Consider the following 72,089-nt stretch of genomic DNA (forward strand, 5'->3'; position numbering starts at 1 on the left):
CTCCCCATGGCGATGAGCTTGGCTGTATGAATACTTTCTCCAACAATTCGTCTAACTGTTTCTTCAGCTCCTGCATTTCGGCTGGTGCCAAACGGTAAGGTGCTTTGGCAATCGGTGCTGTTCCGGGTAACAGATGGATTCTGAATTCAACTTCCCTTTCTAGCGGTAGTTCTGGCAATTCTTCTGGAAATACATCTGAAAACTGAGACACTACTGGGATGTCTTTTAGTTCTTTTCCTTTGGTGTTAGTAATTATAGAAATCAAATACACTATGGATCCTTTTCTTATATAACTTGCAGTTTTCATCACAGAGATGAATTTAGTGGATCTAGATAGTTTATCTCCTTTAATTGTGATCTTTTCACCCCATGGTGATTTTACTTGAATTGACTTTTAATCACATAAAATACTGGCTTTATTGGCTATTAACCAATCCATTCCTAATACAACATCAAATCCCGCCAGATTCATTGGGTAAAGGTTTGCAATAAATTTTTGATTAAAAATTTCTATTCGTGCTCCCTGCAAGATTTCAGAAATTCAAACGGTTTATCCATTTGCTGTCTCTACTAGACATTCTTGTGGTAGTTTAGTTAATGATTGATTTAGAAGTTTGCAAAACGAAGTATTTATAAAACTTTGGTTTGCACCAGAGTCAAATAATACCTTAGCAAAAATATCATTAACTAAAAACGTACCAGCTATGACGTCCGGGATCATCTTGACTTCATCTGCAGTTAGAACAAATGCTCTAGCATTTTTAGTGTTCTTATTGTTTACAGCTGGAGCTAATTTCGGACAATTTGGCTTGATGTGACCTTTTTCTCCACAGTTAAAGCACAATCCATTTGTTGGTTTCCTTCTGCAGGTTTCTTCCTTGTGTCCTGGTACTTTGCAGAAATTGCAGTAAGTGGAGCATCTTCCAGAATGCTTCTTTCTGCAGGTTTTACAGTATGGTGCAGAGGTAGAACCTACATTCCTACGGTTGGAATTCCCAGACCGGAATTCTTGAGTAAGCCTTTGGGTTAGGTTTCTCCTCTGGTCTTCTTCTCTAGTACGAATTAATTCATCTGTTAAGGTATTGGCTAGTTCTACAGCTTCTTCTATGGCTTGAGGTCTAGCTGCCTTGACTACATGACTAATCTCTCCAATTAATCCCCAGATGTATCGGGAGATTAATACCGGTTCAGGTGATGCAAGGGTCGGTACTATTCTAGCATATTCAAAGAATGTGGTAGTATACCCCTTACTATCTACCCCGGTCATTCTAAGATTTAGAAACTTATTTGCTATCTGCTCCTTTTCATTGGGAGGGCAGAACTTCCTTTCTACCATATTTTTGAACTCCTCCCATTCCATGTTATAAACTCTATCACTTCCCCTTGACTGGAGGATAGTGTTCCACCATTCTAGGGCTAAGTTCTTAAATAGGTTAGAAGCAAACATTATCTTATCTTCTTCAGCACACTTGCTTATTTTTAGAACAGCCTCAGTTTTTTCTATCCAGCGTAGAGCTGCAATGGGTCCTTCATTGCCCGAGAATTCTATTGGTTTGCAGGACCAGTATTCTTTATAAGAACAACCATATGGCATGGTTCTTCTTCTTTTGGGAATGGGCACTTGAAGTACATGTCCATTGTTCACGCTGTGTTCTGGTTCAATTGGTCGCTTACTGCTATGCTTACTTTTATTATCTGCTTCCTTAACAGTTTGGATAATAAATGGCATCGCATCTATGATTCCTTGTGCCACTATGTGTTGGATGGCACTATTATCCACTTGATTTCCATTGTTATTGTTGTTCGAATTCTCGTTATTCAGATTATCATTATTCGAGTGGTTGTCATTCTGGATATTATCATTCTGATTTTCCTTATTCACTTCGTTGTCCATCTGAATTTTAAACATTTACCACATACTAATATCATCAATAATATTTGAATATAGTCAATCACATGACACGCACTTTTGATCAAAAGCGTCGAGCATTGCGACTTACTCTATTCATATAGTATGCATCTATTACACACTAGTACTGAAATAAAAATTACAATACCGACTGAAATTTAAAACTACACTACTAGTAACAGGCATCCGTAGTTTTTTTTAGACACATACACACATATATTATTATTATTATTATTATTATTATTATTATTATTATTATTATTATTATTATTATTATTATTATTATTATTATTATTATTATTATTTCTACCGTCTCCACCATCGATTCAAGGATATGGATTCATCCAAAAATCCATGTTGCGTTCGTCGTATTTCCATACGAGACGCTCTCCCGCCTGTCTCATTCATTCACTACTCTCTAAAATTTCCTCACCGAAAGTCCTAAGTTCTTGTACGTTTTCTGCACTCATTGGGGGTGCAGGTTCTAGGACTGGGTTCAGAATCTGGGGTGCGGGTTCCTGGTACGGGGCCTGGTATGGGTAAGGATTTTCTAAGATCTACCTAATGTATGCATCATTATCGAAATAGGGATCTAGAGGATCTAACCCTGGGTAGGCTCCTAGATTGGGCATGGGTACATCTTCATGTATCGGGTAGCGTTGCACATAGTCCCTAACATCATCCCACCAGGGGTCGTAATTTGGGTCTAGGGGATTTGGTGCAGGTACCCTAGGTATCTCCTCCGGGTTGAAATCATGCATTTCTACTTGGTTTCCAAAGTTTTCTATTTCCATGGGTTGATCAGGAATTGGTGGTTGTGGTTGGGGTGCTAGCATTTGCTCCAGGTTTGTGTCAGCTGCAGTGGTTACTAAAATATGGGTATTGGCTATACCCCTATTAAGCATATCCTGGGCATATGCATCGGTTTCTCTTTTTACTGCGGCTAGTGCTCTCTGGTCTTGTAACTTTTTCATACGCTTCCTACGCTCATGTGCTCCCCTACTGAACCATCCCCTCTTTCTCTGTGGAAATGGCTCTTCAGATTGAGCCTTAGATACGAATATTCCTTCTTCTGTATCAGCAAAGTACCCCGAGAGAGCAGGCTGAGAAGAGGCACCTTCACTGCTAGGCGAACCAGACAATTGACGATACGCGTCAGATGGTCCTTGGTCGTTCATACTTTAAACTAACAAATAGTCAGATAACACATAACAAGAAAATACAATTATGCACGTATTTCTGTTATTTATTTCCTAACACTTTGAATTTTGATGTCAGCATAACACTTTTGTGGCTGAATCAGTGGCATAGCTCTGATACCACCTTTTGTCGCATCCCCCGATCCCTAATCTCTGGGAACGGGCGGCCGCGAGCCAGTTTCGGTGGTATCACGTTATTGTCTAATTTGGCAGCAGAATTTTACATCAGGACTGTAGGATCGTTTTCACGACCGAAACGAGTCGTTCAGAGGTGTTCTTCTCAATACGAGAAGCGGAAACTAACATATCAAGTTCGAATCAGCTAGATATTCATTTTAAACTGTCTTTTGATTGATATAACAAAGCTTTACAGTGAGTAGACACTTCGGCAGCAGTTCGGCACTGAAACCGGAAAGTTACAAATAACTAGGCACATCAGGTATTTATAGGCCTGGCTATTTCGCACGAAATAGCCCATACGAAATCAGTTTCATGCGAAACAGTCATTTCGTGCGAAATAACTTGTTGATTTCGTGCGAAATGACAGTTAGTCATTTCGTGCGAAATACCCCTACAACACATATTTGACATTTTTCTCGTATACCGTGCCCTGATCTATCTATTCTAATACAAGACTCGATACAAGACGAAGTCGACAGACGTATGCACCAACAGACTCCCCCTCGGATGTTGACGAAGTCTTCGGTGTCGAGTCTTCAATCTTTAGTCTTTATCAGTCTTCTCGAGCTTTCCCGAAGTATCTGACAATGTAAGCATCCACAATATCTCTCTTCTCTTTACATTAGTACCAACTGATAATCTTCCCTTGGATGTTGATCTTCTAAGGATCAGAATTGCAATCTGGCTCTCAAGCTTTCTAATTCTCTTGATCAGATCTCTTGATTCCTTAAGTTCATCAGCATCAGCAACTAACATGAACTTCAGTTCCAGAATCAGAACTTAGCTCTTATAGAATCAAGATTGTAGCCTAGCTCACATTCTGCTCAGTTTTAATCACTAGCACCTGCACACATCTCTACCTCACAATAAATTTCACAACTTTAAAAAAATGATTTTACAATTTTAATCTCTGATGAACCACTTGTAGGCAAAATATTCAAATCTTTATCTCTTTTTAAACAGACTCCCCCTTACTTCATGTTCATTATGTTTAGCACTCGGAATTTTGAAAATCAGCTTTCCAACATCAGTTGTCAAAAATCTTTTTGAATTTTTTAAAAAAATTATGCTAAAACACACTGAAAATCTTTTTGGATTTTTGATTTTAATGCAATATTGTAAAGAAATATTTACATACAATATTTTTGTGAGTTTGTGTAAGAGGATCATATCAGTTTATGAGACAAATCACTAACACCGTTAAGCTTTAAACATTTTAAGTTCTAAACAATTCACTTAGATTGTCAGTATACTGATCCACTTAAATTTTCACACAAAGTTCAGCTGTTTCGAGATACGAGATTAGTGTTTTAAGCACTTAAACCTATTCGTGTGTACCACCTCAGAATATACTCCCGTATTCAGATTTCTATATTCAGTCTTACAGGTGAATGTACACTACTGGTATCTGTAAACGGGTAATGCGAGACCATGAGAGCTCAGGTTAGAACTTCTGTTCAGACAGAGAGATGATGGCTCGACTTAAGGTGTGTCCCATTTGGGGATCTTTTCTTCAACAGCACATGATTATCATTTTTCAATGTTTCATCATTTTTTTGTACTGAGGGCTGGCTTTAAGATTAAAGCTTATGTAAAGTATTATACGAGGACTAGGCTATTGCTCCCGCAAAATCAGAAGTCCTGGTATAATACCCCAGATATCACCACGCACAATGACCTAGTATGTCAGAAATAGAAAGTCTTTCAAACAAGATTTCGGGGGTTACCCATATATCCGAGAGATGTCCCCACGAGATAAGTAAGTATATGAATTTAGGTTTATATCTCCAAAACAATCTACTGAATGTGTAAAAACCTACTGACACATCCGCAGTGAGATCGTTTATCACTTTTGACTTTTCATTTCTTTAGTGTGTTGTGATAGTCTACTGATGTACTATCATTTCCTCTTTTTCACAACAAAACTCATTTTTGAATTTTTTCGATGTTTTTGGCTTTTTCTGATTTTATCATGTTTTTGGATTTTTCAAATTTTCGAAATTTCTAAAAAATTTTACTCCCCCTAAAATCAAAATATGTTTCAATTTTGATTTTCTTGGGAAAATTTAAAAACAAACTGTACAAGAACTGACAACATGATGTGAATCACTTCAATTCGCCATTCACTTGGCATAAACAATCAGAACTCCCCTTTACAACAAACTATTTTCCCATTATGATTTCAAAACACTTAAGTTTGTTTTAATCAAAATGGTTTTTCCGGAAAATAAGTCTTGTTGATTTTACCACTTGTAAAATTGGGGTTATGATCATCACATTGTTTTCCAAATCATTTTGAATGAAAGTTAAATCAAGTTCAACTTAATGACCTTGATTAACCTCTTGTAGGTGAAAACCCACTTTTCAACCACTTGTAGGTACACTCAAACAAACATATTCAAGAATGATGTCGATTCCTGCTCCACGATTACCAACTTGGGAGCTCCGGCAAGTCAGGATTTTAAGTAAAGAATACAGACACCCAAGCCTGACCAGCTTTGGGTGTGACCTTTTCAGTTTCACTCGGGGTTTCAACATTTCTCTTTTCTTCATAAAAATCTTTTACCCCTTTGGCCTTTCCCTCGACCATTTTCCCAAAAATATGCTTCACTTTCCCATTAAACGCTTTCTCGACATCAAATTCTTTCTTTTCAGAATAGAATTGATCTGAGATCTCAACCTTTCCCACTTTCTGTTTAAAATTTTCAGTCCTCAATGGTGGAAAGTTCACATCATCCATTGGAGGTACTGAATTTTCCTTTTTAACCTCAACTTGTGGCTCTTCTGATTTTGTGGAATCAGATTCATTGCCAGATTTCACATCTGATTTCTTAACAACCCATGTTTGGTTGTCAAGATTTCCCCTTCGTTTGTAAAACCTTTTTGAACATTCACCAACTTCATATGTTGAGTTTTTGAAAACTTTGAACTTTTCAGTTAGTGGTTCGGTTTTATCAACAACTTTTTCTTTCAGTTTAGAAACAACTTCCTGTTTGATTTTGGTAGCCATTGGACAATTCCAGGCTATGTGACAAATTTTTTTACATCGATAACAGGTTCTTGTTTCCTTCCTCTGATAAGCTCCATTCTTCATTCCCTCTTGCCTTGTCGCAAGGAATTCTTTGTTCGACTGCTTCCAGAATGAGCTTTTTGCTTCTTCTTCAGAACTTGATCCTGAAACCAATTTAGTTTTTGGTTTAACATTTTTCATATTTTTATAATTTTCTGCAACAAAACCCAAACCTTTCTTTTTGAAATTACCGTTATGGTTTGGTTTCTTTTGATAAACCGAACCAGAACTGTAACCCTTTTTCTTGTTTAAACGTTGTTGAACTCTTGAAGTGTACTTTTTAGATTTTTCACTAAGATTCATATCTTTTATTTCAGAAATGTTAATTTCTGTTAATTTGGAAACCTTTTTGATCTTTTCAACCTGGACACTTCTTATTGGAAATTCTTCATCAGAATATAATTTGTCTGAATCATTCAATGTATATGCCACTTTGATTGGTTCGTCATTCAAATTAGATTTTGATAACAAGAATTCTTTATTGTAAACCCGTTTGACCGACGATTTTTTACTTTCAACTGATGATGACTCTGAACTTTCAGACTCAGACTTTGACTCCGACTCCTCATATTTATCCAATACCTGATCGACCACTTTCTTTATTAACTCAGACTCATGATCAATGTCAGACGATGTGAATGTGACGTCAATGTTTTCTGGTAATTCATCAGTTGTTTCGGATTTTAACTTTATATTGACAGCTTTTTTGACTTGCTCCTCATTCGGCTTCTGGGAGAATAACCTTCCCAGATCGGAGGCGGACACTTGTTATAACTAACACTCTGTTTCTTACCAGTATCCTTCTCTTTCGTCTTCTCATCTTGAAATGCTTCAAGACCTGCAACAGTTGGATAAATTCTGTCAATCAAATAATCAAAACTAGAATAACTTTGCAGTAATCGTCTGATTCTTTCATTTTCTATCTTTTCTGTCTCCAACTCTTGTTTTAGCTTTGCACATTCTTCAATGTAATAATTGATAGCTTCCTACTTTGACATCATCACAGCATTCATCATTGTCAATGCATCTTCTCTTTCAGAATTTGTCTTTTGTAGACCAGTCACTGTTCTATTCAACACATCATATGATTCTTTCACGTAATTGACATTGAACAGTAATTTTTCTTTCATCTTTTCAAGCTCAGCCAACTTCTCATCTTTTTCTTCACACTGCTTGCAAGATTCCAAGCATTTTAGACATGGTTTGGTGACTTCAACAATCTTTTCTACTTCAATTATCTTCTCCACTTCAACAACCTTCTCAACTTCAATCACTTTCTGATCAGCTTTAACTCCTTCACTTTGTTCTGTCTTCTCTTTTTGAGCAACACTCTCACATTTCATCTTTTTCTGTTCTTTCGCTGCTCGTCTCTCCTTCAATTTCTCCAATCTATCTGCAAAATAAAATTGAAAACTTTCAGGAGATAATGAAGATTTTCCAATGTTTATTTGAACTTCTTCTTCATCGTCACTATCATCAGATGATGATTGATCAAAGACCTGTGTTTTTTCTGAGCTTTCTTCGGAAAACACAGACTCTTCATCTTGTCTTTTCTCAACATTAGCAAACATGCCCATCCATTCTTTCATCAAATCCGGTTCTTGAACTATTTGTGCAATGAATGCTCCAAGCTTTGTATCAGGTGGAACGTATTTGTCCCAACTAAACCCTTCTGCCACTTTTTCATCATCTTGATCTATTATACCATAATAAGCTTTCTTATTTGCTTCTTCGATCATGTTCTTCTTTCCATCTTCAATAGCATTGGATGATGATGGTTGTTGAGCAACTTGTTGATATATATCTTTCCGATAATAATCATTACTACCAAAGAGATTCTTTGCTCCACTTGCTTCTCGATTGGTACATTCTCTCTTGAAATATCCTTTCTCCCTGCATCGAAAACAAGTAACTTTAGATTTATCAAAACCCAAAGTAGAAACATTAGCATCTCGGAAATCATCTCTTCCTGTAATCATTTTAAATTTTTCAGCTCTTCTCAAAACACTCGCTAAACACCATTTAATGTCCATAAGTTCCATCTCTTCTACATCAATCTGATCATAATCCTCTTTCATCAGCATAGGATTTCTGATCCTTCCTGCAACCAATCCCTCATAAGATTCTAACACTGTAGCAAGTAATGACATGTGACTTTTAGCGATCTCTTCAGAGAAATTTTGACCGTTCTGAAGATGCAACGCGATGTTGCAGTTTAAAATATGACCATTATTGTTGTTTGAGCTTTGAAATTGTTGACTTGTGGTTGACTTCGGATTAACACTCGGATATGAAGAAAATCCACTACTGCTGTTTGGAGATTGATTTACTGATCCAGATAAGTTCTCTGCATTGAAAGCAGTTTGGACCTTCGGACTTGTTTTAATCTCTTAAACACTTCCTTTGTAATACATCTTGATGTCTTGTTGACCACTCGGACTGCTCATTCTAGCTATCTTTTGTTGTTCTAGATCTTGTCCTTCAATTTTTTCAATAAACTGGGAAATAGTCAATTTATCATATTCTCCAGTGTTTTTCAAGATCATCAAATATGTACCCCATTCTTTCTGAGGTAAAGCATCAGCTAACTTATTGACCCATTCTTCTTGATCTTTGACAATTTCTAACAAAGACATAGATCGCACTAGGTGACAATATCTTTCAATCAACTTCTTTGAAGATTCACCCGGCAAACTCGTAAACAAGTCAAATTCTTTCTTTAGCAATGCTTTCTTACTCCTGATCATCTTCTCACTTCCCTCAAATTTAATTCGAAGTGCTTCCCAAATCGAACGTGAAGTATTGTCGTGTTGAAGCAAAATGAAGATGTCTTCTTTCACAGCTTGCTGGAGTAAACTGATCATCATCTTTTCTGCTTTGTACATGTCTCGTTCTTTGTCCGTTAATTTAGAAATTGCTTTGATCACTCCCAAATCTGTACGAGGCTTAACATACTTTTTCTCGATACATTCCCAAGACCTCAAATGATTCGCTTGAACCCAGTTTTTGAATGGATCTTTCCAACCATAATACTCTTTAATTCCCATTATCTTCGGGGACTTTTGCAAAGTTCCAGTTTCATTTTCCATGTTCAAGTTCCGAGTAATGGTAGCCGGAGTAGTCGGGGCAGTAGCAAATGCGTTATAGAATTCCTCTTCCATGATTCGATGACAAGTTTCTCAAAATCAATTACTTTCAAACGAAATCATCTTTCACACGATATGACCTCTTCAAGCGAAATGACCAACTGGTACGAAATGACCTGCAAAATGACTTCAAACGAAATGATTCACACGAAATAAGAATTTTCACACGAAATAAATGATTTCGTGCGAAATGACCAAACGAAACACTGGTTTCGCGCGAAATGGACTGATTTTCACACGAAATGAGAACACTTTGGTACGAAATGGTGATTTCATACGAAATAGCTCACACGAAATGATGATTTCAGGCGAAATCAACCAAATTTCAAACGAAATACTGATTTCGTGCGAAATAAGCTACAATTTCAAGCAAAATGAATCACAAATGTGATTTCGTGCGAAATGAAGGATCTATTTCGTGCGAAATGCTGCTGATGTCATCATGTCGGCCGTATTTTTGTCAATTTGATCAGGTTTTAGTTCGAATTTTGGTCCAATTCTTTCAAGGCTTTGTTAAAACAATGATTCGCTTATAATGTGAGAAATTCAATCCATTTTAACCAAGATTTGACGGTTAATTTTGAAAAGAAGGTGTAGAAATCAGAAAAATGATGAAATCACGTTGAATTCGGTAAGAACTCCTCCTCCTGAGCTCTGATACCACTTGTAGGATCGTTTTCACGACCGAAACGAGTCGTTTAGAGGTGTTCTTCTCAATACGAGAGGCGGAAACTAACTTATCAAGTTCGAATCAGCTAGATATTCACTTTAAACTGTCTTTTGATTGACATAATAAAGTTTTACAGCGAGTAGACACTTCGGCAGCAGTTCGACACTGAAACCGGAAAGTTACAAATGACTAGGCACATCAGGTATTTATAGGCCTAGCTATTTCGCACGAAATAGCCCATAGGAAATCAGTTTCATGCGAAACAGTCATTTCGTGTGAAATACCCCTACAACACATATTTGACATTTTTCTCGTATATCGTGCCCTGATCTATCTATTCTAATACAAGACTCGATACAAGACGAAGTCGACAGACGTATGCACCAACAAGGACCGTAGTTAGGAAATATTTTATCAGAGTAAAATACCACATTTCCATATCATTAAACACATGGGTAAAACCCAAGTTTTCAGTACACACATTTCATAGGAATAAATCCTATTTTTATTTAAAAAAATCTATTTCTTTTAGGTAACTTTATTGCCACTTTTCCAAGTCTTCAGTGCTGTCCAGCTGGCTTCTATTTGGCTTTCACATATTGTTACCTGAAATGCGTTTTAAAAACATTTTGTCAGTGGGAAATACTGGTGAGTGAATCTGATGTAGTGCGCAGAACGATAATGAAGATCGAACACGTTGATTCTAAGAATACCCGTGTAGTTCTTCCCCAACCCCCAAATTGCAACCCAAAGGTCACAGAATTTGAAGTGAAAATTCAGTTTTCTCAAAATTCAAGTCTGATTGTTTCAATTACTAAAGGGACATATAAATAAGAACAGAAATTCGAAATGGGCCTAAAAAAGATAACGGGCCAAACACACGGCCTAAAACAAAATGCCCAAAATAGTCCAAAAACATAAAAAGGCAAATAACTAATAGAAATAAGCGTTTTTCGGCTCGGACAATGACCCTTAGGCGGTTTGCAGCAAGATGGAGCTCGTTCTTACGTTCGTTTCGCCTGGTCGCACGCCCAAAACGGACCCCCGTAGCCCAAGTTAGAGCCATTTTAGTGAAGCCCCTTTTGTTTCACGATCTTGGGCCTCCAAATACAAGATGGCCCGCTCTTCCACACTTGGGCCCGCATCAGAATCCCAGTTTAATCAAGTTTAATAAAAACCATTGTACAGTATTGAGGGCGCATCCGCAATTACATTTGTTTCCAAGTTATATCAATTACCACCACACGGTACTGTCATTCCGACTTATGGTCATGTTACTCCTTTACCAGGTGGTAACAAATTTTGTATACAAAACCCCAAATTTACCGACTGTAATTGTATTCTTACAAATACTCAATAACTGCTATTCGCAAAATAGGTTTTGTAAAAACAGTTCACAAAATAGGTTTACAAAAAGAGGACTAACTCACATTCTTGTCTTAGGGTTTTCAGTAAGGATTTCCTGGGAATAATCTAAAAATTACACAAATGCACGTGTGTTAGTATAATAACCCATTTTAACATTAGTAATGACCTCCCCGAGACGGCATTCCAACGACTACATCGGGCAGAACCACGACAGCCGTTACGGAACCCTAGATCAATCGGGCAGAGTATCTAATACGTCTCCAGGGGTTATGATACTTACATCGTAGCAGAACCTCGCCATTTAGGGGGTATAACACCCGCGTATTATGCCTAATATCAGAATTTGAGATTGAGAAATGAATTTTGAACGATTTCTGGTTGAACCCGATGGCTCCTTTATATATTTGCTGAACCTGGGCCTCTCGCGGCCAGCGTAACATAAGCCGAGGGCTTACGCGGCCCGCATCAAAGCTAGTCAACGGACTAGCTTGTCCGGGTCATAAGGTAGGTCCGCCACGATGAGGACACGTGTCGGCCTGGGGTGTTGCCATGTTCTTGGTCTCACGCGGCCCGCGTAAGTGTTAAGGTTAGCTTACGCGGCCCGCCTTAACTTAAGAAAATAAACGAATTCAGGTTCCAACCCTTATACCGCCCGCGTAAGGATTGAGGTGGGTCTACGCGGCCCGCCTCAGCTTAAGTAAACTTGTTTTTAATTTATTTTTAATGCTATATTGTATTTCGGGCTCGGTTTTCACATACGGGGTATATTTAAAGACATATTGGGATATTTTAAATATTTTTAGGGTGTCGGAAAAATTATGAGGGTGTCGGTTTTATTTAGAATTATTACAGTAATTACTTACCCTAAGGATTTTATTTTAGTCATTTTGGTTTTATGATTAAGTGTTTTGTATTGAGACTTTAGTATGACTATTGGGGGTCTCGAATTAACTTCAATTCGAATGACTATAACTCTCTGCTATAGTTTCGACATGAAACTAGATGAGTGTTTTAAACTTGGACAAAATTACTTAATACTCATCATAAATGATCGCTCGACCAAGTGGGAGAATGTTAGAAATAACCCGTAATGTGGCCTACAGTTCATTTAAGTTAATCTTACCAATATGATGTAACCGGTCCTTAACAATTACTTGATGGAAGTAATTGTGAATATTTATAAGTTAAGGGGCCATTATGATTTCCCTTTAGATGCCTTTAATATAGAGAATGCAAGGAGTCTTGAGTAACTAATAAAATGGATGGTCATCATCTTGTTCATTTTTAGTGAAACACTCCTAAAACACCGATCAAGAATTCTCTCTAAAATTCTCGTCACTAAAAGGCATGATAACGGGAATCATGGCTTCATCATCATCAGCGAAGATAACCATTCCCACATGTAAGTGCCTCTAATTTTATGTTCATGTTCTTGATTTGACTTGATAAACGTGATTAGGGTTTTATGTTTTAGACCCATGTTTAAAGATATAATCAACATATTTCGGTTACTTGAGAATGGCAAGAATACCCCTTATTTAACGTTGAATTTTAACGGTGTTAGAGATTTAGAAGGATTTGGCAACGATTTATAAACCTCAATAGTCTAGGTGACAAAAAAACATTTTTTCGCTGGATCTGGCAAAATTGGCCAAACTCCAGGAACGAATTTGACAGTTTACTCTTATGTTTGTTTATCCGCTCACTATCATTATGCACGCACCTGCTTTTCTTTCTTCATGTGCAGTGTGTTCCATGAACATTAGGGGAAGTGAATAGGGAAAAGATTTTTTAAAGAAGGTAAAAATTGACATTGTAACGGAGTAATAAATTAATTATTGTTTAGATTACGTTTATGAAACTGTTAAAACTGAATATGTTTTTACTTTTTTAAATGACAAATAATACTCTATGTTGTGAAACAACTAGCCTATTAGGCCATGCGTAATGGGCATTATAGGGGCATGAAAGAGTTTGATAATGCCCCTAGCACCATCCCCTTGGACGTTATAGGGGCATGAAAAGGGAGAGGCATTTCTAGAATAATGCCCAAAGAGGGGGAAAAATGGTAAGTGTTGAATGAAATGGGCATTAATCGTTACAAATTTTTTGCAGGGGCGTTATAGTGTTGATGTGGCAAAAAATGCCCCTACCCTTGGGCGTTTTGCGCCATGTGGCAGCGCAGTCAGCAACGGGGCATTATGGGGCGTTTTTTTTAAAATGGGTGTAGTGGGGATGTGGGCATTATGGGGTATTATATTAAAAAGGGTGTAAATAAATTTAAATAAAAAAATCAAAAATACTTTATTGAACAAACCCATAAAACCTGCATGTGATTGGCCAAATCCATTCCCTCTAAGGCGTTGATTTTAAAACGCTCCTTCCATTTTTTTGTTAAACAACGCCCACGGGGGCGGAGAACACAACGTTGTGGGGCGTTTTTGAACCAAAAAACGCCTAAAAAGTTCACCATTGCGGGTGGTCTTATAGAGATAAGAAAGAGAGAATGAGAAATGGATCTCGTATTGGTGTAAAATATGGATCACATATGCCTCTATTTATAGGCTTACAAGATGTGAGTTAAGTACATGCAGAGTCATAATGTAATGATAAACACAAGTGGATAGTCACACAATAAATAGATATTAATTCATAATACTTTCTCTTGACTATCCACTTAACAAAATAATATATTATTCTTATAGTACGCTTGGTGATGCTGACTCGTTAAAAACCTTGCTAGGAAAACCCTGTAGGATAAAATCATAGCGTAGGGAAAAGAGTGCAGCGTGTATTATTCTCCCCCTGATGATTTAAGCTCCTTGAGTCGACGCATCCCGATCCCATGAACCAGTTTCTTGAATGTAGAGGTCGGAAGTGATTTAGTAAACAAGTCTGCCAAATTGTCGCTAGAACAAATTTGTTGGATAGTAATATCTCCATTCTTTTGCAAATCATGTTTGAAAAAGAACTTTGGTAAAATGTGCTTCGTTCTGTCACCTTTGATGTATCATTCCTTAAGTAGAGCAATGCATGCTGTGTTGTCTTCATGTAAAATTGTCGGTCCCTCATCTCTCATAGAAATACCACAAAACCTACGAATGTGTTGTATTACACTTCTTAACCAAACACATTCTCGACTGGCTTCATGAATCGCCAATATTTCTACATGATTAGATGATGTGGCTGTGATGGTTTGCTTTAAAGAATGCCATGAAAAAGCAGTACCTCCTGTAGGATCGGAATCTGACCCGAACGAGTCGTTCAGAGGCTTTCTCCTTGGTTTCAGGTGCGGAATAACAAGAAACTAAGGTAGAAACAGCAGGCAAATCACTTTTAACTACTTGTTTATTGATTTCAAACGTTTACAGCTCAAATCTCGCACCGGCAGAGCTTCGGCACGATTTCTACGCAATGTTACAAATGAGATCGCTCATCGGACTATTTATAGACATCTGGAACCGCTTATTGGACAGGCCCAATAAGCGGTCCACCCATGATGACACAAAAGCGGTCCAGACAACATGTCCTAAGAGCGGTCCAACCATGTGTCATATCGGCGGTCCATAATCTGCTTTGCCGTTCGAGCGGTCCAAACATGTCCGCTCGAGCGGTCCAAACCCTGATGGGCCTAATGAGCGATCCACTAACCTAAAACCTATACATTTTGACCATTTCTCGTATTTCAAGCCCAGATCTAACGTTCTAAGACAATGACTCGATACAAGACGTAATCAGCAGATGTAGTGCACCAACAGACTCCCCCTCAGATGTTGATGGAGTCGACTATCGAGTCACAACAATGCTGTCTTCAGTTCTTCAGTCTTGAACATGTCTTCGGGCTTCTCTCTCTTTATCATACTATCATTCTAAGACACGAACGAAGATGTAATCAACAGACAACTGCACTAACAAACTCCCCCTTGGATGTTGACGGAATCTTTAGTGAGAGTCTTCAAACAATCACAACTCTTCACTCTCGTTCGGCCTTCTTCAGGAACTCAGCCTGGAATAATATCTTCTTCAGGAAATTCTTTCCTGGAATCATATGCCTGGATCATTCTCTGGCTCTAACTTTCATCAGACTCCCCCTAACATAATGCTGAGATCTCTGTCTGGAAATCGTTATCACCATTGAAATCCACTCCTGGCTTTCGCTGTTTAAGCTCTCCTCTGGTTCTGATGTGTCTCCTAGCTATTCGTAGCAACAGGATCAGAAACCTGCAAAACTCAACCATACTATTACAAACTAATACAATTTGCAATTCAACTTAATGAATCAGCAAATCATATAAGAAAAACTATGAAGATCAAATTGTAGGTTACCATTCAACTTAGTCATCAAGTTAATGAACCAATTTTGCATTTCAAATCTTCACAATTTAACACTCTCTCCCAAACCACAAGTTCAACATGTTTAGCACTTGAAATGTCAAATATCAGTTCTTCACACTCTGTTGTCGAAAATCTTTTTGTAATTATCAAATATCAAACAAAAATACAATATTTTTGGATTTTTTGAATTTTGAACAATACAGAAATGAACACTATTTTTGAGAGATTGTGCAAGAGGATCATATCGGTTTTTTAGACATATCACCAACACCGTTGATCTTGATTAATCAGCAAATGTTAAAAACAAATTTACCTCTGATTGTCAGTATTGTTGTCCACTTAAACCTCTACACAAGTTTTCAATTGATTCAAGATACATATTTAATGTATTAGTACTTAAACTTATTTGAGTGTCCCACCTCTTGAATATACTCCCGTGTCCAGATCCCAATATTCTGATCTACAGGTAAGTATAACTACAAATGATATCTGTATATAAATTAGGGGAAAAATGCGAGAACTGAGGGATCTCAGGTCAGAACTTCCGTTCAGCAGAGAGATATCAGCTTCGACTTAGCAGTGGGTCCCCTTTAGAGGATCTTTTCAGCTACAACAACTGATCATCAATTTTATTGTCTAATCAGCTGAGGGCTTTATGCTATGTTTCAAGCATATGAAGAAAGTATTAGCCAGGGACTAGGTCAGAACCACCGTTCAGCAGAAGTCCCGGAATAATACCCCAGACATCATTTGAGTACAAGAACCTAGTATTCCAGAATAAGAAACCTTTCAAACGAGATTTCAGGGGTTACCTATATATCCAAGTAGTGTTCCCCACAAAATAAGTAAGTTTGATTTTATGTTTATATCTCGAATACAATTTACTAACTGTGTGAAGCCTACTGACACATCATTAGTAAGACTTGTTTAAAAACAATTTTGTCTTTACAAATCTCTAGCATGCTGTGATAGTCTACTGATGTACTATCATCTCCTCTTTTTGCAACAAAACTCATTTTCATTTTTCAATTTTTTTAAAATTTTTCAAAATTTTATTACTCCCCCTAAAATCAAAATATATTTCAATTTTGATTTTCTGAAGAAAAAAAAATTGAAAACAAACTATACAAGAAATATGACAACATTATGTGAATTACCTCAATTCACCATTCTCGTGCAAAAACAATCAGAACTCCCCCTCACAACAAACTATTTTCCCATAATGATTTCAAAACACTTAAGTTTGTTTCAATCAAAATGGTTTTTCCGGAAAAATTAGTTAGTGTTCAAACCATTTGTAAGTTCGGGGTTATCTCATCATCTTGTTTTCTTCAAACATTTTAAACATTTATCATTTCCAGTTTGATCATAAACCATCAGTAGAAAATCAAGTACAAATTAATGTCCCTGATTTACTACATGTAAATCGAAAAATCACCAAAGTGAAATTTCTCAAGAAATGTGCCGATTCATGATCCACGATACCATCTTGGGATCTCCGGCAAGTCAGGTTTTTCTATTTAAACAATTTCACCCAAGCCTGACTGCCCTTGGGTGATTTTGAATTCTTGCTCAACAATGGTGGAAAATTTGCATCATCCATTGCTAAACTAGAATTCTCAACTTTTACCTCAACCAATGGCTCCTCTGGTTTTACCATACCAGAATCATTGCCTGCAGGTGGCTTGTCCGACTTAGATCTGTTAGATTCATCGCCGACCCTTTTCTTCTTCTTCTTTCTCTGTTATGTCCTCAGATTTGTATCTGATGAATTCGTCTTGCTAGTTTTTGCGGCTGAAGGAGTCGATTCATCAGAACTTTTATTCTGTTTGTCCCGTGAACCCGAGGACAAAATCTTCTCAAGATATTCTCTCGCTTTCTTTCTCTTCTTCCTCAGTCGGTCTTTCTGCCCCTGAGAAAGTTTAACTTTCGTCTCTAGAACTTTCGGTTGTTGAACTTTTAGTTCTTCGGGCTTGACCTTGACTGGAATTCTTGCCACTTTCTGAGACATAACCCTTGATCTTCCCATTGATCTCCTCGGGCAATCTCGGGCAATATGACCTTTGATATTGCAGTTATAGCACCTCCTGGTCTCATATCTCCAGTACCGGCAATTAACAGCAATGTGTCCATGATAGCCGCAGCTGTAACACATTCTGTTATCGTACCAGTTATCACCGTTGTACCAAACACTCAAGTCGTAACACTGTTTGGCCTGGTGATATTCCTTCCTCAACTTTGCAGGATTTGACGCTTTAGCACTGTGGTCTGACCTGCACCACTTATTACCTACATTTTTTGAGTTTTCATTTTTTATTTTTTGTAAATTTTGTTTTTGATTGGATGATCGATCCGATGAACTTTTATTATCTTTTTGTTTCTGTTCTGCTTTCTTCTTCAAAGGCTTTTGCTTAGAACATTCACCTTTTTCGGTCGATTGCAAAACAGTTTTCTGGAATTTTTCTTTCAAATTTAAAAACAATTTTTGTTTTTCTTTTTTAACATTTTCATCATCGGATGCATCATCACAATCTTCAACTTTGACAGAGTCAAAGTTTGTGACACAATCACTTATTGGAACTGAATTGATCGGTTTTGGACAAGGAATATTCAACTTGTCAGATTTAGTCGCAAAACTGATCAATTTCTTTTCAAGTTCATCAATCTTGATCCTTGAACTATTAGCTTCGTCTTCAAGCTTAGATATTCTTTCAAGATGAGACTTTATTGAATTTTCATTTTCATTTTTCAAGTTTTCAAGAACAGATTTTTCATTTTCCAAAACATTTATCTGTTCTTGAAGTTTCACTTCATTAGCTTTCAGATTTTTGTTCTCCAATTTTATCCAGAAATCTTCATTTTCTGATGATTTCTATTTGCTTTCAAAAACCTTTTCATTTTCTTTCAAACCTTTGTTCTCTAATGTCAAACTGTTCACACAACCCAACAGTTTGCCATTTTCGACTTTCAACTTCTCACAAATACCCTGTAAGTCTAGAATCTGTTTTTCATCAGCTTTCTTCTTATTGTTCAACTTCTTGATCTCCAAAGCTAAACTTTCTGCATCCTTCACAAGTTTGTCATTGACTGTCTTGAAGTTGTGACAATTTGAGCATACTGATGCAGACCTTGACGATTCATTCTTCACAGATTCTTTGACTTTTACAGCTTTTTCTTTCCTTTTCTCATCCTTGATCACCATCTGTTCTTCAATCTTTCCAATGAGTTGACTAATTGTCAGACTAGAAAATTCTTCAGAACGTTTTAAATTTAAGATATAATTTTCCCATTCCTCTTGAGGTAACGCACTGACAAATTTTTCGACCCATTCCTCTGATGCTTTGGTAATATCTAAATCAGACATTGAACTAACAAGATGGATATATCTCTTAATGATACTCTTTGTATTTTCTCCTGGAAAACTTGAAAACGAATCAAATTCTGTCTCTAATTCCCTTATTTTATCCATTGTTTCCTGAGTCATATTAAACACATTGAAACCCATGATTTCTTAACTCGGTTTTTCAAACTGCCAAATAAGCGATCCAACCGATGTTCGAATAAGCGGTTCAAAGAACTTGTCTGAAAAAGCGGTCCAAATCAATCCGAATAAGCGGTCCAGATTAATTCGGATGAGCGATCCAGGAACTGATTCGAAAAAGCGATCCAGATTTTGTTCGGTCGAGCGATCCTAGAATTTGTCCGAATGAGCGATCCTCGATTGATCGGATAAGCGGTTCAGGGAGTTCGGATGAGCGGTCCACAGTCAATTTTGGAGCGGTCCACAGACAACTGACCGTCCGAATAAGCGGTTCAGGATTGATCAGTATGAGCGGTCCAACTATTGTTCAGAAACGCGATCCAATTTCGGACATCATTTTGACCTCTAAAAACTTCAAATTTTTGCTTCAAACTTTCCAGGGTTTGTCTAAACACAATTTCACACAATCTGTGAAAATTTGATCAAATTTCGACCGTTGAAAGTGTCTGAATCAGAAAAAGAAGGTGTAGAAGTAAGAAAAAGTGACTAAATCCAGCTGATTTCTGCAGAGAACCTCCTCCTGAGCTCTGATACCACTTGTAGGATCGGAATCTGACCCGAACGAGTCGTTCAGAGGCTTTCTCCTTGGTTTCAGGTGCGGAATAACAAGAAACTAAGGTAGAAACAGCAGGCAAATCACTTTTAACTACTTGTTTATTGATTTCAAACGTTTACAGCTCAAATCTCGCACCGGCAGAGCTTCGGCACGATTTCTACGCAATGTTACAAATGAGATCGCTCATCGGACTATTTATAGACATCTGGAACCGCTTATTGGACAGGCCCAATAAGCGGTCCACCCATGATGACACAAAAGCGGTCCAGACAACATGTCCTAAGAGCGGTCCAACCATGTGTCATATCGGCGGTCCATAATCTGCTTTGCCGTTCGAGCGGTCCAAACATGTCCGCTCGAGCGGTCCAAACCCTGATGGGCCTAATGAGCGATCCACTAACCTAAAACCTATACATTTTGACCATTTCTCGTATTTCAAGCCCAGATCTAACGTTCTAAGACAATGACTCGATACAAGACGTAATCAGCAGATGTAGTGCACCAACACCTCCGCTTGTAAATAAATATCCGGTTTGAGATCACCAGTGTATGTTGCCTCATTAAAAACCTTACTAAGAAAACCCAATTGGATAAAACTTATTGAAGGGAAAAAGAGCGCAACTTGTGTAAAACTTCCCCTCATTATGATATGTATCATTTAAGTAACAGGTGCCAATCTTCTATGAAAGTTGCTGAAAACTTTTATAGTAAGTAATTTGTCGCTTGACCTCTTGATGTACAATCCTTTAATGAACATTGATGAATGATCTTCATGTGAAACTTTAACTACCTCCTCTTGTAAGCAGATATCATAAGATCCATGAATGTGTTTTGTTATAATCCCTGTATTTCCATTATGATCAAAGTCTCGAGATTACAAGGATTGAAATGAAGTAAGAATACAAGTTTCTAAAAATAAAAATGTGAATACAACTTTCTAAATATGGAAAGTACAGAAAATGCGGAGCGTTACAATAATTACCCTATATATATGGGGATTTTAGGGAGAAAACTCATCTAAGTTGAAAAAACTTATGAAACATTTGTAAAAAATCTAAGTTGAAAAAACTTATGAAACACTTTTTAAAAACTTTATATTACAAACTTTTTTTTCTAAAAAAATTAGGGAATTTAATATACATGTTTTCTAACCCAAAAAAAAATCGACTAAATTTTTTTAAGTTTAAAATTGTGTAACATGTTACATATGTTCAGAAAATGGTGTAACATATACAAATATTGAACTTTAAAAATTTAGTCGGCGCTTTTTTTTTCTTAAAACCTTCGAAAACATTCGTTTTGTCTTAGTTTTTTTAGAAAAAGAAAATTTGTTACATAAGATTTTTTACTCAGGGTTTTCTTATTATCCTTATATATAACTTAAAGAAAAACATTACTAGTTTTATATAGAGTTGATGTGTGCAAAATGTAACATATAAATTACATCAAATGAGGCATAAAACTAATCTTCTTTTAGTACTAATGCTGGAAAAAGCGCGTTTCTTTCTTACTTTTGAATTTACAGGACTAAACGAGCTTAAAAAAACAAAAGGAGCAAATAAGCAGCTAAAAACCAGCATAAATACTAAAAGAAGGAATAACGTGACATGCCCGATCCATCGACAGCATCTCCCAAAGCAAAAACAAGAAACAGAACCTGACCACGGGGCCGTCCCAGCTGGGCATGGGGCGTGGTCAGGGCCCTGCACAAAAGGATAAACCTGCAGATGCTTCTACGCCCACCACGGGGCCGTGCCCAGCTCTACACGGGGTGGTCAACTCTAAGATTTGCAGAATCTTGATAGTACAACAAAGAGTTGACCACGGGGTCGTGCCCAGAAGACACGGGGTCGTGTGGGGCCCTCTGCTGACAATTGCAATTAATGAAGGAAGAGAAGATGATGGCCACGGGCCGTGTTGGCTGGACACGGGGCCGTGGCCAGGGCTCTGTTCTGGCTATAAATAGGGGTGCTTGGTTCACTTCAAAGGCATCCTTTGGCAAACCATTACTCTCCCACTTTGCCACCACTCCACCACCACTACAACACCAACACCCACCACCATCATCCATCATCCATCTTTAGAGTGTGTAGTAGTCTCGGGATCCAAGATTGATCGTAAGAGTTCTTGTCAATCAAAGGCCATGTTTGGCTAAACTCTTACATCACTTGGTGAAGACAAGTCTTTATTGTATTACTTTTGATTTTTAATCTTTCGGCACTTTTTAATTGAGTTTGTATTAATGACTTAATAACTAGTTACTTATGTTGAAAGTGAATTTTCTTTACCATTTCTTCATGATGTCTTTAATCATGTCTTTACGGTCTATATAAAGTGTGTGATTTGCATCATTCGTGTCTTTACAGTCTATATAAAGTGCGTTAACTACCTGGAAGGGGGTTAGGAGGGTGGTTTGGTAAAGTTCTTGTCTCGTTCAGTGTATAGATCCTGCAAGGACTTGGTTCAAGCTTACTAGAACCTCCTTCAATGCCCAACGGTATTGGATGGCGGGGGTGCGAATAGCTTGAACCCCTCATATGTAAACTACTATTAATACTTTAAACCGCCTTCTTGGGATTGTATCCTTGCTGACTCAAACCACTTAGCCGAGGGTAACGTCGCCTTCAAAAGAGGGGCCTACCACTTTTTGCATTAATAACTAACTTAATTATCTTTTAATATTCCGACCCTTTGGAATTGTATTCCTGTTAATTCAAACCACTGGGTTGAGAGTAACGTCGCCTTCAAAAGAGGGGCCAACTACTATAACTAAGATAATCTCTTAAAAAGTCTGAAAGTGCGAAAATCATTAAAGGATACATTAAAGATGAGTTGGATCCAAGTGATTCTATCTTATCTATCTGTTTTTCATTTTATTTATCTTTGTGTTTTTAGTTTTACTTTCATGTTTCAAAATTTTTCTCAAAAAATTTAGATCAATTAGACGTCGAGGATAAACCAGTATTAAAAGCTCCCGTGTCCTTGGACGATCTCGGTATCTGCCAACACTATACTACGCTCACGATGGGTGCACTTGCCCAAGTGTGTGTTTAGTGTTAGTACAATATCGTGTTTTATAAATTTAAAACTTGAGTAATGCGTAAAATTGGCTTAAAATAGTAATAAAATCATACCACGCTTCGCACACACCAAGAGTTAAATGTCACTTTAGTCCCTTTGGTTTGGGTAATTTTGGCAGTTTAGTTCAAAAGTTTTATTTTTCGCCTGTGGCTCCAAAAAGTTTTCACTGTTACCATTTTAGTCCATTGAGTTAATTTCATCTATTTTTTATGTTAACGAGAAGGGCAATTCGGTTATTTTATATGGCCGAACTACCCTTCTCGTTAACAAAAAATATGAATGAAGTTAATCTAGTGGACTAAAATGGCAACAATGAAACCTGTTCGGACTCACAAACAAAAATTAACACTTTTAAACTAAACTGTTAAAATGGCTCAAGCGACAAAAACTAAAATAGTATACAAAAATAGTATTTAACTCTATAAATCACCTTATATTTTTCTAATGATAATTAATTTTCATATTTGCCAAAAATATATAGGGGAATACTCCTATTATTATTATATATATGAATTTAAAGTGTCCATGAACAGTAATAAAATATTAATTTTTTATTATTATAATACTTGTAAATAAATCAAATAGATGGGAAGGGCCGTTGAATGGCAATCGGGGAAAGTGGGCCATCCCAGCCACACACAAATTATATGGGAGCTCTGCCCAGGTAAGGTAATACGTAATGTGATTACTAATTAATTAGGTAATACTAATACTAACACATAATGTGATTTTAGTAACCACAAAAAAATTATATACATCCTCATTACCTAAGGTATTTAACTAACATACAGATACTAATAACGAAGGACGATACAACAGCGATACGATATCATCTTATGAATAATAGTAACTAATCAATTTTGAGGATTTGTTTTTTTTATTAATACCTATTTATCATTTATTTGATTTTTAGTAATAAATAATAATTGATCATATTTAAGTATTTGTTTTTTTAACTTTTAATATTTATTATTATATTTTATTTTTACTAATAGCTTGCATTAGTTAACTATTTTAAAATTTTAAATCCGTAACATTTATTTTCATAACATTCTAAGTTATATGGTCGCATGTTATGACGGTACGTTACAACGAGCATTAGATCGGTATTGATTCGGTTAGTTACAATACTGATATAATACATGCATTCGGTAACGAAATCAAGACGTGATTTATATTGATCAAAAACGATAAAATCGAACACTGGCACCGACACCGATGTTCGAACGGTATCGATCGGTTCAGATTGTCACAATACAATTTCCGATATTCATTTATCGTTGCAAACAAAGTTGTATAAACGAATTTTTTTAAATTAGTAACTATAAAAATAAATACAAGTACCGTTTCTGATGTTGTTCTGTACGATACGGTAGCAATACGATGTCAGTTTATTTATCGAAAGAAAATAATAAAAAAATAGTTTTACCGAAACCGATATTCGTTCAGTTCACTGTGGTAGCGACAATGTATCCGTTATCAAATAGAAAGCCATAACAATGAATATATTCCGGTTCTGATGTTGTCTGGCACGGTAAGGTAGCGATACAATGTTTGTTTATCGATAGCAAAAACAATAATTTTAAGTACACATACTGACACATATGTTGTTCAGTCGGGTTCGGTTCGGTTGGATACGAAAGCAACACCCGCTGCTAAGCACGAGGAATCTCGCTTATACGGTGTAAGTTTATCAAAAGCAAAAACAATAAAAACAAATACCGAAAACAATACATATGTTGTTCAGTCGGGTTTAGTTAGGTTTGGTACAATAGTGGCACAATATTCGTTTGCAATAAGATTTATATCAGAATGTTGTAAAAAATAAACGTAGAACGGAAAGAAACAAACTGAATCGATATCGACTAAACAACATCATATTCGTTTTTATTGTTTTTTATCGATGTAAGGTTTTCTCTCTCTATTACTATAGCGAATGCTGATACCATAACGATCCGAATAGATAACACTGAATTCCCGCCGCAAAGCGCGAACGGGAAACTCACTAGTTCTGGTTGACCATAAGTCATTTAGGGTGAATGCAGTTGGAGTACATTTAACGATGGTGTACCACCATTCTTCTTCATTGACCCAAAGGGTTTGGTACTATTTAGGGCATGTTTGGCTAAGCTTTTTGAAACAACTTATTGACTTATTCGCTTTTTGAAAAGTTATAAGCTCTAGATGATGTTTGGCAATGAGTTTGTATGTGAGGGGAAAAATGACTTTTCCAAAAAGTCACTCCATACTAACTTTTCCAAAAAGCCAATAAATCAATGGGGTTGGCTAAATGCACCCCCATTTTTACTAATCATACCATCTTTCCAAAAATATTAGTTTAAACTTTGTTAAATTGCACCCTTTTAAAGTTTCTTGTTTTTATTTTAAAAATCAAATTCATTCACGTAACTATACTTTTATAATATATACTATTACTCGATTTATTTATGTGTTATGTTCCTTATTTTCTATATTAAAAATCAGCTTACTTAATAATCTTCTAAATTCATTTACTAACTATACTTTTATAATATATATTAAAACTAAACTAATTTATGTATTATAATTTTATCAGAGGCTATTCCAAATAAAAGAGATGCAAATTTACGTAGATTTATTTTTAAATAAATAATATTAGCTAGACTAATCTTTTATATTTGACATGCTAACAACAATAAATTAATTTCATCTCATATAGATATATCATGCTATAACATCAACACCATCGAATAAAGAAAATAAAAATTCATGTAAAAAGTTAAGTCACAACTAACGTAAGTTTTTTTAGAACAGCAATGACATTAAAAGGGCAAAAGCCCACTTAGCTGGAAACAAATACAGGAAAAAAGTGAGACTAACTCACTTGGTAGACGCTCTTGTCTTTTAGTTTGAGATCTTGGGTTTAATCCTAAACAAAGATAATTTATTTGTAAATATAGAAGTTTGGGAGAGTAACATTTGCCATTCATAAAAAATACAGGAAAAGGACAGAACGGGACAAGAAAATGAAAAAACAAACAAACTCAATCTCATCCTAACGTAAGTTTATTGTATTTAAGATTATACTTCATTTTTCAACATTTATGTACCCGTTTTACAGAATAAATAAAAATAATATGTCGTATAGAGGCAGATTGATGGGCAATACACAACCTCAATCAATATTAAAAAAAAAACTTAGGTTTACAAACTTATTTTATTTGGATTATAAAAGACAACGTATAAATTGATTATGTCCCAGTTAAAGACAATATATTGTAATGAAATCACAGTCTCATCTACTCATAAGTACGGTGAAATTACAAAACATAAAATAAAGGATAAAATTGACAAAAAAACAAATAAAAAGGTTTAACTTATATTAATGTAAAAAGGGATACATTTAACAGCACCATAAATCAATAAGGGTATACGGTGTGGTGCGGCAAAGGGAAGTGGCAAAGTGGTTTGCCGCGCGGCAACACCGCCGCCAACCCCTTTGCCGCGTCGGTTTCTTTGTCGCTCGGTAACATATTGCCGATCGGTAACATGAGAGAGGGTAGTGAGAGAGAGAGAGAGAGGGGATATTGTGGGTGGGGTCCATTCCTATCTTAACCAATCACAATTTTTTCCTTTTTTTTAAAAAAATAGTTTACCACTTCACCAAGTGTTTAAACCATTGTCAACACTTTTCACCAAAGTTTAAACACTTTTGACTTATTGACATGACACGCTCTGATTGGTCGGTTTTTTGATTTGCCACTTCAAAATGTTTAACCACTCCTTACACCCTTAGTTGTTTCAAAAAGGTTAGCCAAACATGCCTTTAGTAAATATATAAATCGAACAATAATATCCTTTCCCAAAATCCTGGGTTTAACTCCTCCCTCCGCCGTTGTTCCCTCACCGCCACCGGAAACACAAACACACCCAACACCTTCCTCTAAATCACTTCACCACCGAATGATGTCTCAAGCAATAGCAAAAGCATCTCAAACCGCTAGTCATCTATACAAGGTATGCACTAGTCAAAGATATTATTATTCGTATATGAAAAATTACACATCTTTGAGCTCTGCAGCTACCAATGAGACCTTTGATTATCAAAACGCCCAATCTAATAATTATGCTAGTAACAATAATTCGTATTTTACGGGAAATAATGATCGATTTGAGCAAAACCCTTCTAGCGAAAATTATGTTACTTCAAATAGGTTGTATGAACAAGGTAGAAATGTGCAGAATACATACATGATGGGTAATCAACAGAGTAGTGCTTGGGGTAACTTACAGAGTAATGGGATGAATTGTACTCAACCGGATGAAGACGGTGGGACGATTGAGGAGTTTGATGCGTTGTGCAAGGAGGGGAAGTTAAAGGAAGCAGTGGAGGTTTTGGGTTTGCTTGAGCGGAATAATGTTTCGGTTGATATGGATAGGTATTTGTTTTTGATGAACGAGTGTGGTGAGGCGCAGGCGCTTGAAGAAGCTAAACGTGTTCATGAGCATGTTGTGAGATTGAAATCGTGTCTTGATGTTACAGTTTGGAATAAAGTGTTGGAGATGTATGTGAAATGTGGGTCTATGGAAGGTGCGTACAAGGTGTTTGATAAAATGTCGCAGACTTCGTGGGATACGATGATAACGTGGCTTGCTAAAAATGGTCATGGGGAAGATGCGATTGATATGTTTGCTGAGTTTAAAAAGATTGGGTTGAAGCCGGACAATCAGATGTTTTTTGGTGTGTTTAGTGCTTGTAGTGTGTTAGGAGACATGAGGGAGGGGTTGTTACACTTTGAGTCGATGAGCAAGATTTACAACATTACTCCATCCATCAATCATTACAGGAGTGTTGTTGATATGCTCGGGAGTGCGGGATATTTAAATGAAGCACTGGAGTTTATTGAAAATATGCCCATAGAGCCAAGTGTTGAAGTTTGGGAAACTATGATGAATCAATGTCGGATTCACGGGGATACAGAGCTTGGAGATCGTTGTCTTGAGCTTCTAGATCCTTCTCGTTTGGATGAACAATCAAAAGCAGGGCTTATACCAGTAAAGGCTTCAGACATCGCGAAGGAAAAAGAAAAAAAGAGGCTCGAGATTAAAACCAAAGTCTACGAGTATAGAGCAGGAGATACTTCTCACCCCGAGCACGAGAAACTATATAGTCAGCTTAGGTGTTTAAAACAACCCATGAAAGAGGCCGGGTATGTTCCTGAGACTAAGTTTGTTCTTCACGACATAGACCAAGAAAGCAAGGAGGAAGCGCTTTTATCACATAGCGAAAGGCTTGCTTTATCTCAGGCCCTTTCGACCAGCCCGGCCCGTTCACCGATACGAATAATAAAAAACCTTCGTGTTTGTGGTGATTGCCACAATGCACTAAAGATTATTTCTAAGCTCGTTGGAAGACTAATCGTCGCACGTGATGCCAAGAGGTTTCACCATTTTGAAAATGGAGTATGTTCTTGTGGAGATTATTGGTGACAATTCACCTTTTACCATCAACCCGCTTTTTTTTTCGGTTCATCATGTATGATTATTAACTTATTTATATGATATGTTCTGAAAAAAAAAACTTAGGGAATGATATTGGTTCACATTTTTCTCCTTATATACTACTATGCATCATTTTTCTGAGTAAGTCAAGTTTTGTTAGCTATAAGAATCATATAATAAGACCTTCATGCTTCATATATTTTCTTCTACTTTATTACAACATATTTATGTAAAATTAAAGGCTGTTAATGTTAGTTTTGAATATCGAAAGATAGTGATGCTTTATTAATTAATTAAATACATCATTGATGAGAACCTACAGTCGTGGAGAACTTGATATGCTTTCGTTTTTGTTGCTGGAACTTATCAAGCAGGAGAATTCACAATGGTAAAGCTATCTTTATGGTTTTTTCTGAACTTATATTTCAAATATTGGTGGAAGCGGTCTATAATAATATATGATTAAATTTTTTATGTTGTACACTTATCAGATATGTTTTTTGCATGATGATGACGCTAGAATGTTTTAGATAATCAGATCTTTTGTCTTGTACTCTAGTTATGAGTTATGGCTATGTGTTTATTTAGTTATATACATGCACTGGAATGTTTTAGATCTTTTTTTCTATGGCTATGTGTTTGTTTAGGTGTATATACGGCTCATAAGCTGCCTGTTTTTTATTATTAAGATCTTTTTCGACTTGGTCATTGGGCATATTAATTTCTTGGTCAAGGTTATGTGACATGAGAAGAATCAGATATGATTGCCTCCGGCTAAATTTGTGTGAGGCGGGTCCCAACTCCCAAGAAGGAAGACTAAAGAACGGGGAACAGTGACATAAAAGAATGGTTCCTACGTATTTCTATTTTGTATATTCATCAAGAAGTGTGTGTTCACTACTCGAAGACCCTGAAATCCGATTTGGATTGAATTCGAATAACGAATTCGTACTCGGTTCAAATGTTCGGATCGGGTCATTATCAGTACCAAATTTTGAATTGATTTCAAATCTATGAATTTCGATGCGAACCAACCTGATTATTCGAATTATATATAAGTTGTTTGTTTTTTATTTAATTTTTTTCATAACTCGGGTGAATTTGAATCGGTTTTGAGCCATTCAAATGCAGTTTCAGAAATTCCTAATTCAATTTGAATAACCTGAATTTTTCAAAACCCGATTTGATGAAACTGGCAATTGGGTTGAGTGGGGTTGCGTAATGTGTCAAAACCAGCAATTTTTGATACAGGCGGAACGTGTTGGCTTGGGTTGTTTCGAAACACTTTCCGTCAAATTTTCTTAAAAAATTCATATGTTAAATATTTTACTACAATAAAGTTCATTTTTTGAATAAAGAGATTTAGTATAATAATGTATGCATGAATAAAAAATTACACTTTTGGTGACTTTTGACCTGTTTAACCAACCTCTGAACTTTATATATTACCTATTGACCCATTAGAGCTAAAACACAAGTATGAATCCACTCATTTATAAGTAAGTGGGTTGAAATTGCTTATGATTAAGCTGCTCTCGTGTCTTTTCTAATGGGTAGCATTGGACAATACATTAAGTTGGGGTTTATTTTTGCAGCGGTTCCGCTGCAAGAGACCAGAAATGGTGCAGCCTCAGGCGTGTAACTATTGTCTTCACAGCAGTCATTAATGATGCAACTAACCTTGAGATTTAAGCTGCTACTCTCTTTTCTATTACAAATTTGTACTTTTTTCTATTTATATTTCGTGTTTTACTTTAAGTTGTTGTTTCAGCATGATTTATTGCTTGACATCATTTTTCATCTTTCAAATCATGTAATGAACACCCGGGTGTGTTTGGATCGGGTTTTGTGAACGAGGAGATGATATAGGAATCATAGATGTTTGGCTTCCGGGTATGGTTTTCTGAACTATAATGCTGTGCTGAACCATACCCCTAAAAATTTCCATCTATCGTTGAAAGCAAACAGTATAAAAGATGAGACATAATAACACGGTTGTTGTGATCACTCGTTTGGCTTCCTTGTTTAACCTTATGTTTTTCAAAAGAATAGATTAATCATTTAACCCAATAGAAATAAGTTATTATTTAAATAGACTGAGACATATTGTGTTCTATAATATAGATACGTTGACTTATTGTGTGAATTTAAATTTAAATTATTATTATTAGTATCTGTTAATAACAGAAGTGAATGAAAGGGCATAGGAGGAATTTCACAGCATCATCAAAACACGTGTTACCTCCTTTTCTTGTCACTATACATCATCCATTCATCACCAAATCTCATTTTAACATTGCAGGGAGAAAAACCAGATATTATTATTAGTATCTGTTAATAACACAAGTGAATGAAAGGGCATAGGAGGAATTTCACAGCATCATCAAAACACGTGTTAACCAGAAAATCAGAGTGAACCGGAAATGTGGGAGAGAAAGATACGAGGATGAGTAATGCTGCGGCGAGCCACCTGCGGAAAATGACGGTGGTCCCGGGGTTTCCGGTCACCAACACTCGCACCCAAGTGTTGGCTAGGGTTTTGGTTGTTGTTTCAGGCGTTATCAGCAGCAGCAGAAACCGATGGTGACGGCAGTTAGGGAATCACCACAGTGATGAAGATGGCTTCAAGAAGCTCCGACGAGATACTTAGGGTTCCGACGAATTCCTGGTAGAAGGATTAAAGCTTGCATGTTCCATTTTCGTGTAGATCAGTGACCAATTCGTCTAAAATCATTCCGAGACATGTTTTTATGGCTTCCAGGTAGTCCTTTTATCGTTGCGTTGTAGTTATTTTTCCATGTGTAACCTATAAATTTTCACCTTTACTTTCTAATGTATTATAGTTGGTGGTAAACCGGTTGGGTCTTTTGATATGAATGCGTTGAACGTGTGTTCGATTCTTCAACAAAACCTTCTCAGATCTCGAGATCTCTCACATTGATCTGCGTTGCCACTGTCACTGATAACCTCCGCCTAGATCACATCACTGCCTTATTGATGGTAGCGGCTGATGAGGCCTTGCGGTGATTGTGGTGATGGTATGAGTGGCGATTTCTTCATGCTTGTAATTAGCTTTCTTCTCAGATCTCACATGCTATCTCTATCTCATTCTCTCACATCTATCTACTTTTGGTATAGCACAACCGTGACCGTTGATCTCCACCACCACCGTCATCAATAACCTCCACCGCCTAAATGACATCGCTGCCTCATAAATGGTAGCGGCTGATGAAGCCTTGCGGTGGTTGTCATGACGGTATGAGTGGCGATTTCTTGATGGCTGTAAATAACTTGATCCCTTTTTGTTCGATGATGGTGGCCAAAAGGTCACTGGCGCCTTTAAACGTTATTGAAGATGCTTTTAATGTTACTGATTTTTTGATGATTTAATTTCTCCGGCGATGGTTACCAAACAGTTACCGTACGCCTGGGAACGGTATTATAAGCCACGTATCAGCCCATGATTCGACTTTTTTTACCGTACGCAATTGATGTAGGATTTCTGTTTTTTGGTATCGAAATTTTTAAGCAGCGTAAAGCCGGTGTTGTTTGTTTACCATTGAAATATGGGATATGAATAAATTTAGAATGTTAGCTTTTGTACGACTCTGAGATTGTTTTTGGTGAAGAGGCTATGATGGTTTCCTGAGGCTGTCTTGGTGTTTGTTTCATGCTTTGTGCATGACGGTGTTGAGTTGCTGATACCGTTGACGGTGCCGGCATCGGTGCATAACCAATATCTTCACACCGGTTTGCAACGAGTGGTTTGTGCTTGATGTTTCTAAGGTGTCGTTGCCGGTGACATACCAATATCGACGAATGTGGCTATGATGAGGTGTGATTTTACTTGAACATTCATGGTAGTGGTATGGCATGGTTTGTGGACGGTAGGTTTTGAACCTGAACCACTTCTTTCGACACTTCTAAGCCTAATTTTGCGATTATGATTTTCATGTTATTTTAGTTTTTGTAGCCATTTTAAATTTTCATGGTTATGTTTTTCCGATTTTGAGTTTTTTTGGGTTTATGAGGTTGTAGAGATAGACGGGTAGAAAGGGAGAAAGGATAGAAAAATGATAATCTCCAACCCATGGGTTTTAAATTTTTGATTAGGAGATTAAGAAATGGAAAACGGGTTTGGGGATTTCAGCGGGTCGGCCCATATACCAGGTGTTTACCCTAGAATACATGTATATATGGCAACTTTTTGATGTGTGGCTTTTTTCTCTTGGATCATGCAAAACGCGTTCAAGGATCTCAGCGGCTCGGCCCATATACCAAGCTTTAAACCTAGAATACTACTAGATTTGTTAACTTTTTGAGCGGATCAACCCATATACCACATGTTTAACCTAGAATACTTGTAAATTTGCCAACTTTTTTGGCAAAAGGAGCACTGTAATGAATCCACAAACAGTTTGACAATGCATGAACTTCCATTTATTTTCATTAAGATTATAACACTGAGTATTATAGACGGAGAAAGAGACAATCCACATTTCACAACAGCAAAGAATGCAATCTTTTGCATAACATAACTTACATTAAGCTATTTACATGTATCATATATAACATTATGGTGTCAAGGTGAAAGATCAAAACCATACCCGACTCGCAGCTCATCATCATTCTCCCTGTTCTTGCTTCTCTCATAATCAACATCATCCGTAGGCAACTCAAAACGACAAACGGGGCATGTATTACGAATGCTCAACCAAGGAACAATACACTCACCATGATAAACGTGTCTACAAGGAAGCTGCGCCACTTTCTCCCCCATCGAAATCTCATCTTTACAAACCGCACACATTTCATCATCACCTTCTTTCGCATCCGCCACCAACGGAAGATTATCTATAACAGATTTAGCAGCTGGAGGACCACCTCTCAAAGCTCTAACCGTCTCCATAAACTGACCAATCAAAGTATCAAACTCAGCCGTGTATACAAACCCTTCACCACCATCCGTTGCAAACTCAAGATCCCTTTCCAAATTATTAACAGCCATTAAAATCTCCCATTCCAAAACTCCAACAGTCGCCTCTCCATCCGATGAAACCGATATCTCTTCAATCCTATCAATCACCGAGATCGATCCATCTCTTTCGTCAACCCTATCCGTATCAAAACTCAACTCACTTCTTTCAATCCTATCATCATTTTGCTCAGCAACTTCACCTAACAGTAACTCTTCTGTATCCGAATCAGACTCGATACTCGCAACTCGTAACCCTAACCCTAGCTCCTCGATATTATTCGAAACGAAATATTCACCTTCAGAAACATTAGTTCCTGGATCAATGAAATCCGTTTCTCCACGACTAAATTCACGTTCAATTTCTCCACGAGAGTCGAATAAATCGGTAATATAATCCATTTGATCGTACTCTTCATCGTGTCCATACAAACAATCAGGATAAACAGTTGAATCTAAACAATCCGATTCCGATTCCGATTCTGATTCCAATTCAGGTTCAGATGAACAACAAGAAGAACATGTATTCGAGTTTACCTGACGATACGAAGACGATGAATAAGGCGCGAAAAACGATGAATTATGAGGAGAAAACGGATCGAAGTTGAAGATGTAGGGAGCATGTTGATCGTTCGCGTTGACAATATCAACGGAATTGTTGGCTAGGGTTTGTGCGGATGAGATTTGTGGTTGTTGTTCGAGTGTATGGTGGTGTGGTGTGTGTGGAGATTGGAGGTTTGAAATGTCCGCCATCAATGGAGGTTGATTGAAGGTTTGTTGTGATTGAAGTTATTAGCCCTAATTTGGATGATGATTGATGAATTGAGGAAGAAGGGCTTCTTGCACACGCTCTTTGACAATTGTGTGTTCAAGTCTTCGTCTCTTTCATATTTTTCTTTTCAATTTTTTTACTTTTCTTTCATATGCATTATGATATCCATTAGGGGTGTGAATTTCACTGAAAACACACAAATCTAACACAAAATTTACGGGTTTAGGTTTAGTCTAAATAGGTTTGGATCAGTTTCAGATTGAACCTGCAAGTCCGTTTAGGTTAACGGGTCAGGTTCAGGTCAATCTGGTCGGGTTAGCGGGTTGACCCGTTTAACACATTTATATTAGAGTAAATTACTTTTTGAGTCCTTGTGTTTTAGTGGTTTTAACCACTTGAGTCCAAAATCAAAAAGTTTAACGCTCTGAGTCCCTAGCCATTTATTTTATAACATTTTGAGTCCAATTTTGTTCATTTTATAACGATTTAAGTCCAAAAAATTGGACTCAAAAGGTTAAAATTTGGACCCAAAAGAACTCAAATGGTTAATGAAAATGCTTATAGGGACTCAGGTCGTTAAACTTTTTGCTTTTGAACTCAACTAGTTAAAACCACTAAAACACAGGAACTCAAAAAGTAATTTACCCTTTATATTATATTATATTTTTTTACAATATATTTTATGTCATAAATTAAATAGGGTGTGTATTTTATGTCATAATTATAACGAGAGAAATTAACCTAACCTGTTATAATTTATATATATATATATATATATATATATATATATATATATATATATTTGTGTTTTTTACGTAAATTTTAATTTTAATAAATTAATTTTAGGAAAAATTAAAAAATTCGGGTTGAACGGGTCGTGTTCGGGTCAACCCACAAAACTTCCAATCGTGTTCGATTTCAAATGTATGATACAGTTTTCGAGTTCGGGTCGGGTTCGGGTTCGTGTAAAATTTTCGGATTCGAGTCGGGTTGAACCCGCTAACCCGCAAACACGACCCGTTTAGCACCTCTAATATTCATTTACCCAAAGTTGATAAAATAGCTATTATTATATAATTAATATTGATTTTTTTTTGAACGGTCAACGAATCATTCAAATAGGTTACTTGTGATATTCACCATATCGGGATACACTCGTCTCAGAAATGGGGAAAACCCTCACCTAGGGCAGAAGCCCGTGAACACTCGCCCAAAGGCACGACAGTGCGGTGAGGTAAAACCCATTCAGTTCAAGGATCGAACTAGCGATCGCCGCCTACTCGCCTAGTCTCCCATTATCACCAGGTGCCGCTGAAAACTAATGGTGAGAAGCATAAATTGAACTTAGGTCTCTTAAAAACCCAAATCTCTTCCTTACCACTCCACTATAATCTCTTTGGAAATTAATATTGATATTGATGATGCATGCTTACGAAACTTTTAGCAGATATGATATGATTAGAGTGTGATGTATAGGATTTAAGAAAACTTGGGATTTAAGATTATTAAAGGACCCTTATTAAACTAAGAACATATGTTAAAGTACAGGGCCGGCTCAAAGGGGGGTGAAATAAAGCAAGAGCTTTAGGCCTCTATTTTAGGCCTCTATTTTCCTAGGGCCTCAAATTCTAACAAAATATATTATATGTTGGTAATTTTGGCTTTGGGATTGTTAACATTGAGGTTTATAATCGATAAGTATGCGTATACAAAGATGATATATGAATAACAGGATCCATAGCAATTTTTTTTCATTTACAAAAAGAGACTCTTTTTTGCTATCCGCTTTGAGCCTAGAAAAAATTATAAAATTTTGAGCCGGCCCTGTTAAAGTATATAAACCGAAAACATGAATGATTACCTTGGTCACTATCATCATTATTAGTTCTGGTTTAAACACAAAAGAAATGAAAGATTAACTTCATCATAATCATAGAATGATCAATATAATGTAATGAATCAGTATATATTTATACGGTCACATATAACCAATTAACTACATAATATAATTATACTCAAGTAACAATGAATTAAGATTATTCGTTTAGGTGTGTAAGGTGAGCAAATTAATGGTTTGTAGACCCTCAAATTCCTATAACGTTGTTGGGTCTGTCAATTCATAAAAAGTTGGTCGGTTATTAAACAAATTGGATAAGTTTCGTAATCATTTAAAGGAATACTTAGGCTGCAGGGTATGGGGGACGTCCCCATCCCGTCTCGGTCCGGCGACGCCAACAACACCAACCCCCCCCCCCCGGTCCCGTCCTAATCGTCTCAGTCTCGACGATGGCGACGAAGCAAAACATGTGGGCCCCTCCATAAAGTAGCCAATAGGAAAATTAAAAAAAAAATGAATTTCCCAAAAAAGGCAACGGTCAAAAACAACAATTTATATAAATTTCAAATCCATTTTCACCTCCATTCACCATTTTAACCCCATTTTCTCATCCCTCTCACTTTATTTTTATAAATCTTCTTCCACTTTTATAACCTTATACTCTATCATGGATCCCTTCAACAACCCGAACAATCCCAACAACCCGACCCAACCGAATATTTTCTCAGTTCCGGGATATTATCCGACGCTAGAACCGAACCAATTCTCGCAATATTCATCAAATGCGTTTGCATCATTCCAACACTCACTAAACCAATTCGCTCAATTCTCTCAAAATCAAGCCCTTCAAGAAATGATGATGCGGGGTGCTTTTAATTTCCCACCGAACCCGACACCACCCGTTCAACCCCAACCAATCCCGACGCAACCCATTCAACAATCCGAACCCGACGACAATGTGGAGGTCGTTCCCGAAACCCAACCGCTTATAGAAAAAGGCAAACGAAAAAAAAAAGGCAAGCAAGTGGTGGGTGACAAACCCGACAAACCGAAGCCGAAATCATGGACGCCAACCGAAGAATAAGCCTTAGATAAGGCTTACATAGGCACGTCTACACACCCGACAAAAGGTTGGTATTTTTTTTAAAGTTTATCTTTTTTTTTTAAGTTTATCCTTTTTTTAAAGTTTATATATTTGTTTCTTTTTTTTTATAGGTAATAATCAAACGGGTGACGGGTTTTGGACCAAGGTTTTGGCGAAATTCCTCGAGCTTATGGACCAAGGCCCGTATCGAGATATCGATTCGGTGTCATCAAAGTGGCGGAAAATGAACGGGTTCGTCAATAAATTTTGCGAGGAGTATAATAAAATATATACAAGTGGGCGTCGTAGGGCATGAGCGACGAGGATGTGTTCAAACAAGCGTTGAGAAGTATAAGTCGAACAATGGTAATACCAACTTTGCACACGTTCGCGCGTGGGAAATTTTGAAAACGCACCCAAAATGGGTGCCGATTCCCAACGAGGTGGAGATGGCGAAACGACAAAAAACATCGGAAACGGGTAGTTTTAGCGCCGGTGGATCGGACGCGAGGTGTCACATTAACTTAAATGATGACGCCGAGTTTGACGAAGAGGAATACGACGTACATGAAGCGGAGCGTCCACCGGGCCGAGACAAATCAAAGAAGGAGCGGGCCAAGGGGAAAAAAAAGGAAAAGGTGGACCCGAAGATGGAAGAGTTTATGGAACACCTTAAAACGTACACTGACGTCTCGGCCAAAAGGCGAAGGCGAAGGAGCGGGCCGTCGAAGAAAAAACTCGTGTAGCGGAAGAAAAGTTACGCAAAAAGGTCCGATTGTCTAATGAGAAAAGCCGAATTTCCGATGAAAAGATTCGGCTCAAGGAATGGGAAATAATACCGGTGGATGTCGATGAGTATCCCGAGCCGAAACGTTCGATGTTGAAAAAACTACAAACCGACATCATGAAGAAACATCAAATTATTTAAGTCTATGTTTTTTTTTTATTATGCTTATGTTTATGTAATGTGTTTTTAATATTAATTAAAATATTTTGTTAGTTTATTTGTTAAATGTTAAAAAAAAGTAGAAGATTAAAAAATAAAAAACATAAAATTAGTTATGACGTGTCACCTATGTCTATGTGACGAATCATCATTCCTGGATCATCACCATACCCTTATTATTAAGCCAAAAGTAACCTCTAGTCTCTAATTCGAGTCAGCTAACAAATTCTGACCTAATTAACCTAGTCAAATTTGAAAAGGCAGACTTCTCCCCCGCTCGTTAACAATTCAGCGACGCACGCCAGACCACAGCTTCAATCCCATCGTTCCGGCTCCATTTTTCTTCAATTCCATGCATTTGCAGGTACGATTTTGTATTTCCTATACCTTATCATCCTTATTTATCATCGATTTCACTTGTTTTAGGAGGTTTTAAGCTCAAATTCGACCTCTAGGGCTGGGTTCTGTTCCAATGGCATTCTATCAAGTTTTACTCATGTTCCGTTAATTTCTTCTTTAGTTCGCCTTATAATCATGTTATACATATTTATGTTGTTTGGTTTTATTCTGTTTGATTGGATGAAAACTGGATTCTGTTGCCTTTTCATGTTTGTTTTCCCCAATGCTGTTCAGGTTTGTTACTTTTTTAGGTTAATCGGACTGTAAGATTTAGGTGCTGTTTGTTTTTTAAGAGATAAAATGTCTGTAGTCAGCGGACCACATCTGTAGAAGAAGAAGAGGTGGACCAAACGTTTGCAGGCTGTTTGTTTTTTAACGTATGTAGACTTCTAAAATAAACTGGTGGTGGTGTACGGATGGATGGTGGTGGACGTTGGTGGTAGACGGTGGTGGTGGGTGGTGGACGGTGATGGTGGGTGGTGGTGTTTAACCATCTGCAGATCTTAGAAGTGGTTGGGCCAAGTCTGCACCAAGAAGAGCTCGCGCATATGTTTTTTTATTGAAACGTCTTCCGAAAAACAAACAGTTTGCAGATGGCAATGTTTGTGGCGCAGACAAAAGAGCCTGCGCAGATCTTTTTTAGAAAAACAAACACCACCTTAGGTTATGTCACTTTTTATATTTTACTTGGAATTTTAAGTTGGAATTTATGCGTGCTAGAAGCTGGTTCGAGATGGATAATCTCCCAAGAATTTAGACAAGAACAAGACGATAAATTTTAACTATAAACTTGCAATGCCTTTTATAGGCTTACAATTAAAATAACCGAAAGGAAGTTAGTGACCACCAAACAATGTAGAAAATAACTAACATGAAGCATATAAGTTGCAGCAAAGAATATGCATATGACGACGCATGAGATTATTGACTAATTGGGCAGGTATCGACACATGAGATTGCATTGCTTAATCCTTAACGTATAATTTGTACGGAGTCAGTCTTTTAAGTTCTAACTGTTGGAACAATATCCTATATTTTGATCGTATTTTATGCATTTATCACTATGAACACTGAAACCAAACTGAAGCCAACCGTTTACATACTAACACTACTGATATGTTTATAAAGTCGGATATAGTTTTTTTTTGTTATTTAATCAAAGTCATTATTTGGTTTATACAGATTGCCCAGTCACTCTCAACCGATAACATACGCAGAGGAATGCCTAAGGGGCTAAACTGCGCCAAAGAATGACTTCAGATGTTCAAGTCACTCGTCGTCATCTCTCACACCCGTACCTGTTTCACAACAATCATCCCATTTTGCCCCAAACATTACTCTACACAAACACATACACTTGACGATTTCCACAACCCAAAAGTTTCAAAACCCTTTACGACTTTTGTCAAAAGAACATTCTCCCACATATACCAACAATGTTCACATCAAAAGACCGTCGATCAAGGAAAACAAGCACATGCTCACATGATTGCATCCGGGTTTGTACCCACTATCTTTGTCACAAATTGTTTGATCCAGATGTACATCAAGTGTTCGAACATGCAGTATGCCCACAAGGTGTTCGACGAAATGCCTCAAAGAGACACAATCTCATGGAACGCTATGGTTTTCGGGTATGCTGGGATTGGGAACATGAGTATGGCCCAGAACATGTTTGATTCAATGCCCGAGAGAGATGTGGTTTCGTGGAACTCGTTGATTTCAGGGTACTTACAGAACAGTAATTGTGGGAAATCAGTTGAAGTTTTTATGCGAATCCGAAGAGAGGGTGTGGAGGTGGATGCCACGACATTTGCTGTGGTTTTGAAGGCGTGTTTAGGTTTGGAGGATTATCGTTTAGGGGTTCAAGTTCACGGACATCTTATTCGAACCGGGTCCGTTCATGATGTGGTGGCAGGAAGCGCGACCGTAGATATGTACGCAAAATGCAAGAAACTAAAGGAATCAATATCCTTTTTCAAAGAAATGCCTGTGAAGAATTGGGTATCATGGAGCGCGTTGATCGCTGGTTGCGTACAAAACGACGAGCCTTTACGCGGTTTGGAACTATTCAAAAGTATGCAAAAAGACGGGTTAGGAGTTAGCCAATCAACATATGCTAGTCTTTTTCGATCATGTGCAGGCTTGACCGCATTAAATTTCGGTTCTCAATTACATGGTCATTCTCTAAAGATGAATTTCGGTTCTGATTTGATAGTAGGAACCGCAACTTTGGATATGTATGCGAAATGTGACAGGTTAAGCGATGCAAAAAAACTGTTTCGCACGTTATCGATTCGTAATCGACAGTCATACAACGCGATTATTATAGGTTGTGCGCGTGTTGGTGAAGCTTTTGAAGCATTGCAGCTGTTTCGTAATCTAAGGCGCACCGATCTTGGTTTTGATGAGATTACTTTATCAGGTGCGTTTAGCGCATGTGCGGTAATTAAAGCGTATACCTTTGGGGTGGGATTACACGGGTTGACAATCAAGAGTATGTTGCAGTCCAACGTGTGCGTTGAAAATGCCATGCTTGATATGTACGGAAAATGTGGAGCTCTGACGGAAGCACGCTGCGTGTTTGATGACATGCGGATAAGAGACGCGGTCTCTTGGAATGCGATTATTGCTGCTTATGAGCAAAACGGTAACATAGATGAAACGCTTGAACTTCTTGTTTCGATGCTGGGTTCGGGTCTAGAACCCGACGAGTTCACTTTCGGTAGTGTGTTAAAAGCTTGTGCGGGTTTGAAAGCGTTAAACTACGGAACAGAGATTCATGGTAGAATAGTTAAATTCGGGATGGGTTTGGAATGTTTTGTCGGAAGCGCGCTTGTAGATATGTATTGCAAATGCGTGAGAATCGAAGACGCGGAAAAGCTTCATGAAAGAATGGAGGAACAAACAATGGTGGCGTGGAACGCGATCATTTCGGGATTCTCGGATCAAGAACAAAGTGAAGAAGCGCAAAAATTCTTTTCCCGGATGTTACAATCCGGAACAAAACCCGACAACTTCACATTTGCAACGGTTCTCGACACGTGTGCGAATCTCGCAACCGTCAGTTTAGGAAAACAAATACACGGTCAAATCATTAAACAAGAAATGCAATCCGACGTGTTCATTTGCAGCACACTTGTTGATATGTATTCAAAGTGCGGCAACATGCACGATTCACGATTAATGTTTGACAAGTCAACTAATAAAGATTTCGTCACATGGAACGCGATGATTTGCGGGTACGCTAACCACGGACATGCAAACGATGCGATAGGTATTTTCGAGTCCATGAAACTAAACAATGTGAAACCGAATCATGCGACTTTTGTGTCGGTCCTAAGAGCGTGTGCACACATGGGCCAAGTGGAAAGAGGGTTAGAATACTTCAACTCGATGTCGAACAATTACAAACTAAACCCTCAATTAGAACATTACTCATGCATGGTGGATATATTAGGCCGGTCGGGTCAAGTCAACAAGGCGTTAAATCTTATTAACGACATGCCAATCGAACCCGATGATGTTATATGGAGAACCTTACTTGGTATATGCAAGTTACAGAAGAACGTGGAGGTGGCTGAGACGGCTGCAAGTCGGCTTATTCAGCTGGACCCACAAGATTCAAGCACGTATGTACTGTTAGCGAATATTTACGCTGATGCGGGGATGTGGGAAAAGGTCTCGAAGATTAGAAAGAGTATGAGACGTGTTGGGTTGAAGAAAGAACCCGGTTGCAGCTGGATTGAGGTGAAATCCGAGCTGCATATGTTTGTTATTGCGGATAAAGCGCACCCAAGATGCAACGAGATTTATGACAAGTTGGATGAGTTAGTTGGGGAGATGACATGGTCTCGATATGTGAAGAATGATGCCGAGGGACCAGAAGATGATCGTGCGGCTTGTTATGCGTAGTGTGTATTATGAATGAGTCGATATGCCTAATTTTTTTAGACTAAATGCAAAATTTTGATTTACATACATGTAATTTACTATAATGTTTTACTAATGCTAATACCTACGAATTTCGCGGTGTTGAGAAATGATATATTTTTTATTTTTAGAAAAAAAAAATGCGCGACTTGTAAGCACTACACTAAAAATGAGGCTAAACCAAGGCTCAATAAACATGATATCAAAAGCGCTTCTTACATAGCATGAGCTACATCAATTCCTATGCGAGCGATTCCACACATGCATACTCTTCTTAGATTAGATTACAACGGCAAATTAAAATAGCCCATATTAGTCAATGTATATGCTACGATATACATAGCCCGCTAGTTGTACATTAACGTTGATTAAAGGAACATGCCATTTATTACTATATAATTTCTAAATATTTTATAATTTTTAATTTATACTTGTAGACTTTCACCAAAGATATTATTCATGCATTTTAATGCTTATCAAAACAATATGTACATTTTGTATAATTTCATCAGTTTAGTTTTTCTAGCATATTACTATGTTAGTTAGTTGAGTAAACCTAAATATTTATAGCATTTTACCCTTAATCTTTTGCTTTAAAAGCATTATTAGGTATATGATAATCCAATTATTTATTTTAGACAAACTTGAGCTCAAAGGAGCCATTCTTGAAACAGCATTTGCTTTTGAGTTTGTAACTGGGCGAATACAAGGGTAAAATGTAAGCATATGCACTCACTATTAATGAATTTATTTTTACATGTCAATAAAGAAACATGAAAGCAAAAACAAAATGGTAAAAAGAAAAACTAAAACAATAATATTTAAACTATACCATTCACAATTACACCTCAAATAATCTACTTAAAAGTATATTACATCATGGTTTGCAAAACAAACAAACATGTAAAACAACATTAATCCACAAATAAAACTTGCAAAAACCAAATATTGCATTTACCACCATTCCAGTGAACTATTCTAGTCATCTTCTCAAACCCCAACATTTGGAATTCCAGGTCATGTTACACTTGAGCATGATGTATCATTTAGTTCCATTTTGATAATAAAAATTAACGCCATCGCCATAAATCATCAAAGTAATTAAAATCATACCTCCAGGCTCCACTCAATGGTGTGGACGGACTTCCCCAATATGCAGCAGCTAGTTATCATTGATTTCAATCTGAAATTTAAAATTTATATGTCCCAAAATACAACTAATCACCCAATATGCACCTCGTTATCATTGATTTCTTTGTGCCCAAGTACCATTAATCGAAAATATTAAAAAAAAAAAAAAACCAAGAAATAATACCCCCAAAAAGGTATAGGTTTCGGTGAAGATGTAGTAGCAGTAGAGATGCACCGATACCAAAATTGCATGGTACGGTATTCGAAGATAAAAAGTGAGTAAGGTAACATACCGTACTGAACCGAAAGTATGGATCCCTAAAACGCCAAAAGATACCAGATTGGTACAGAATTGATAGGTGACAAAGCCTTGAGCAGTAGTCCATTTGTCATGTTGAAACTGCTTTACAAATCCTTGACCATAAGTCCATATGTGACGATAAAAGTGCCTAGTTGATAAAGAAACATGTTATTCTATAAGTACCAAATCTAAACATCATACAAATTGTAGAAACAGACGTACGCAACATCACTTGCATTTGGTGTGAAGCCCATACCAAAGTTCTCAAGTAGGCTCGGTTAACATATACCCGCGAGTCGTAGCTTTTTCCAATCTTAGATGAGTATCGCCACACTTTTATTTTACTTAAATATACATCTTTCAAAACTATTTATTACATTAACTATTTATACAAAAAAGGTATGAGACATATCCACGTTATCCATAAATGAAGGCAAAAAGGTCGAGCGAGTAACGGGTCAAAACGAATAATCTTTAATACATGTCCAAACAGGATGGTCATTTGGTGATGACCCGTCAACACTATTGTATAACAATACACTACCATCACCTTGTATGCTTCTTGATGGATCGAATAGAGTGTGTTTACGTAAACCTACCATAGAAAATATAAGATATATTATTTAATAAGAGATCAAGGAAAAAATCAGATAAATAATCTTTGCTACTCTAATAAGATGCAAAAGGAAAACAAAAAAATAATATGGGAAGATATAAGTCATAATACGCATGTGTCTCAACTAGTTTCCAATCATAGCTTTTATTAAGAAAACATATTAAAGTTGATAGCTTTGATTAAGAAAACATATTAAAGTTGATTAAGGGTAAATTACACTTTTCGTCCTTTATGTTTGTATCGGATTGCAATGGATACCCTTTAACTTCAATAATTACAGTGACAGTCCTTTCTTTGTTAAAAACATTACACCCTTGGTCCTTTAACACTAACCCAGTTAAAATTTCAGTTAACTCTGATCATGTAACTTGCACATGAGGGTAAATCGGTAATTTTACTGGTTTATTTAAACCAGTAAAACAATTAACTATTAAAGTTATTTTACAGGTAAGGCAAGATGAATTTCGATCATGTGATTGATCTAAACTGTATTGTTCATTCACCATCTATGGCTCAAAAGGGGTTTCTGTTTAGTATTTAGCATATGGTCGTGCTTTGTGAAAATTGGAATACTCATCATTTTGTTGTTCAGATATAACAAATTAATCAATCAACATTATACCAACTAAATTTCCTCAATAGCTCAGATCTAAAAAACATTACATCACCCACCACCCGTTACATCGTTTTCTGCCGTCTTCACCAGCCCGTTCTTCGCTCCGATGATTTTCTGCACCTGTTTTGCAATCGATGACACGACAAGTTAAGTTTCAATTAATTTGTTGCAAACAAGTTCAAACTCCTTAATAATCTCCTTAATCAGATCTGTTCGTTTGCTCTTGATTATGGATCAGATCTAGAGGTAGAGGATGCAATCGAGAGATACTAGGGATAGATTGAACCTGAAATCAGATCTAGGGTTTTCAACGACCGCCGACCATCAAATCCTATCACGTGCTTAACTCGGATCTAGAGGTAGAGGATGAGATCGATTCGATGGATTGGCACTCAAATCCCGTCGCCGACCACCCAATCCCGTCGCCTGCGTCGTTTCTGACGGCGGTGGTGAAGAGGTTGATTTTCTTATGGTGGTTGTTTGGGGTCGGTGGTAGTGTGACGAAAATGGTGGTTAGTGGTAATGGTTGTGATGGTGGTGGTGGAGGTCAGAGAAGGAAAGAGAGCAGGGTTAATTGGTTAAAAAGAGGAGGAGATGAGAGAGATGAGGATTGTAAGGGGAGAAGAAATAGGGGTGAAAAGACATAATTGTCCTCACATGAGGTGCATGTGACCTCATTTAACGTTTAAATTTAATCATATTAGTGTTAAAGGACAAATGGTGTAATGTTTTTAACAAAGAAAGGACTGTCACTGTAATTATTAAAGTTAAAGGGTATCCATTGCAATCCAATACAAACATAAAGGACGAAAAGTGTAATTTATCCGTTGATTAATCACAATGAACAAATTGAAAAACCTAGACGCCTATTACAATGGCAGTTGGTGTAATTGCACTCGCGGATTTATTGAAGTGAATAACAATATGCTAAGCAAAGCATGCAAATGGCCCAACAACCATTATATCCTAAATGTTAATATGACATATATGATTTAAACACAGTTTAATAACATGATAACTTCTATAATAATTTCGTTTACAGCTCCACACAACATGACATATATTATTTCATCATCTTCCAGGTTTGTTCTACTAAGAAAGGTATTATGTGTACGTGACCCATCACCACTTTCTTTGAAGAAATCTCAGCGACACTTTTCTCACTCTTCTTCTATTGTTGCTCATCTTGAAAAAGCCATTGATTCATCATCTTCTTCCACCTACATCATCAAGAAAAAAATAGTTAAAACAAATAATAACATATATACAAATCAAGATCCTCATATAACATCCAAAAGTGCCATGCCTATCACTTACAAATGAGTCACACATAACAAATAATGTAAAATACTCATGATAAATAGACATTAAAAATTCAAGATTCAAGGTCCATTACTGGTCAAAAACATAATTACCTTTTCAAAACCACCCATAAATCTCCCTTCATCAATGGATTTATTTTAATTTCATATATGAATTTTGAAACCAAAAAACAAAAGAGCCGATGAACTTCCAAGTAGATAATCAGTACCTATGTGGACAAATACTGAAGAATGGAGTCGAGACATTAACCTGTATAACACTTCTTTCTCTCGGTAGCTTTCTCCTGATGAATATACACAAAAAGGTTTTTCAATGACTTATTTCAATTGTTAAATGAACTTTTCAAAAATAAACATCCAAACGTACATCAACTTCAAATAAAGTGTCCAGTTTACATGTTTCTAAATGTTGTATATTGAAACATGCAATCACTAAGCAATTATAGTCATTTTGTTTCCTTAATAACATAAGCAATTTTTTTTTTCTAAATGCCGTCATTTTGAGCAATATAATATAGATAAAAAAATTAAAAAATTGGTTACCAATGTGCGAAAGGCTGAATAACAGACAGATATGATACTATGTCTCATAAATGGCCACAATCTTGGAGCTAATGTTGGCAGCATGTAGGGATTTTCTTGAGAATTCATTGTACTGAAAGATCACTAGCAAAAACAATCTCATTCAGATCAAATCCTTGTTTTCCTTTGATTTCTTGGGCTGAGAACATTCTATGAATCAACTATTGGTGAGAATATAAACCAATTCCATTCCATTGTGCTTTATTGTACTTTCGAGTAGCCAACCCAAACCTGACCAGTTTTTAATACGGGTCAACCTGAACCCAACCCTATTTTTAAACGGGTTGTGTTAGTCGACCAAAACCCGTTTTAGTGTCAAGATCGCCGCCCATGATAAAAACATGCTCTTTTCAACAGAACTTACACACCACGTTAGCTCGATATATAGAAGACAATTATAAAAACATACCTTTGTCGATATATGAGTGAAGCCTTCTTGAGGACCTAACCGTGCAACCCCAAAATCCAAAAGCTTAGCATTCCAATCATTGTCTAGAAGACTGTTGGAAGATTTGAAATCTCTTAAAATAATGTACAAACATCAAAGTTAATGTTCTTGTAAGCATATAAATCTATAAACTTTATTATTTTTTATTTTTAGGGACAAAATTGAATTAACCTGAAAATCCATTTCTTCATGTAAATATGTCAAACCACGAGCAGCATCTTGAGCCACTTTCAGTCTCATGTTCCATAATAGTGGTGTTTCGGATTTTGTAGATAAATGATCTCGCACGGTTCCATTAACCATACACTAAAAACAGTTGTGTACCAGGTTCAGTATCTTCTGCATAGTAACCGATTAGTTTGGCAAGATTTGGATGCTCAATCACCCCAAGAACATTAATCTTTGTTTCCCATTCTTTCTGCCCCTGTTGCAATAAAATCAAGATTTAAAATCATCCACAAAACTTGCAAACTAATAAAGATTACCAAAACATTTCCTAGATGATGTACAGAAGCTATTATAGAAACTTGATACAAAAACTAATGAATGGGCTTAAACTAATATGAAACTATCAATATCAGCAATGAAATCGATGAAAGTGTTAATGTTCATCATTAAATCAATCTTCTACTGTTAACTTTAATCAATAATCCAATTAGGAAAGTTTTGATTTGAAGAAACTATAAACTTGATTCGCAGTTCGTTTAAGCAATAAGACTTTGATTCATGAAATTTCCCCATTTTGTAATGAAGTTCAGCCAACCGGGCGAAAACTGCAGCAACAGACAGATGATTGTCTCCTTTTGTTACACCAGCATCCACTATATATCTTTTTTCTATATATACAAATTGAACCAAAAAATCATTGGATTAAATGTTAGCTGCTTGTTGACGATGAAACAACAAGTGGAACAGAAAAGAAAGAGTGCAAGTGAGTAAAGGTATACTTATAGTCATCCCATAACAAATCGAATAAATAAAGTAATCAATAAAAAAAGATAAACATAACAAATCATACCAAGTCTGCTTTCTACGTAACCATCATCGATTGCTGACCTTTCATAAAGTAAAAATGTTAGGCAAAAATACCTAATTGCCTGCGAATGACTTCAAATGAGTATGCTTCCCTGACACACAACTTCTGCTCCCTTGATTTCATTCCTTGACAGCCTCCAAAAGAAAACCCAAATTCAGAACCCTAGAAAAAAAAAAGAATTAAGACAATTGTGTTTTTTGGATCTTTTAAGTACAAACAAAATGCCTGCTTGGCTTCCCAAGTCTGATATATGACTGTTTCAGCCCTGCACTTCGACCAAGAAAGCCATTTTTTATCCAATGCACTAAATATATCCACATCTATAGAAGTATCATGTACGAAAAACAAAAAAAAAAACATGGATTTACTGGAGCTAAAGGCTCTTTCCCAACATCAAATAGTACCACGCCCTACTCTTTCCTAGGATGACATGCATTCAGATGAATAAATCCTACAACCCCTCGTCAATATTTGGTAGTCTGAAAAGCATTTGTCAACATGAAGAAAGTTAAATATACAAAGTTCAGGGCAAGGACAAAACATAGGAACACTTAATGTAGGGATCCCCTGGTCAAATTAAAAAAAAAAAACTAAATGTAATCAATATATAAATTGAAAAAAAACTAAATGTAATCAATATATAAATTGATTTAACATTTGAAATCCCATCATTCTTAAATAGACCAGCCATCATAATCTTCAGTTTCAACCGGTTTGATATATATTTAGTCTAAGATCAGAAGTGATAGTCTGGACATATAACATATCAAAATGGGTTGAAATTACCAAATAGTATGTGTATGGTGAATCCGATCAGGAACTTTGTCATCACAAAGCTTGTTTCCATACATGAAATAAAGCAAAATGCAAGCCTAAAAATTTACACAAAAAGAACCTGTTGGTGCATTTATGTCTATCGCCTCCGTCAATGCAAGTCGTAGCTGAAAATGATCAAATCTAGCCTTATATTGTAATATTAGATAGAGAAAGGCAAGGTGGCATTATTGTAAATAAGGGGAACTCTCCTTATATCCTTGGCCTATAAATAGATGAGTTAGGGTTAGAGATCAAAACTTTTGGCCATTTGAGATCTTGGAGCTTGGTGCTTAGAGAGAGAAAGTCTAGAGAGAGAAAGTGTTCGTAGGTGATTCACGGCGCCTTGTATTTGTCATATTGTTCAATAAGAATCACGTTAATTGTAAGATCTTGTGTTCGGTCACGTTCGTGTACGGATTCCGCACGTCACACGTTCGGTTCACAATCGTTACGGAGTGAAAACCGGTCCTAACAAGTGGTATCAGAGCGTCCAGGAGACTGAATCGAGATCTACGACAACGAATTCTTCAGATTTCAAGCTTTTCTTGCCGATCAGAGTCAAATTTCACCGGAAATTTGACGGATTCTCTCACTTTCTACTTTATTCTTTCTGATTTGTTCACTTTTATACACTAAAATCAGAAAAATCTAAAATTGACAGTGAAACTACGGTTAAAATTTGACGAAATTGTTATCAATCTGTTCGCAATTGTTCATAGCATAATCCTTCAAGATTTCATAACAAAATTCCTTCATAAACTAGATCAAAATCATCAAAAACTATGCAGAACTGTTCTTGCATGCTGATGTCATCTATTCGTTCGAACAGTTGTACAGCTTAGTTGTTCTTAGATTTGCTGACATCATCAATTCGTTCGAACAGCTGTACGAACGACTTGGATTAGATTGTTCTGTGAAACCGTGTTGCTGACATCATCAGAGCTACCCGATCGAACAACAACTCGATCGGACAGCATTGATTGTTCTGATTTTCATCTGCTAACATCATCTTGTTAACCGATCGAACAGCTGATCGATCGGACAGTAGGTTGTGTGTCATTTGTGTGCCACTCGATCGAACAGCTGATCAATCGAACAACTATCCGATTAAGTGTACTCATTTGTCACACCCCAACCGATGGCGGAAACATCGGGATGAGACGAAGTGTGTATAGATTGCTAGAGACTTCATAACACTATGTGACAATATTTAATTAAATTCGAATTTCATTTCAAGACTAATTGTCATACAAGATTCAAACAAAAATAACAACATTGTTTCAACATAAATCATAACAATAAAAGATAGATTAATCTAGGTGTGTATCTAGTCCACCCTAAATCTTGTTTCATCGTGTAACATCACTTCATCAATTAACCTGCAACATGTATTAAAATAGAGTTCAATGCAAAAGCAAAGGCGAGTATACAAGTTTGACTGCATAGCATAATAGAATAAAAACTCATATCCAACATGTTACATAATGTGTAAATTACTAGCAATGCAATTTTTGGCGTACAATATGATCAAACCCAAGAATACAACGCATAACAAGCCTAATCCCAAAAGTTTAGCGGGGTGGTAAAGTTTAACTTAACAATACTGATGCGTGTCGGTGTGTATATATTTTAGATGTATAATTAAGCCCTTTTTACACTTTTAGCCAAGTTTTAAATTTATAAAACACGATATTTACTAACACTAAACACACATATGGGCAAGTGCACCCATCGTAGACGTAGTATAGTGTTGGTAAGATACCGAGGTCGTCCAAGGACACAAGAGCTTTTAATACCGGTTTATCCTCAACGTCTAACCAAATCAAAAAAATTAGAAAAATGTTTTAAACTAAGAAAAATAAAAACTAACTAAATGCTGAAAAATAAAATAAAATAAAAACAGATAGACAAGATGAATCACTTGGATCCGACACGTGTATTAGTATAACCTTTGATTATTTTCGCACTTTTGCACTTGCTTAAGAGATTATCTTAGTTATTGTAGTAGGCCCCTCTTTTGAAGGCGACGTTACCCTCAACCCAGTAGTTTGAGTCAGCAAGGATACAATCCTAAAGGGTCGGATTATTGAAAGATAATGAATTAAGTTATTAATGCAAATTATGGTAGGCCCCGCTTTTGGCGGTGACGTTACCCTCGGCTAAGTAGTCTGAGTCAGCAGGGATACAGTCCTAAATAGCCGGGTTATAGTATTAATAGTAGTTAGCTTATGAGGGGGTCAAAGAGTTTGGATCCCCGCCATCCAATACCTATGGGCATTGAAGGAGATCCTACTAAATTTGACCCAGGTCCCAAGCAGGACCTCTAAACGCTGAACAAGGGCAAGACCCTTACCAAACCGTTCCCTTAACCCCCGACCAGGTAGCCAACATACCTCCATATAGACCGTGGAGATATGAATGGTGAAAATCTTTTATTTTATATAGACAGTAAAATAATGCCAAGACACCACGGACAAACGATAAGGAAAGATCACCTTCAACATAAGTAACTAGTTATTAAAGTCATTAATACAAAACCAAATAAAAAGTGCAAAAGATTAAAAATAAAAAGTATTATACTAAACACTTGTCTTCACCAAGTGATGTAAGAGACTTAGGCAAACATGGCCTTGATTGTCAAGAACTCTTACGATCAATCTTGGATCCCGAGACGACTCACACACTCTACGATGGACAATGGATGATGGTGGTGGATGATGGTGTTATGGTGGTGGTGGGTGGTGGATGAAGTGTGAGAGAGGTGGTGTGCCAAGGGATGAGAGAGAATGAAACCAAGCTCCTCTATTTATAGGCTGAACAGAACGCTGGACACGGCCCCGTGTCCGCTGGACACGGCCCCGTGCCTGTCTGACATTCTCTCTCTTCATTAATTGTAATTGCGAATTACAATTAATGCGCCTGCTGTACTTTCAACACGCCCCCGTGCCCGCTGGGCACGGCCCCGTGGTGAGCAATGGAAGCTTCTACTGGTTTGTCTTTTCTGCTGCTTCCTGGGCACGCCCCCGTGTTCGCTGGACACGGGGCGTGTTCAGACTCTGTTCTCTTCTCTTTGTCTTGGGAGGTGCCGTTGAGGGTCCGGGCAGTTTACTTTTGTTCCTTTTCTTGTATTTATGGTAGAATTAGTGGTCTTTTTGCTTCTTTTGTGATTTTGAGCTCATTTCATCCTGAAAATACAAAAGGAAGACAAAAACACTCTTTTTCCAACATTAGTACTTAAAAAGGGTTAGTTTTATGCCTTAATTGATGTGTTTTATATGTTGCATTTTACACACATCAAATACCCCCACACTTGAACTTTTGCTTGTCCTCAAGCAAAACTCTTTTAATGTGGCTTACACTCCCAAATGGAATAGGTAGAAGAGAAGTTTTTTTTTTTTTTTTAACTTGTCCTAGAGTGTCGGGAATCCAAGGTTTGTATAGGTTCTATTTTTATTTTATTTACAATCTTATTCGTCATGGTTTATTTTGAACTTTTCATAAGATAAACTACTTATTTGGGCATAGCATGCCTTATTAAAATTCCTTTTATATACAAGTTCACATACCTCACGGGAGATCACTCAATCACTCGGCCGAAGGTGTATATTTAAGTGAATCGCTCGAGAGCGGCACGGATTTACATTCTCCATATGCTTGCCAAGCGATCAATCCTCCTCCTTTTTAACTTTTTACCTTTGTAAATATCAAGAGGTCTTTTGGGGTGAAGGCTTGGGTTTAAAGGTGGGTGGTTGGTTAGTGGTTAGTAAAAAGGGCGAAAATCGTAACAAGTGTCGGTTTTCGTAAAATACCTTATTTTTGGTGACATTTATTTTTGAAGTATTTCTCCAAACAAGCTTTTTGTAGCTTATGTTTGTTTTTGACTTCATTTTTTTTTTTTTTTTTCATCACGTAAAGGGTATGTTTATGAAAAACCGAGTTTGTTACTAAAATAAAGGTGAAAAAATGAAAAAGGTTTTTGGTGGGTAAAAAAAAATTGTTTTTGGGGGTAATGAAATGAAAGGTTTAGGCTCAAAGGGGTTTTCTAGGGGGATTTTGGGTAGGTTAAAAAAATGAAAAATAATGGTTTTGAAAGAAAAATAGTTAGTCCTAATGCCTCCATCATTTACTTACTTGGGTTTAAGTTGGTAAGGACCGGGAATGTATCGTCGTGGCAAGTTCTAGATTTGTAAAGACCGAGCGGCTATTCACACAAGAAACGAAAAATGAGCATTTAATCTAAATATGTGTATTTTTATGCTCAATAAAGGCTCAAAACTCACTTTTTGTGGGAATGGGTTTTTAATGTGACCAAGCATATATAATCGAATTTTAGCTAGACTTGTTATACCGTTTCATAATTTTCTTATGTTAGTTCTTTTTATCACGACGCTATCGGTTGTAAGTTTGTAAAAATATAACCCTTTTATAACTTGTTATTCCCAACTTAAACTAAGACAAGTAAATAAAATAAAAAAATGAAAAAGTTTTTGAAAAAATTTGGGGTGTTTAGCGGTTCCAATAGAGTTTTGTGTAAGGCTTGTTTTAGGATTTTGCAAAATTCCAAGGTTTTAGCATCCCCCCCACACTTAAATTACACATTGTCCTCAATGTGTCCAAAAATAAAGTTTTTGGTTGATTAGAATATGTAAAAGTGTGTTTGAAAACAAAGATTTGTGTTACTGGCGCTCTGGACACGGCCCCGTGTTGACCGGGCACGGCCCCGTGGTCAAGTGCCAGTAACAAAAATTATAGAATTGAAACAGAAGCCTGGACACGGGGGCGTGTCCGCTGAACACGGCCCGTGTCCAGTTACCTGAACTGGGTGATTTCCTGCAGGGGGCTCAGCACGGGGCCGTGTTGGTTGGGCACGACCCGTGTGGAGCCTTCTGTTATGGAGATTTTGTCGGTTTGTTCTGTTCTTCTGCATGGTTCCATTTTTTCTCGTTCCCTTTTTCATCCATTACCACCATGAGTCCATAAATCATAAAAACCATCATAACATTGCTAACCATAGAGGAATTACATAGCTAATTAAACTAAGGGAAACATAAGGTTATCATAAAGGTTCTACTTATTTAGGAAAATTTCGGGAATAGTTTCCCGATGTAGAAACATTCTTCAGCCCATGGCTCCTCGGTTTTTACTCAAAGCCATTCTTCTATCTCCCTTGGGAGGTAGAAGGTAGCCTCATTTTCTTCGGTTTCTCGAGGAGGAGCGCTAACCGGGACTCCTTGCACTACTCTTGGTTGAGGCACTTGGTGCAAGGCGTGCCATTCTGCTGGGATGATAACCTCGGGTACTACATTCCACGCCCTGTGTGTTATCACCGGAACCAAAGGCGGGGAAGCAAGAAGGTTTAACCTTTGGTGCAGAAGGTTCACTTCTTGCAAGCAGCCCTCCAAGCTTATCGTCAGATGATTAACGCGGTCCACCAAAGCTTCTTCTACACTTGTCATTTCATCTACGGCTTCCCTTAAAGCGTAAAAATCTTTGGAAGAAGAGGAAATGAACAAAAGTGGAAAAGACAAGATGGTCCTTAGGAACCTTCTTTTGGTACTTACCTAGGATGGTATATGTGAAGATTCCAGGGATCTCTGCTTGGTGGAGTGGTCAAAAAATGAGCAGGATTCAGGCTGCATTTAAAGAAAACGACAGCACACTGACACATTTTGTCCGTATTCTGACAGAATCAGCAGAAAATCTTCTGAGCGAACACGGGGTCGTGGTGACCGGACACGGCCCCGTGTCGGAGGGCTGTTTTATGGAGTTTTGTCTTTATTAAGGAGCTAATTCTTATCGGGTGGCTCCTGACTTGTTGGAACAACCCCAAAATGCCTAAGATACCTTAATTGTCCTATACTAAGGCGAGAACGCAAGAGGTTGTCGGTGAGGGTAATTCCTATTTTCATTCTAGGTGGACAAGTCCAACCCTTTCCCGGGCTCTCGTTAAAGAAGGTGTATGCCGAATCGCTCAGGTCTATGTATGCACCGAACGAGGTCGATGGGGAGTCCTTCACGGCACAATCGGCACAGGGACGACTATCGTCCACGTCTTGTTTAGGAAGAAAGGTATTTTTGGGAGCAACGAGGTTGTCAGAATGCGGTTCCAACATTTCCTCATGGTCATCATCTTGGGATGGATCTAAGAAATCCTTCCTAAGTTCTTTTGACCAATTTAGAAGTAGTTCTTCTAGTTGAAATAGCTCGTCAAGGAGCATATCTCCTAGAATATCTGGTTGGGCGCATTCGAGGGATAAATAGTGTTTATTTTTACTTTCGCCCCTCTTAAGGTTACAAGGAATTGGTGGGTCTATATAGTGTGGCCTATAAGTGAGGAAGAAACATTTTAATTCCTCGTGTTCGCCTCCACATATTTGACACCACAAACCATAAGAGTACCGAAAGTAAAAAGAATCACTATTACTCATGTTTGTATCAGAAGTTACCAACCGCCGGGATCAAACGGTTCTGTTTTCAGCAACTGAATCTTGGGCACGGGGGCGTGTTGAGTGGACACGGCCCCGTGTTCAGCCTACTGTCTGATATAAAACAGGATTGCCAGTTCCAATGATTGGGCACGGGGCGTGTTCAGCGGGCACGGCCCCGTGCTGAGCTCTGCAGAAGCTGAAAAATCTAAAAAATCCTAAGAAAAATTAAAAAAAATAAAAAGATGATTAGGCCGTTGATTCCTAACTTTCTTAAAATCCTTGTGTCCCCGGCAACGGCGCCAAAAACTTGATGCGTGTCGGTGTGTATATATTTTAGATGTATAATTAAGCCCTTTTTACACTTTTAGCCAAGTTTTAAATTTATAAAACACGATATTTACTAACACTAAACACACATATGGGCAAGTGCACCCATCGTAGACGTAGTATAGTGTTGGTAAGATACCGAGGTCGTCCAAGGACACAAGAGCTTTTAATACCGGTTTATCCTCAACGTCTAACCAAATCAAAAAAATTAGAAAAATGTTTTAAACTAAGAAAAATAAAAACTAACTAAATGCTGAAAAATAAAATAAAATAAAAACAGATAGACAAGATGAATCACTTGGATCCGACACGTGTATTAGTATAACCTTTGATTATTTTCGCACTTTTGCACTTGCTTAAGAGATTATCTTAGTTATTGTAGTAGGCCCCTCTTTTGAAGGCGACGTTACCCTCAACCCAGTAGTTTGAGTCAGCAAGGATACAATCCTAAAGGGTCGGATTATTGAAAGATAATGAATTAAGTTATTAATGCAAATTATGGTAGGCCCCGCTTTTGGCGGTGACGTTACCCTCGGCTAAGTAGTCTGAGTCAGCAGGGATACAGTCCTAAATAGCCGGGTTATAGTATTAATAGTAGTTAGCTTATGAGGGGGTCAAAGAGTTTGGATCCCCGCCATCCAATACCTATGGGCATTGAAGGAGATCCTACTAAATTTGACCCAGGTCCCAAGCAGGACCTCTAAACGCTGAACAAGGGCAAGACCCTTACCAAACCGTTCCCTTAACCCCCGACCAGGTAGCCAACATACCTCCATATAGACCGTGGAGATATGAATGGTGAAAATCTTTTATTTTATATAGACAGTAAAATAATGCCAAGACACCACGGACAAACGATAAGGAAAGATCACCTTCAACATAAGTAACTAGTTATTAAAGTCATTAATACAAAACCAAATAAAAAGTGCAAAAGATTAAAAATAAAAAGTATTATACTAAACACTTGTCTTCACCAAGTGATGTAAGAGACTTAGGCAAACATGGCCTTGATTGTCAAGAACTCTTACGATCAATCTTGGATCCCGAGACGACTCACACACTCTACGATGGACAATGGATGATGGTGGTGGATGATGGTGTTATGGTGGTGGTGGGTGGTGGATGAAGTGTGAGAGAGGTGGTGTGCCAAGGGATGAGAGAGAATGAAACCAAGCTCCTCTATTTATAGGCTGAACAGAACGCTGGACACGGCCCCGTGTCCGCTGGACACGGCCCCGTGCCCGTCTGACATTCTCTCTCTTCATTAATTGTAATTGCGAATTACAATTAATGCGCCTGCTGTACTTTCAACACGCCCCCGTGCCCGCTGGGCACGGCCCCGTGGTGAGCAATGGAAGCTTCTACTGGTTTGTCTTTTCTGCTGCTTCCTGGGCACGCCCCCGTGTTCGCTGGACACGGGGCGTGTTCAGACTCTGTTCTCTTCTCTTTGTCTTGGGAGGTGCCGTTGAGGGTCCGGGCAGTTTACTTTTGTTCCTTTTCTTGTATTTATGGTAGAATTAGTGGTCTTTTTGCTTCTTTTGTGATTTTGAGCTCATTTCATCCTGAAAATACAAAAGGAAGACAAAAACACTCTTTTTCCAACATTAGTACTTAAAAAGTGTTAGTTTTATGCCTTAATTGATGTGTTTTATATGTTGCATTTTACACACATCAATACCCACAAGAATAACGGGCGGGGCGTCAATCCTATAGCGCTATAATTGTTAAGGTGGGCTAGCAAAGTTAATGAGCATATAACTTTCCAAATCGTTCATAGAGCATACAAGCATAGCAAATATTCACAATAGTTTCATGTTTCGTTCATAGATAGAGTATGTTTTGTTTAAGCATAAAAGTTGTTTTGAATAGACATACATGTTGCATCCCAAAGTGAAAAGGGAAAAAGGGATCGAGTATACTCACGGTTTACAAGTCTTGAACTTGGGATTCCGAGAGTAAGTTGGTGGATGAATTAGCTTGGAGCACCTAGTCCTTCTACACGAGGAAACGTAGGTGTATGAGTTTGGCGTTTACGGAAGATTAAGAATATGGAATAACTTAGCATAAAGAAAATATATGTGTATATAAAAATAATCATCTTTTAAACCTTATAACCATCATATGACACTAGGTAACCGATATGGTTATTTAATGTTTTTCGTGGGTAGTATACCCATTAGAATCATATTAAGGTTTAGGTCTTGGATGATGTTCTACTTCTTTAACATGTAAACATAAGTTTAACATCAAAGGTTCGAATGAGTATGTGCTTATACTTAGGTTAAATATTACATATTATTTAGGTCCAATATTTCAAGTAGGAGGTAGAAGATTGAATCTCCATTTAGGCACCTCTAGTTACAAGGATGTCATGTCACGGCCCTCGGCCCCGGTTTGACCCGGTTCAAGAGCCGCGGGGCAGGAAATCCTGTGGTATCAATTTTAAGCGACAGCGGAAGTCTTTTACTACAGGATCTTTTCACCGAAAATGCTCGTTTAATATATTACACAAAGGTTTAGGGATAAACTCCCGTTATTTACAATAAGTTGATTTCACAAAGAAATCTTTATTTCCAAAACATGTTTTATTTATTTATATTGAGCCAAGCCACTTCTCTGAGCTGGTAGTGCTTTACTGCACTTTTCCTGGATCACACAGATCACCTGAAACATGTTTGAAAAAGGTTTTGTCAGGGGGGAAATACTGAGTGAATCATTCAAGTTTCTAAAACGATCCGTTAGTTACAAATTACAGTATTAAGAGCGATTACAATGTTTCTGATATCAAACCAACTACCCACAGTATTTGTCACGCGACCAACCATTGGCTAGCTGATGTAGTGCGTGGTACGATAAATGAAGATTACACGTTGATTCTACGAATACCCGTGTAGTTCTTCCCCAACCCCCAAATTATAACCCCAAAGGCCACGGAATTTGAAGTGAAAAAACTGTTTTCTCAAAATTCAATTCTGATTGTTCAAATGACTAGGGCAATACATAAATAGAGACAGAAATTCGAAATAGGCCTAAAAAAGACAACGGGCCAAACACAAACCCAAAAACAAAATGCCCAAAATACTTGAAAAAACATAAAAATGGAAAAAACTAATAGAAATAAGCGTTTTTTCGGCCCGGACGATGACCCAAACCGCCATAGGCGTTTGCAGCAAGATAGAGCTTTTTCTCACGTTCGAATCGCCTGGTCGCACGTCCCATACGGACCCCCGTAGCCCAAGTTAGAGCCATTTTAGTGAGGCCCCTTTTGTTACGCGGTCTTGGGCCTCCAAATACAAAATAGCCCGTTCCTCCACACTTGGGCCCGCATCACTAGCCCATTTATCCAATGGTGTCTGTGACTGTGGTCAGATCACCCCTTGGCCACCCGTTTGTCCAAGTGTGACGGGAAACAAGTAATGTATACAAAACCCCACATACCGGCTGTAATTTGGTGATTACATAGACTTAATCCCTGTAATTATAACTTTGGAAAATAATTTGGAGTTTTGTAAAACAGTTGATAAAAAGAGAATGACTCACATTACAGATTTACGAGCAGAGTATAAGCCTACTGATTAGCCTCGATTAAACCTAATTTAACACAATGCACACACAAACGGGTTAGTAACTAATACAACAGTTACGTCAATTCACGAGATTAAACCCTCACAACGATTAATCAGTGCAATACTCAATAATTCAATCGGATTCACAACGAATAACAGAGCATAGTCCGAATTCGAACAACACTCAAATATTCAAGTCGAAATCACGACGAATAATCAAAGCACAAGCTCAATTTGAGCAGCACTCGGACAATCGTTGGATAGTTATAATCGATCGAACGTTGAATCGTAATAGCGATCAAGTTATTACCCTGATTGTGGCAGCACCTCGTGATTCGTGTGTGTTTTGTATTAAACAGTGTATAACTCAACGTATCTTTCGAATTTTACGTCGAATGAATAGCAAACTGCAAGTGCCAAAGCCCCCTATTTATACTGAAATTTGGTCCCCCAGGCGAGTCGTGACAGAGGACAGCAATCCTGTCGCGTGTCGCGGCGGGTGTTCATCTATCCTAGGGTAGCCCCGTCACTTGCATAGCTTTGCTGAGTCGACGTTCAACGAAAATTATATTTAGACAACGAATTTTCGAAGATAATTATCATTTAGGGTTTAACCCCCTTGAGTTTTAGGGGCCCTGATCCTGATTCTGATTATTCTGAAAATTTTAGGGTTAGTGCAGAATTACTTGGGTGTCTCAATTAGGATTTTCTTATTGACTAATTATTATCCTAATTAGTGATTTTAGTGACAGTTGTTACATCCTCCCCACCTTAGGAAAATCTCGTCCTCGAGATTTACTGAAATAGATGAGGGTACTTTCGCTTCATTTCTGATTCCAGTTCCCAAGTGTACTCTGGTCCTCTCTTGGATTCCCATTTGACTTTTACTAGCACTAGTCGTTTGTGTTTGAGAAACTTGATCTTCCGGTCTTCTATTTGTAGGGGTTTCTCTATAAATTTCAGCTTTTCATTTACCTCTATATCTTGAAGAGGTACTACCAGGGATTCGTCTGATAGACATTTCTTGAGATTGGATACATGAAACACATCATGTACTCCAGCTAATTCTTCTGGTAGTTGTAAACGATAAGCTACTGGTCCTATTCGTTGGATCACTGGGAATGGTCCAACATATCTGGGACTCAGTTTTCCTTTCTTACCAAATCGTACGACCCCTTTCCAAGGAGATACTTTCAATAGTACTTTGTCTCCGACTTGGAATTCTAATGGTTTGCGGCGATTGTCTGCATAGCTCTTCTGATGATCTCTAGCAGTCTTCAGTCTTTCCTTGATTTGAGATATTTTGTCAGTGGTTTCTTGCACAATCTCTGGACCTGATAATTGACTTTCTCCTATTTCTGCCCAACAAACTGGGGTTCTGCACTTGCGTCCATACAGTGCTTCAAAAGGAGCAGCTTCGATGCTCGAATGATAACTATTGTTATAGGAGAATTCAATTAATGGCAAATGGCTATCCCAATTACCACCAAAATCAATTACACATGCTCGGAGCATGTCTTCTATTGTTTGTATCGTCCTTTCACTTTGTCCGTCCGTTTGAGGATGATATGCAGTACTTAAATTAAGTTGAGTTCCCATTGCCTCCTGGAAACTTGTCCAGAAACGGGAAGTGAAACGACTATCTCTATCCGATACAATGGAGAGTGGGACTCCATGTAAGGATACTACTTCATCTACATACAACTTGGCTAACCTTTCCATGCTAAAGGTTTCCTTCATTGGTAGAAAATGAGCTGATTTGGTTAATCGATCCACAATTACCCAAATAGCATCATTACCTTTTCTGGTTTTGGGTAACTTAGTAACAAAGTCCATTGTTATGAGTTCCCATTTCCACATAGGCATTTCTAGCTGTTGTAGTAGTCCTGAAGGTTTCTGATGTTCGGCTTTAACTTGTGAACAGGTTAAACACTTAGATACGTATTAGGCTATATCCTTTTTCATTCCTATCCACCAAAAATTATTTCTTAAATCTTGGTACATCTTATTATTTCTTGGATGCATGGTATATCTAGATTTATGGGCTTCTTCTAGAATCTTATTTCTTAACTCTCCTTGCTTAGGTACCCAAATTCGTTTCTTATGGAATCTCCAAATTCTATCATTTCCTTGTTCTAGTTCTTTTATGTAACCTTTCATTCCTTCAGTATCATCCTTGATTGCTGTTTCCTGAATTTTCTTCAGTTGCTCCATTAAATCTACTTGTAGATTTAATCTAAGAGCACGGACTCGCTTTTGCTTCTCGTGATATTTACGACCTAAGGCATCTGCGACTACGTTCGCCTTTCCTTCGTGATATTGAATATCACAGTCGTAATCGCTCAGGATTTCCATCCATCTTCTTTGCCTCATATTTAACTCTTTTTGCCCAAATATGTACCTTAAACTTTTATGATCTGTATAGACAGTGAACTTGCTTCCATACAGATAATTTCTCCAGATCTTAAGGGCAAAAATTATGGCTCCTAATTCCAAATCATGAGTCGTATAATTCTCTTCGTGCTTTTTCAATTGTCTAGAAGCATACGCAATTACCTTCTTGCGTTGCATCAATACACATCCGTATCCGAATTTTGAAGCATCACAGTAGACTTCAAAGTCTTCTGTTCCTTCGGGTAAAGCTAAAATTGGAGCATTTGTCAATCGGTGTTTTAAAATCTTAAAAGCTTCTTCTTGTCTAGGTCCCCACTCAAACTTAGCGGCTTTACAGGTTAACTTAGTCAAAGGTACAACTATTTTAGAAAAATCCTTAATAAATCGTCTGTAGTATCCAGCTAAGCCTAGAAAACTTCTAATTTCTAAAGCTGTTTGTGGGACTTTCCATTTGGTAATTGCTTCTATTTTAGCAGGATCTACATGGATACCTTCATGATTCACCACATGACCTAAGAATTGTACTTCTTGCAACCAAAATTCGCATTTCGAGAACTTGGCGTAAAGTTGTTCTTTTCTTAACAGAGTTAAGAGTACATGCAAGTGCTCACAATGCTCTTTTTGATTTTTGGAGTAAATAAGTATATCGTCGATGAAAACGATCACAAATTTATCCAAGTACGGTTTACAGATTCGATTCATCATGTCCATAAATGCTGCTAGGGCATTTGTTAGTCCAAAGGGCATGATGTAAACTCATAATGACCATACCTAGTTCTAAAGGCAGTTTTAGGTATGTCTTCTTCTTGTACTTTCAGCTGGTGATATCCAGATCTTAAATCTATCTTTGAAAAATACCTAGCTCCTTGAAGTTGATCAAAAAGATCGTCAATCCTAGGTAATGGGTATCGATTCTTAATGGTAACTTTATTCAACTCCCTATAATCAATACACATCCTCATCGATCCATCTTTCTTTTTCACAAACAACACCGGCGCTCCCCAAGGGGATGAACTAGGTTGTATAAATCCTTTACTTAGTAATTCATCTAATTGCTTTTTCAATTCTAGCATTCCGGTAGGTGCTAATCTATAAGGTGCTTTAGCTATTGGTGCAGTACCTGGAATTAAATGAATTCTAAACTCTACTTCTCTATCGGGTGGTAATCCAGGTAGTTCTTCTGGAAAAACATCTGGGTATTCTGAGACTACAGGGATGTCTTGAAGTTCCTTATCTTTAGTGTTAATGATTACGGAAATCATATACACCATTTCCTGTTTTCTCGAATAACTAGCCAATTTCATTACTGAGATGAATTTCAATGGCTTTCGAGGTCTATCTCCTGTAATCAAGATTACTTCTCCTGTGGGGGTTTGAATTTCTACGGAATTCTTATCACAAAGGATTCGGGCATGATTGGCTACCAACCAATCCATTCCTAATACTACATCGAATCCGGCTAATTTCATAGGTAACAGGTTTGCAGAAAACTTATGGCCTAGAAGTTCTATCTTTCCTTCTTGAAGGACCTTATCTATGTTAATAGAATTCCCATCTGCCGTTTCAACAGTAAAGATCTGCCTAAGGGTGGTTAAGGGTAGCTTAAGAGCTTGGCAAAATGAAGTATTAATAAAACTTTGGTTTGCCCCAGAGTCAAATAATACTTTTGCAAACACGTCGTGAACTAGGAACGTACCGGCTATCGCGTCTGGGATGAGTTCGGCTTCTTGAGTGGTCAGCAGGAATGCTCGTACATTCTTCTTGGTTGTTCCCTCAGCCGTTTTAGCTTTGTTGTCTGCTAACTTAGGACATTCAGATGGGAAATGTCCCCTTTCTCTGCAGTTATAACAAATTCTTGTTTTCCTTCTGCAGTCTTCTTCACGATGTCCTCTTGCCTTGCAAAAATTGCAAATTATATTACATTGTCCATAATGTTTCTTCTTGCAATTTCTGCAGAAAGGCGGTGATGAGGATTGCCCTGTTCCTCTTTTCTTAGTATTACCCACACGAAATCCTTGGGTAATATTTTGAGCTAATTCCTTCCTGCGATCTTCTTCTCTTGTGCGCACCAGTTCATCTGTTAGGGTATTAGCTAATTCCACAGCATCGTCAATAGTACGAGGTCTCGCAGCCTTAATGATGTTACGGATCTATCTAATTAAACCCCAAATGTAACGGGAAATGAGTACCGGTTCTGGCGAAGCCAGTGTTGGCACCACTCTCGCGTATTCAAAGAATGTCGAAGTATAACCACGACAATCTACACCCGTCATACGATGATTTAGGAACTTATTCGCCATTTGATATTTTTCATATTCGGGACAGAATTTTCTTTCTACAAGACTCTTAAATTCTTCCCAGCTCATGGCATAGGCTACTCTTCTTCCTTTTACCTGTAATATTGTGTTCCACCATTCTAGTGCCCCTTCTTTGAACAGATTTGAGGCATACATGACTTGATCCTCTTCGGCACATTTACTTATTGCAATTACTGCTTCGGTTTTCTCCAACCAACGCAGTGTTGCAGTTGCCCCTTCGTTACCTGCAAATTCAGTGGGTTTGCAAGCAAGAAACTCTTTGTAAGTGCAGCCAGGCGTTGCAACTTTCATTTTCTTAGGAAGTGGGACTTGTCGTGAATCATTATCATGATTGTCATGATTGCCGCCTCCATTTATGTTGTTACTGCCGTTATCTTCCGGAGTACGTTTACTAGGAATTAATTGTTGTGGTTCGGCAGGTTTTTGAACAGCAGCCACAATTTCTGGAATAGCATTGGCTATCCCTTGAGCAATAAAGTGCTCAATATCTTGTCTAGTTATATATTGATCTTCCTGATTTTGCTCAGACTGATTTACTTCATTAATTGGTTCACTATTAGCGTTTTCCATCTGCTAATTAGTAGGAATTATTAGTGTCTAATTATTGATAACAAAATCACAGATAAACACATAAATCATTATAACATGTAAGCATAGCCAAAATTGTCGATGCCTCGACTTTTGTTTTGTTTTATATATTATACCTGCTTCAATACACACTGTTTATCTTACATTGTTTTATTGCCCATTTTACAGAATCAGTTTTACTATATTAGTTATAATACAAACAAACTTCTCCAAACCCTCCTATCTTTTGGTTCACTGGCAGTTTTAGTAACGACGCTCCCTCTCGTCGTACTTCCAGGAGATTTGTTCCCCCATTTCCCGGATCCTATTCCCGGTGCCTATCAGTTCTTCACCAAACTGACGCAGTTCAGCTAAATTTTCATAGCTCATTGGCGGATTAGGGATAGGTTCTGGATCAAATTGTAGGAGAAAACTATAGGGACTATTGACTATATTTTGGAATTGCCAGTCATTGGTCCACCATTCCTCCATTTGGCCTAACGGTCGTGTGTGGACTAGTGGGTCTGGAATAGCTGGTCCTAGGTTTATTGGGAGTTGGGCTGTAGCAGGATAAGAGAAGAGATTATCGTTGATAGGCTCTAGTACATCACAATTATCTAGTAGGCGGTCTATTTCGTCCTGGAATGTGATTTCCTCAGACTGTTTAGAGCTTTCTCCGATCTCTATTCCCTTTTGCTTTAGGTCCATCCCTATTTCTGTCCCTGCTGGTTTGGAATTTTTCTCCGGTTTCTATTTCCTTTCCCTTGCTCACACTTACAGGATTTTCTATTTTAGGGAGTCTCCTAGGTTTCCTTCTGCGCACTTTTCGCCACCCTACATATATTCTCTTCTTTTTAGGTTTTGCTTTTTCCAGCGGTGGAGCTTGGAATTCCAGCGGTTTCCTCTATGTCAGCAATGTAACCAGTGAAGTTGTGGGAGACTTCAATTGGCACTGGATAGAGGTTGAGATTCTGAAATGCTTCCGACATCTCATTCATGCTGAGCAGCATATATGCAAAATGTACAAAATGCTAAGTTAAAACTTTGGAACAAAGTTTAACAAATAAACATTTTTATTGCACATTTAATTTGTACAACATAACAGGAAGGAGAACACACTCAGGTTTATTTATTTATTTACTGGGAAGTGTTGTTACTAAACTTAGGGTTTTAAAGATTTGCATGTTCTGCTACAGTAGCTAGCATATACAGGTTTGCCCATTTTTCATTTAAATTGTCTAATTCCTGGACTTCTGGATTAAACCTCACTCTCTTGGCTTGGGGTTTCTTTTTCTCTTGACCCTTTCTAAGAATTGAATTCCTTTTCTCCGAGGTAAGAGGGTTTTCATAATTTGCCTTACGGACAAAGGTTCCTTCCTCTAACTCGATGGGAGATTTGGAGAAAGAGGTTCCCTGTTCTTTAGGTGTACTATCTAATTTGCGGTAGATAGCAGAAAGCTTTTGTTTACCCATACTGTACTACCACATAAGCAGTTAATAAATCACAGAATCACAGAATAGAAATTAATAGAATTAAGTATTTTATTAAATACTTAATTTCATAGGCTTAAATCAGTGGCTCGATCAGTGGCTCAATTAATATGGCTCTGATACCACCTTTTTCCTGTCACGGCCCTCGGCCCCGGTTTGACCCGGTTCAAGAGCCGCGGGGCAGGAAATCCCGTGGTATCAATTTTAAGCGACAGCGGAAGTCTTTTACTACAGGATCTTTTCACCGAAAATGCTCGTTTAATATATTACACAAAGGTTTAGGGATAAACTCCCGTTATTTACAATAAGTTGATTTCACAAAGAAATCTTTATTTCCAAAACATGTTTTATTTATTTATATTGAGCCAAGCCACTTCTCTGAGCTGGTAGTGCTTTACTGCACTTTTCCTGGATCACACAGATCACCTGAAACATGTTTGAAAAAGGTTTTGTCAGTGGGGAAATACTGAGTGAATCATTCAAGTTTCTAAAATGACCCGTTAGTTACAAATTACAGTATTAAGAGCGATTACAATGTTTCTGATATCAAACCAACTACCCACAGTATTTGTCACGCGACCAACCATTGGCTAGCCCATTTGTCCAATGGTGTCTGTGACTGTGGTCAGATCACCCCTTGGCCACCCGTTTGTCCAAGTGTGACGGGAAACAAGTAATGTATACAAAACCCCACATACCGGCTGTAATTTGGTGATTACATAGACTTAATCCTTGTAATTATAACTTTGGAAAATAACTTGGAGTTTTGTAAAACAGTTGATAAAAAGAGAATGACTCACATTACAGATTTACGAGCAGAGTATAAGCCTACTGATTAGCCTCGATTAAACCTAATTTAACACAATGCACACACAAACGGGTTAGTAACTAATACAATAGTTACGTCAATTCACGAGATTAAACCCTCACAACGATTAATCACTGCAATACTCAATAATTCAATCGGATTCACAACGAATAACAGAGCACAGTCCGAATTCGAACAGCACTCAAATATTCAAGTCGAAATCACGACGAATAATCAAAGCACAAGCTCAATTTGAGCAGCACTCGGACAATTGTTGGATAGTTATAATCGATCGAACGTTGAATCGTAATAGCGATCGAGTTATTACCCTGATTGTGGCAGCACCTCGTGATTCGTGTGTGTTTTGTATTAAACAGTGTATAACTCAACGTATCTTTCGAATTTTTACGTTGAATGAACAGCAAACTGCAAGTGCCAAAGCCCCCTATTTATACTGAAATTTGGTCCCCCAGGCGAGTCGCGACAGAGGACAGCAATCCTGTCGCGTGTCGCGGCGGGTGTTCATCTATCCTAGGGTAGCCCCGTCACTTGCATAGCTTTGCTGAGTCGACGTTCAACGAAAATTATATTTAGACAACGAATTTTCGAAGATAATTATCATTTAGGGTTTAACCCCCTTGAGTTTTAGGGGCCCTGATCCTGATTCTGATTATTCTGAAAATTTTAGGGTTAGTGCAGAATTACTTGGGTGTCTCAATTAGGATTTTCTTATTGACTAATTATTATCCTAATTAGTGATTTTAGTGACAGTTGTTACATGTCACGTATGGGGTAGGAAGACTAAGCTTCCATTTAGGCACCCCTTTGATGTTCACCACTACACTTGATGTAAAAACAACTAAGGAGGGTCATGAACTAAGGTTAATACAAGCATGTAAGATAAACTAAACTAATAGAAATCATCAAATCATGTGAGGATTGTATGTTTGGACAACCCAAGTTGTTCCATAATCACTCATGCATCAAAGTCTAAGTTTGACATGACTTGTGGGTTAAAACCCTAAACAAAACACCAAGTTTATGAGGTTTAATCCTCTGATTTTTAAGTGTCTCAACCTTGTTTTTAAGCTTAACCAACCACGAAAAGTGTTGTAAGCATTAGGACATAGGTTTGAGATGAGTAAACTCAAGTTTGATAAGAAATAACAAGTCTTTGAATAATATAAAACAAAACAGAAAGTTTTGGTCCTTTTTAGGGCAATTCCAAGCATGATTTCTCCAAGGAAAAACCAAGGAATCAAACCCAAGGACATAACAACGCAATAGGAAGAAGAACCAAGTGATTTGGTTGAGAAATGAGCAAGTTACACTCACTTTTGTAAAGCTTCACGAATCTGTCCAAAACTCAGATTCTCAGCTAATTAGAGAGTAGTTTAGTGAAGATTAGATAGTTGTGAAAGTGTAAAAAGGGTTGGAGAAGGTGGGTATTTATAATGGAAGAGATTAGAGGTGATTGGAGGTGATTAGAGGTGGATTAAAGGTGATTGGGTGAGTTGGATTAATGGGATTTCGTGCACAACAGCTCAAGAAACACAATTCTGCCGAAACAAGGGCTTGGCGTGACGCCAAGCCCCTTCGCGTCACGCGGCGGGTATGGTTCCTGTGACTTTTGTTTTATTGCACTTAGGCCCCTGAAGTTTGAGTTTGATTCTTTTTGATGCCTTTTTAATAGTTTAGGGACTTGTTTGGTCATAGAGGCATAGTATAAGGTGAAATCAAGTACGGCGATCATAATCAAAGCATAATTAAGCGTATAAATGTCATAACCAAGTATCGTTCTCGCTCAAAACACGTTTAATGCGTAAGTTTAGTTTAATTACAAGTTTAGCACATAGTTTCCAAGAATAACGTTCAAGCACAAATTGATTCACCAATCGAACATACGAGCATAATTAGAGTGCGTACAACATAAATGTAACAAAATACAAGTTTCATTAATGATCCAAGCCTTGGTTTGACACTGATTACAAAGAAAGGATCGATTACAAGAATACAAGGTTTCCAAAAATAGAAATACGAACAAAACTTTCTATAAATGGAAAGTACAAAAGAGCCGGGCGTTACATCATTTGTGTGCCACTCGATCGAACAGTCATTCGATTCAAGTGCACCAGCGTGAAGCTTTTGAAAATCACAAAATTTTGTCTAAGTTTTTGGTAATTGTTTCAGGTACTCAAAGATGGGGGATGATTTTCTAAACCCGTTTAGTGATGTATTTGCCTATACCAGCAGCACAGGAGATGCCACGACAAGCAACAAAAATGAAATGGCTCCGAACCCGAGTCCTAAAAAGACCATTGCTGACTCTCTGAGCATTGATAACGCTTATGGCACCTACAACAAACCGCCCAAGCTAATGGCTATAGAAGAATACAACAGATGGGCAAGTAGATTTAAGGAATGGCTACAGGCTTTTGCCTATCAAAGTTGGAAGAGTATGAGACATGGTTTTGACATCGGAAGACCTGACTATGAAAATTTAATTGATACTACACAAGACACGTTCATTGCAGAACAGAAATGCATCGCCTTATTATATCAATCAATGAGGGATGATATTATATCATTAATTGACTACAAAGATTCCAGAGATTTATGGGAGAAATTAAAGATGAAATGTGTGGGTGGTGCAGAAATTGTTAAAAACAAGAAAAAATTGTTGGAGACGCTTCAGATTCCTCTTATGAAGAAACCGATTTTCACTATTCGGGAGTTGATGAAACATTTCCCTCTCTAGCAGAAATGTTTAAAGATCGAAATGTAGATGAAATCAGGAGAAAGATTGTGGAAAAGGTTTCTACTGAAGGTGTTCCAGAAACCATCCCAAGAGAAAACCTTGCTGAAGAAAGAAAGAAATGGTTTAAAGAGATGCCAAAAGAGAGGAAGACTCTTAGAGCACTTCAGTTCTTCACGCACAACAAAGACATCTCATGGGGTGATATCTTATCATGGGGTTATCTGGAAGATTTACAAGTCTACACCATCAGACGGGAATAGGGGGTACAGTACTTCGAGTTTTTGTCAAATATTAAAACCCTCCCGTGGTGGGATGTAGATGAGCTGGTGAAGACAAAGAACATTAAGCAGTTTTATTATGGTCTGGAAGTGAAAGTTCACGATCAACATTTGTGGGATTACATAAAGCAGAAGGCCAATAATGGATATCCTGATTGGAAGCCACGGAAACCAAAGCAAATTGTTACGATATTGGAAAATGGTGAAAAAGATATAACTCTGGATGTGAAGCCACCAAGATGTTTGAAAAACATGCCTCTCAGAGCTATTGAGCAAGATTTTCATGATCTATTTCAAGGGTGGTTGTACAATGAAACGACAGCTGAGGTAGTAATCTCCCTGTATGACAAGTCCACTGGAAAGTCTCGAAGAATCAGCATTCTTGATCCAATGTGGCTTGTTAATTGTTCAAAGAAAGATATTGACTGCTTGTTCCTAAACAAGATTGTTTATGAAAGAAGACAAAGAACAAGCAATGCAGTATCAAACGGTCGTGGATGTATGCTTTGCCCAAGACATCAACTCAGGAAGATATTGGAAGACAAAATGGAGAGATCTCGAGATTGACGAATTCCTGAAAAGATACAAGCGCAACCAGAAGTTTAAGAAGATTGCTGAAAAAGCAGCTGAGCTGGGCAAGCGCAAGTTTGGAAAGTCGATTCCAACGGATCAAACGCCAATCGAGAAAGAGGAAAACAAGATTCCCAAATGGGATCGGAAGCGTGATGGTGATCCGGTTTATAGAAAATGGTGGATTGACGAGGGAAGGCATATAAGGCGAAGAATGTTAGAAGAGAAGGCTGAAAAGAGAAGACAGAGAGCGCGAGAACGAAGGCGTAACAGGAAGAATTGAAGACTATGCTGGAAGGAACTACAGCTACATCCGAGGGGGAGTCTGTTAGTACATGCGTCTGTAGCTTCCGTCAGCATTTAGTCACATTTTGTATCTTTGTGAACAATTAATGTTTATATTTGTATGTACGTAGTATGACAACTCAGGAAACAGGATTGGATTGTAAAAGTGTTGACTTTTGTTGACTGATGTCAGCCGATCGGATGGGCTATCTGATCGGACAACATTGTCAGCCGATCGGACAGCACGCTATCCGATCGGACAACACTTCTTGCCTTCCTAAGTTGCCTATAAATACCCCATCAGGGTATGTCATTGAGAACTTTTTGCATCTCTAGATCTGCTGACACCTTTGTGTACTCTGTCATAGTCTGAGTTTCTTCTGGCTCTTGTACTTTCACAGTATCTTAATAGAAAGATTTAGACAGTGTTTAAACGTTGAATTGTGTGTCGTATTTCTGTGAATTGATCCAAAGGATTCCGCACTTTGATCAAGATCGATTCATCTACGTTTGCATCAATCAGATCCAGTACAAACAGGACCTAACAGAACCTTAAGAAACCGATAAAAAAAGTCAAGACTACAAAGGAATTGAAAACGAAACACATACCTTCTCTAATAACAAATTGATGCTTAATTTTATGAGTAAATTTTCACAGACCTAACTCGCGGACGGCACCTGAAGAAAATAAGAAACAAATAAACAATTAGGGCAAGAGACAGATTAGAAGAAAACAAGCGGTTTGATACATTGGCAAAAATCAAATCTGCTAAAATCAAATGTGAAACACTACTGCTAATCTCACCTTTGTTTTGCTTAACAATGGCAAAAAATGTGATCAAAATCCATAAAATCCAAGGGTTTTATTAGCCATGATATTGATGTAATTCCAATGCCCTTCGTTTAGAGGCAGATCTCATTCATGATTGCAAGTCCTCCTTCAAGTAAT

The 72,089-nt window shown here is 37.6% G+C and overlaps 3 protein-coding genes and 2 long non-coding RNA genes across 18 annotated transcripts; 2 read left to right on the top strand and 3 right to left on the bottom strand.

The window, feature by feature from the left end:
- The first annotated feature begins 26,880 nt into the window (after positions 1-26,880).
- Positions 26,881-28,681, top strand: LOC110895750 (pentatricopeptide repeat-containing protein At2g25580). Its single transcript, XM_022143106.2, has 2 exons — positions 26,881-27,051; positions 27,277-28,681. Exons 1-2 carry the CDS (start codon positions 26,998-27,000, stop codon positions 28,522-28,524), a joined length of 1,302 nt encoding a protein of 433 aa, XP_021998798.1. The 5' UTR covers positions 26,881-26,997; the 3' UTR covers positions 28,525-28,681.
- Positions 28,682-32,961: 4,280 nt separating this feature from the next.
- Positions 32,962-34,487, bottom strand: LOC110895751 (E3 ubiquitin-protein ligase Praja-2). The gene has a single exon (XM_022143107.2). The coding sequence runs from the start codon at positions 34,262-34,264 to the stop codon at positions 33,119-33,121; it is 1,146 nt and encodes a 381-aa protein (XP_021998799.1). The 5' UTR covers positions 34,265-34,487; the 3' UTR covers positions 32,962-33,118.
- A 3,866-nt stretch (positions 34,488-38,353) lies between these two features.
- Positions 38,354-43,783, top strand: LOC110895752 (pentatricopeptide repeat-containing protein At3g02330, mitochondrial). The gene is made up of 2 exons (XM_022143108.2): positions 38,354-38,514; positions 39,732-43,783. Exon 2 carries the CDS (start codon positions 39,810-39,812, stop codon positions 42,462-42,464), a length of 2,655 nt encoding a protein of 884 aa, XP_021998800.1. The 5' UTR covers positions 38,354-38,514; positions 39,732-39,809; the 3' UTR covers positions 42,465-43,783.
- Positions 43,290-45,781, bottom strand: LOC110895753. Of its 6 annotated transcripts, none has more exons than XR_004875072.1 (3): positions 45,153-45,778; positions 44,137-44,509; positions 43,290-44,062 (listed from the first exon to the last, which is right to left on the bottom strand). It is a non-coding gene; the product is annotated as an uncharacterized LOC110895753 (long non-coding RNA). The 6 variants fall into 6 exon arrangements; XR_004875074.1 differs by having other exon boundaries at positions 44,465-44,509; positions 45,153-45,769; XR_004875073.1 differs by having other exon boundaries at positions 43,301-43,665; positions 43,907-44,509; positions 45,153-45,781.
- A 173-nt stretch (positions 45,782-45,954) lies between these two features.
- On the bottom strand, positions 45,955-49,057 carry LOC110895754. 9 transcript variants are annotated; one of them, XR_002567353.2, is made up of 6 exons: positions 48,903-49,056; positions 48,588-48,696; positions 47,670-47,922; positions 47,012-47,550; positions 46,678-46,752; positions 45,955-46,366 (listed from the first exon to the last, which is right to left on the bottom strand). It is a non-coding gene; the product is annotated as an uncharacterized LOC110895754 (long non-coding RNA). The 9 variants fall into 9 exon arrangements; XR_004875081.1 differs by having other exon boundaries at positions 48,588-48,668; positions 48,749-49,055; XR_002567354.2 differs by having other exon boundaries at positions 47,012-47,319; positions 47,460-47,550; positions 48,588-49,053.
- Positions 49,058-72,089: the final 23,032 nt, after the last annotated feature.

Source organism: Helianthus annuus, chromosome 12 (assembly GCF_002127325.2).
Source record: "Helianthus annuus cultivar XRQ/B chromosome 12, HanXRQr2.0-SUNRISE, whole genome shotgun sequence".
Lineage (NCBI taxonomy): Eukaryota > Viridiplantae > Streptophyta > Magnoliopsida > Asterales > Asteraceae > Helianthus > Helianthus annuus.

Excerpts from the sequence above, each read along its gene's own strand:
- LOC110895750 (XM_022143106.2), top strand. The coding sequence starts at position 26,998 with ATGATGTCTCAAGCAATAGCAAAAGCATCTCAAACCGCTAGTCATCTA. Across the intron at positions 27,052-27,276 it reads CCGCTAGTCATCTATACAAG|AATACATACATGATGGGTAA; the intron begins GTATGCACTAGT and ends AGAAATGTGCAG.
- LOC110895751 (XM_022143107.2), bottom strand. The coding sequence starts at position 34,264 with ATGGCGGACATTTCAAACCTCCAATCTCCACACACACCACACCACCAT.
- LOC110895752 (XM_022143108.2), top strand. The coding sequence starts at position 39,810 with ATGTTCAAGTCACTCGTCGTCATCTCTCACACCCGTACCTGTTTCACA.